This window comes from Odontesthes bonariensis, chromosome 7 (assembly GCF_027942865.1).
Source record: "Odontesthes bonariensis isolate fOdoBon6 chromosome 7, fOdoBon6.hap1, whole genome shotgun sequence".
Lineage (NCBI taxonomy): Eukaryota > Metazoa > Chordata > Actinopteri > Atheriniformes > Atherinopsidae > Odontesthes > Odontesthes bonariensis.
The window spans coordinates 9,296,761-9,354,772 of NC_134512.1; the positions used below are offsets into that span (position 1 = coordinate 9,296,761).

The 58,012-nt window shown below is 41.2% G+C and overlaps 2 protein-coding genes across 2 annotated transcripts in view; one reads left to right on the forward strand and one right to left on the reverse strand.

Annotated features, from left to right (window-relative positions):
• Positions 1 to 22,645: 22,645 nt before the first annotated feature.
• On the reverse strand, positions 22,646 to 39,602 carry mlycd (malonyl-CoA decarboxylase). Its single transcript, XM_075469364.1, has 5 exons — positions 38,991 to 39,602; positions 34,090 to 34,202; positions 31,438 to 31,594; positions 27,597 to 27,749; positions 22,646 to 24,094 (listed from the first exon to the last, which is right to left on the reverse strand). The coding sequence occupies exons 1-5, from the start codon at positions 39,534 to 39,536 to the stop codon at positions 23,549 to 23,551; spliced, it is 1,515 nt and encodes a 504-aa protein (XP_075325479.1). The 5' UTR covers positions 39,537 to 39,602; the 3' UTR covers positions 22,646 to 23,548.
• A 9,666-nt stretch (positions 39,603 to 49,268) lies between these two features.
• LOC142383707 (DNA topoisomerase I, mitochondrial) overlaps positions 49,269 to 58,012 on the forward strand; it is a 40,551-nt gene continuing 31,807 nt past the window's right edge. The window contains exons 1-7 of the mRNA XM_075469365.1: positions 49,269 to 49,381; positions 51,062 to 51,116; positions 53,234 to 53,280; positions 56,628 to 56,747; positions 56,846 to 56,933; positions 57,062 to 57,189; positions 57,286 to 57,401. Coding sequence (XP_075325480.1) covers positions 49,269 to 49,381; positions 51,062 to 51,116; positions 53,234 to 53,280; positions 56,628 to 56,747; positions 56,846 to 56,933; positions 57,062 to 57,189; positions 57,286 to 57,401 — 667 coding nt within the window. The remainder of the gene's footprint in view (positions 49,382 to 51,061; positions 51,117 to 53,233; positions 53,281 to 56,627; positions 56,748 to 56,845; positions 56,934 to 57,061; positions 57,190 to 57,285; positions 57,402 to 58,012) is intronic.

Sequence of the window (58,012 nt, forward strand, 5' to 3'; positions counted from 1 at the left end):
GAGAAAAAAAGTTCAGAACTTCACTACAGTACCATGACAAGACTACCACAAACAAGTATTTCAAATACGTTTGCACAATTACATTTATGAGATCGAGTTGATCGTAGTCTAACTCTGGCAACCTAAATGCTGGGGCTATCACTTGGTGGACGAATGATGGTGACAGGTCCGGTTTGAAATTCTCGCATTATAATCAGGCACGACATCACTTGAAATGTTTGTTGATAGGCGCCTTACATAAACCGGGAAATATGTGTAGGCTACTTATACCAGGCAGGTAGTTAGAGTACCAGTAGCAAACAAGGAGTTAGACTTTAAAAAAAAAATCTACAGTTTCGTTTGACATTTCCTCTCCGGAGTTCAGCGTTTCGAGTTGCTCTTGCTAGCACTGTCACTGGTTTACATCGCTACAATAAGGAAGGACTTGGATTTGGAAATTACTACTACTACTATTACTACTATTTTGGGATCTTCAATGGTAACCAACAGATAAGGTAATGATCATCATCATCTTTGCTTTATTATCTCTTAGTTTAGGTATAGTCTGGTGTAGGTGTAATCTGTAGTATGCTCTGTGGAAGGACACTGACCGGCAAGCTCGCAAATAACTAACGATAAATCAGCTGGAGTTAGCATGGCTAATCAAAACGGCTGTAGGTGACAAGGTTGGCCACTACGTCTCAAATTTAGGTTTTATATCTATCTAAATCACATTTACAACTTACGTTAGTGTCACTGAAATCCGAGTCGGACAATTGCGAACCGGTGCAAATTGCCAGGTAAACATCCGCGGTCTTTTCGGAGCTGTCATTTTCTTGATCTTGATTTTCTTGAATTGAGTGGCTGAGGTAATCGAGTGATAATGAACGAAGCTGGTAGCTACAAAGTAATACTTGGCACACTGCGAACCAATATCAAACATAACTACAGTAGATAGCACAATTAGCCGGCTAGTGAAGCTGCGCCCAAACGCAGAACCTCCGCTCTCATATCAGTCTCAACTGCGGCCAAGAGACATCCCTCAAAAACATGACAATATCTCGAAATAATTGAACACATACATATATATTTTAATACAACAATCTGTTCATTAAGCTGTTGTGAACTAGTGAAGTGTGTAGTTACAGTTCAGCAACATCATTTTCCCATAGTAAGACGTGTATTTTCATGCCGGCCGGCGGAAGCCGTTGTGGGGTAGAACAGCATCTTGCCTCTTGCTCATACACTTGATCTTTTTTTTTTTCATTGCTTCCTCCGATAGTGTTGTCTTTGGTCTCCTTACCCCATCTGTCATCCATCCATCCATCCATCCATCATCTTCTGCTTGTCCGGGGGTCGGGTCGCGGGGGCAGCAGCTTGAGCAGAGAAACCCAGACGTCCCTGTCCCCGGCCACTTCCTCCAGCTCTTCTGGGGGGACCCTGAGGCGTTCCCAGGCCAGCCGAGAAACATAGTCTCTCCAACGTGTCCTGGGTCTTCCCCGGGGCCTCCTCCCAGTGGGAAGGGGCCCGGAACACCTCACTAGGGAGGCGTCCAGGAGGCATCCTAACCAGATCCCCGAGCCACCTCATCGGACTCCTCTCGATGCGGAGGAGCAGCGGTTCTACTCCGAGCCCCTCCCGGATGAACGAGCTTCTCACCCTATCTCTAAGGGAGAGCCCAGACACCCTGCAGAGGAAACTCATTTCGGTCGCTTGTTTTCATGATCTCGTTCTTTCAGTCACTACCCACAACTCGTGACCATAGGTGAGGGTAGGAACATAGATTGACCGGTAAATCGAGAGCTTCGCCTTCTGGCTCAGCTCCTTCTTCACCACGACTGGCCGGTGCAGAGCCCGCATCACTGCAGACGCCGCATCACTGCAGACGCCGCACCGATCCGCCTGTCAATCTCCTGCTCCATTCGTCCCCCACTCGTGAACAAGATCCCGAGATACTTGAACTCCTCCACTTGGGGGAGGATCTCATTCCCGACCTGGAGAGAGCATTCCACCCTTTTCCGGCCGAGGACCATGGTCTCAGATTTGGAGGTGCTGATTATCATCCCAGCCGCTTCACACTCGGCTGCGAACCGCTCCAGTGAGAGCTGAAGGTCACGGCCCGACGACGCCAACAGAACCACATCGTCCGCAAAAAGCAGAGACCCGATTCTGAGGTCGCCAAACCGGACCCTCTCAATGCCCTGGCTGCGCCTAGAAATTCTGTCCATAAAAATTATGAACAGAATCGGTGACCAAGGGCAGCCCTGACGGAGTCCAACCCTCACAGGAAACATGTCCGACTTACTGCCGGCAATGCGGACCAAACTCTGACACTGGTCATACAGAGACAGAACAGCCCATATCAAGGAGTCCGGCAGTCCATACTCCCGGAGCACCCCCCACAAGAGTCCCAGAGGGACACGGTCGAACGCCTTCTCCAAGTCCACAAAACACATGTAGACCGGTTGGGCGAACTCCCATGCACCCTCCAGGATCCTGCCGAGGGTATAGAGCTGGTCCACTGTTCCACGGCCAAGACGAAAACCACACTGCACCCATCTGTCATGGTGTGTCCATTATGGAAAAAGTTTTTATTTTCCCACCAAAATCTGTATTTGAAGACAGAAATTTATAGAAAGAGTGTATTGTTATCACGAAGCAAAATGCAACTCTCTGCGGCCGACTAGATTATTCATCTGCTTTGTCTTACACCAGCTAAACTGTTTGCTTCACTCTGTGTGGTTGCAGAGGTTTAACTACATTAAAACTCTGATGCTATACCAGCCAAGATATCTTGAGAACATTTCTTATTTGGTTATTTCAAACCACCTGTTGAGGGGGTTACAGATGTTTTATGCCAGGTCAAAATAAAAACAAAACTAGACGTTATCCTTAATGAACCTCACCTATCAGCACATAGGATTTACATAGTAGCGTGTTCAGAACCTGAAGAAACAGAGCAAATCACTCAAACCCCCTTTTGTCTTCTTCCCCTCTTCCAAAACCAGACCAGCTAAAAATATTTACGATCTGAGAAAGTCTGTGGAGTAACACTGTATTCCCACCCTTTTCCTTTAACTTTGTATCTGTGCAAATACTAATCACTAATACAGGTGAGTAAAATAATTCATGTCTGCAAGTATCTGCCAAAGTAAGCAATCTGCTCTGGGGTCCGTTTCACAAAGCAGGTTCAACAAATTCTGAGTCTATTCCAGAACTCTGAGTTGATCAACTCTGAGATAGAAAACTCTGAGTTTTCGGTTCCAGAAACGCTGATTTGAGTGAGTTTAGACAACTCTGAGTAGTTTCAGCTTGAGTGTAGCGCGTGCACCACAACTTTAAAAAGTCACCATGGCAACAGGGAAGAGGAGGGGCTACGTTTTTCACCAACCTCGAATTGGAAATCTTAATGCGCTCATACGGCGAGTTTCAACACGTTTTTAGAAAGAAGTGGAACACCGCTGCAGCAGCAAAACGTAAGTTTAAATGTAGTCCTTTGCAATCACAATAATATTACAGGGGAAAACTGCTTTAATGGTTGCCCATTCATTTATTTCATTTAGGTGTAATCCCGCGGGGGAGAAGTGCACTTGGCATCAGTTTAAGATGAAATATAAAAACATAGTTCAAACAGGTGAGACCTCGGCATGGATGTACCTCATTTTGATCATGTTTTACACTGTAAAGTAAATATTAAGTGGATATTTCACTGTGCAGTCGTTTTATCCCCAATGCTGTTTTCACACACATAAATGTGTTCTCCTCTATATCATGTTCAGTTAAATAATTAAGCCTATTTACACTTACACAGACTTCTACTGAGCCAACAGAAAGAAGGCAGATGCCCGTAAAACGGGTGGTGCCCAGCACCGCCACCTCTAATGGAAGGGCAGTGGCTGAGGGAATCCCTGGAGGAAGTCTACCCCCAAGACAAGTGCCTTTATAGAATATAATAGGCCTATACTGTAAATATCTTTTTTAAGCCTATTCATACAAATATTTATTTGTCTTTTATGTCTTTTTTTCTTTTGTCCCAACTAAATTCTGATGGTGCCGCTCAAAACAATAATTGTCTGTAAATGCAAAACCATCTAAGCGCAGTCTGATAACCATCTCCCGACGAATATTTAATTCTCTGCGCAATAATGCTTCATCCATGGGATCGTTGTTAAAAGGACATGCCATGTTCGTGAAAAAAAGTCGTCTCCTGCTATGCCTAATGGACTTCTAGAAGTAGAAGAACTTCGCTCTACTCACTGAATGAATGAGGAAATCAAATGGGGTGTGTGGCTGAAAGATGGCGGAGACAGAGAGAAACTAGAGGTTTCTTGAATAAAACCTGGTCCCGACCAGGTTAGGATCATAGAGTCTGTTACTACGGTAACGGACCAAGAGCTTAAATTACCTCTCTTTGTGAAACAGGCTAGAGTTACCCCTCTTTCTCTGGTTTGAGTTACCTCCCTTTGTGAAACGGAAAAAAAATCAGAGTTTCCCTCATTTCAGGTTTAATAAATTCAGAGTTTTTTCACTAAACCTGCTTTGTGAAACGGACCTCTGCTCTGATCTTTAACAGTCACAAGCAACACCCATACTGCAGCTCTCACTGCACAGATCTACTCTATACTTCATCTCCTCATTTTATATTTTTGCCACGCAATGACTTCCTCAAGTCTCATTCACAAATTTACCATGTTCCTTAATCTTTCTTTTTCTTTCTTTTTCTCAAGTAGCCATCAACGGGCAGCTCCACCTGCTATGAATTGAGTCATGGCTCCTCACAGAGGGAGTCTGACACGGCCTCCTGTAGAGCTCGCTGTCAGGAACTGCTCCAGTGCTGGCTGTGCATAGAACAAGCAAAGACCATTTTAGTTTAACTACCTATGTAAACACCAGTAAAGGTATCTGATTAACATATTTTAGCTACAGGTGCAAGATGAAAACATTCTTGTTTACCAGTTTTCACTTCTGTGTAGCCAAAAAACATCAATTACTTACTTTTCACTGCTGCAGTGAAAATGCCTCGTAACTTAATTTGAGTTGGTCCAATTGGTGTACTTCATATTTCTTCTCTGCATAATTTAAAAACAACTTGTTCTAGTTTTTACTCTGCTACATTTATATTTACTGATTATTTCTCAAGTTGCATTGCAGCCTAGATGCTTTTTTTAAGTATCAAATTGTAAAATTTTGAAATATAATACCATGAATTAAAAAAAACACAGCTTATGTCAGGCAGCATCATAGGGACAAAACAAGCTTCTCTATAATCAAGTACTACTAACACTTTGATGTGTTGCTTTTAACATTCTAATATTTGGACGCTTTGCGGTAAGACGTGTTGCATCACTTCCTGTTACCTTGCTTGTGCACTGTGGAATTTCTTGCTCCGCTTGGAGTACTGTTAATCACTTTATGTCGATCTATAACTTACAAAATTTTGCATAGTTAAACTCTATAGCTTACCGTTCTGTTCTAACACACTCCTACAGATCTTTATTCTCACTTTTTAACGGTGTGTCTGGTTCTCTAGCGTAGCATGGCTACCGGTTCTCTTCCTCCTTCTCCTGCTTTCACCTGCTCCGTGTGTCAGATGTTTAGTTACTCCTCTGCCTCCTTTAGCGATAATGGTACATGTAACAAATGTAGTCTTTTTATAGTTTTGGAGGCAGAACCTGAGCAGCCAGGATTACAACGTGGCTGGGTGACTGTCAGGAAGAGGCATAGCTCTAAAGTCAAGCCCGTTGTTCACCATCGACCTGTCCACGCTTCAAACAGATTTTCCCCACTCAGCGACACACCCGCTGAGGAAAAAACCCTGGTAATTGGCAGCTCCATAGTCAGAAACGTGGCATTAGAGACACCAGCGGCCAGAGTCAAATGCATTCCAGGGGCCAGAGCGGGCGACATAGAATCCTATTTAAAACTGCTGGCTAAGGATAAACGTAAATATGGTAAAATAGTTATTCACGTCGGTATTAATGACACCCGGTTACGCCAATCGGAGGTCACTAAAATTAATGTTGCATCGGTGTGTAATTTTGCCAAAACAATGTCGGACTCCGTAGTTTTCTCTGGACCCCTGCCAAATCTGACCAGTGATGACATGTTTAGCCGCATGTCATCCTACAATCGCTGGTTGTCCAGATGGTGTCCAGCAAACAACGTGGGCTACATAGATAATTGGCAATCTTTCTGGAGAAAACCTGGTCTGATGAGGAGAGATGGCATCCATCCCACTTTGGAAGGAGCAGCTCTCATTTCTAGAAATATGGAGGAATTTATTTGCCACCCTAAAACATGACAACCCAGGGGTCAGACCAGGATGCAGAGTTGTAGTCTTACACACTTCTCTGCAGCTTCCCACCTGCTGCTACCCACCCAATCGATTAACACAAAAGGAGCAAATCCTCTTGTGCAAAAAGAAATTATTAAAACAAAAACTTTACCTGAACAAAAACATCAAACTATTAAATGTGGTTTGCTGAATATCAGATCTCTCCTTTCGAAGTCTCTGTTAGTGAATGAGTTGATTTGTGATCATCATATTGATATATTTTGTCTTACAGAAACCTGGCTGCAGCAGGAGGATCATGTTAGCATTAATGAAGCAACTCCCTCTGACTGTTTAAATGTTCACGTTCCTCGAACCACAGGCAGAGGAGGGGGAGTGGCAGCTATTTTCAGATCAGGGTTACTAATCAGTCCCAGACCCAAGATTAGTTTGCTCTTTTGAATCTCTGATTCTCAATTTTTCCCACGCAAAGTGGAAATCCCAGAAACCTCTTGTGTTTGTTGTTGTGTATCATCCACCTGGCCCTTATTCTGAGTTTCTGTCTGAATTCTCAGAGTTTTTATCCCAGTTAGTGCTGAGTACAGATAAAGTCATTGTAGTGGGTGACTTTAGTATTCATGTAGATGTTGAAAATGACAGCCTGAATATGAACTTTAATTCTATATTGGACTCTATTAGATTTTCTCAAAGTGTTCACAGACCGACTCGCTGCCTTAATCACACCCTTGATCTTGTGCTGACTTATGGCTTCGAGAGTGAACAGTTAACAGTGTTCCCTCATAACCCTGTCTTATCTGACCATTTTCTGATAACCTTTGAGTTTACATTACTTGACTATACAGTTTCTGAGAAGAAATTTACGTATAGAAGGTGTCTATCAGAGGATGCTGTAACCAGATTTAAAGAATTAATTCCATCATCCTTTTCTTCACTGCCATGTGCAGATATGACAGAGGACGACTACCTAAACTTTACTCCAGCAACACTTGACTCTCTTGTTGACAGCACTATAGTTTCAATGCGTACAGCACTGGACAATGTTCCCCCTCTGAAAAGGAAGGTAATCAGTCAGAAGAGGTTGGCTCCTTGGTATAATTCACAGCTGCGTGCTTTAAAGCAGACTGCAAGAAAGCTGGAGAGACAGTGGCGTTCCTCTAATTTAGAAGAGTCTCAGTTAGTCTGGAAAGATAGTTTAACAATGTATAAGAAAGCCCTTCGTAAAGCTAGAACTGCTTATTATTCATCATTGATAGAAGAGAATAAGAATAATCCCAGGTTTCTTTTCAGCACTGTAGCCAGTCTGACTAAGAGTCCGAGCTCTGCTGAGCCAGTTATTCCTTTAACTCTCAGCAGTGATGATTTCATGAGCTTCTTTATTAATAAAATTGTTTTTATCAGAGAGAAGATTGATGGAGTCCTTCCCACTATTATCAGTGATGTATCATCAAGTACAGCAGCTTTAGAAGTATCTTTAGAACCTGATTTATATTTAGACGGCTTCTGCCCAGTTGATCTCTCTGAACTAACAACAGCAATAATCTCTTCTAAACCATCAACTTGTGTTTTAGACCCAATCCCAACCAGACTGTTCAAGGAGGTTTTCCCCTTAATCGACACTTCCATATTGGATTTGATCAATCTGTCTTTGTTGACAGGATATGTACCTCAGACTTTTAAGGTTGCTGTAAGTAAACCTTTACTTGAAAAACCTACTCTTGATTCAGAAGTGTTGGCTCATTATAGACCTATATCCAATCTCCCTTTTATGTCAAAAGTTCTTGAAAAAATAGTTGCAGCTCAGCTTTGTGATCACTTACACAGAAATAATCTGTTTGAAGAGTTTCAGTCAGGATTCAAAGTGCATCATAGCACAGAAACTGCACTGCTGAAAGTTACCAATGATCTCCTCTTAGCCTCTGATAGCGGACTTGTGTCTGTGCTTGTCCTGTTGGATCTCAGTGCTGCATTTGATACGGTCGATCACAGTATCTTATTACAGAGACTTGAACATGTTATTGGGATTAAAGGAACTGCATTAGGCTGGTTTAAGTCATATTTATCTGATAGATTTCAGTTTGTTCTTGTAAATGAAGAATCTTCCTCACACACCAGAGTAAGTCATGGAGTTCCCCAGGGTTCTGTGCTTGGACCGATTCTTTTCACTTTATACATGCTTCCATTAGGTAACATTGTTAGACAGCATGGCATAAATTTCCATTGCTATGCTGATGATACTCAGCTGTACTTATCTATAAAACCAGATGAACCCAATAGGTTGGTCAGACTACAAGCATGTCTTAAAGACATAAAGACCTGGATGACTCAGAACTGTCTGCTTCTAAATTCAGACAAAACTGAAGTTGTTATCTTTGGACCTGAGCGTTTCAGTGAGAAATTGTCTAGCTATATAGTTACTCTACATGGTATTTCCTTGGCTTCTAGTTCTACAGTGAGGAACCTTGGAGTTATTTTTGACCAGAACTTATCATTTAAAACAGGTTTCTAGGACTGCCTTCTTTCATCTTCGTAATATTGTTAAAATCAGGAACATCTTGTCTCAGAGTGATGCAGAAAAACTAATTCATGCATTTGTTACTTCAAGATTGGACTACTGTAATTCTTTATTATTGGGCTGTCCCACATATTCTCTGAAAAGCCTTCAGTTGATCCAAAATGCTGCAGCCAGAGTTTTGATGAGAACTAACAGGAGAGATCATATTTCTCCAGTTTTAGCTTCTCTTCATTGGCTCCCTGTTAAATTCAGAATAGAATTTAAGATTCTTCTCCTTACATATAAAGCTCTTAATGACCGAGCTCCATCATATCTTACAGATCTCATTGTAAGATATTTTCCTAACAGAGCACTTCGTTCCCAAACTGCAGGTTTACTTGAGGTTCCCAGAGTTTCTAAAAGTAGAATGGGAGGCAGAGCCTTCAGTTATCAGGCCCCTCTATTGTGGAATAAGCTGCCAGTAAATGTCCGGGAAGCAGACACCCTTTCCACTTTTAAGACCAGGCTTAAAACTTTCCTTTTTTATAAAGCTTATAGTTAGGTCTGTTGAATCTGATAGTGTGTCTGCTAGTGTGTCTTGTCCTGCCTCCACCTCTGGCAACCTCTATACTTTCATTACCCCCTACCCGAACCAGGGTTTGAATCCCATTCCCGCTTATCTTACCTCTTTTATTTCTCCCCCTACCCGAACCAGGGTTTGCATCCCCACCCCGCTGTGACTGGTGTGCAGTTGGTGAGAGGCTGAGGTAGCTTGTGGCTGTAAAAAGATGGTTGTTGTGGTGTGAGGAGCAGATCTATATAGGGAGTAAAGGGAATTACTCACTGAGTCTGGTCCTTTATTTTATTATTTATTTTTTCGTTAGCACAAGTTTCTTGTGTTTACCTTGAATAGGGATGGCTCAGGTAATCCTGAAACATCCCATAGTTAAGCTGCTATAGGCCTAGACTGCTGGGGGGCCTCATCTGTCACACCTTTCCTCACTTTACTCTCTTTATGTATATGTGATATTATTGTGGTCATTAACTTGTGTTTCCCTGTTCCAACAGATATCCTTTGAATGGTGTTACAGTGCCGCCGCGGCCCCCTAACCCCCCCCCCCCCCCCCCCCCCCTTTCTGTCTTCTCAAACCCCAGCAGGTCGAGGCGTTTTCAGTGCAATCTGTTGGTTTTCTTAGCTAGGAAATTGTTTTTGAATTGGCTCTATATGAACGAATTTGATTATTTTATGAATTATGATTATTATTAATTAATTGAATTCCAATTGGCTTGAATTGGACTTACTATCTAAGTCCCTTGAGATGCAGAACATGTACAAGTTGCTGCTGATGCTTGCATGCTTTTGCTACTTTAAGCAGTATTTTTAACACATTGCTTGGTTCATTTTATATTCACAAACTGATACTTTTGGATTTAAAAGAGGATCTGAAAACTTACTGATGATGGCCCAAGTCATATAGTTTTATCAAGTATGGATCTTTAATTTCCCCTTTTGCAAAACAAGTCTGGATAAGTGCAAATGTGCTACAACTCTTCCCAGTCTGAATTGTATATTAGCTCTTAGCGAGGGTCAGCTGCTGCAAAGAAGTTAAAGCCTTCTGCAGTTGCCTTTAAAATCCTCCACCAGCATAAACTTCATGTCCACATAATTACTGCTAACATTTTCCTTCAATTTGAACTGGTTTTTATGCAGCCAGTTAATATACTTGTGTATATGGATTGCAGGTGTAAGGGAAGCAGTTTTGGAGGAAGATGAGCACAACAGGAGTCTCATAGAAGATTGCTTTAAGTTTTTCAAAATATAGTCAATTGTATTTAAGAATTTTCCCTTGCAAATGGCTACCTTCCATCAAACAAATTTGTTCACACAAAATACAGATAAACTATTTTTGTTTCTGCTGCAATACTGATGCAATCCACTCATTCTCACTTCCAACAAATGGGACAGTAAGGAGCTCCTGGTGTCACTTTTTTAAAACAGAGAGCAGCAGAAATAAGATGCATTTGGACCACACAAACTTCTTCAATGTTCTTGTAACTATTCTTTGTGACCCCGTGGCATGGATGATTTTAGCTTCCTAAAAAGGTACTCCAGCTTTAGCAGAACCGTCCGTGACGTTACTGTGTGGTGATTGGTTGAACACCTGAATACAGCAACAGAACCTCATCAAACCTCTCCAAAAAACCACATGACCAATGCCAAATGTTCTCCGCTAGTGAAATCTCCCCATTGTGCCAACCCAGAAAATGTTCTGTTTCTGTCCTCACCTGGCAACAAAGAGCTGTCAGTTGTTGGGGTAAATGGAAAAGTTTATTGTGTCCTTCCGACACACACCTCTATAGCTTATCAGTTCCAACGGGCTAAGTTGTCTTTCTCTAATACACTTTTGTATTTCTTAAAAGCCACCAAGGCCTTAAAGCTTTAGCTCTCGCGCCAAAGATTCGAAGTAAGCAACAGAATGCCTTGCAGGGCTACATTGATCCTTTCAGTTAAGAGGTTGTTTTTCTAGTGCATTATGCCTTTAACATCAGCATGGTGTTGTTATGATGTTATGAGGGTGAGTATCAATTAGGGCTGGGCGAGTTAACTCCTTATTATTTAATGTTGATAAACATTTTATTGCGCATTAACGCAGGTTTTATTTATTTATTTTTTACATAAAAAATTTAAAAACATGTTTGGGACTCGAACCGGGGCCAGCTGCAGCAAGGACTGTAGGCGCTTGTACATGGGGCGCCTGCTCAACCCACTACGCCACGGACCACCCATTTTATTATTTATTTTATTATTGTAAAAGTCTGTTGCTCACAGGCTTTTATTTGGTAAAAGTCTGTTGCTGTCTGCTGCGGAACCGGAAAAGAAAGTAATCGGCGGATCCACCAAACATGGAAAAGAGTACGGAGTTCTTCCATACGGCGGAGTCGACAGAACCAAAGTCATCTGTAAACACTGCCAAGTTTAATTGTCTTCTCACTGTAGTAGTTCCAGTCTAAAATATCACTTAAAGGCAAAACACACAACTGATAGCAGCAAGTCATTCAAGGAAACAGACAGTGGAGCGAACTTCTAAATAAAAACTACATAAAAACGCTGATGTTAAAAGTGTGTTTGCATGACAAATGTTATGGCACTTTCATTTATATGGCAGTACATTTAAAATAAAACTAAATGCTAAAAGCTATACACTACTTTTGAATTCATTTTTGGATTTTGCGTACAAATGCGATTAATCGTGATCAATCGGGGAAATCGTGATTAATTAGATTAAAATTTTTAATCGTTGCCCAGCCCTAGTATAAATAAATCTTGACACTGTGCCAATCATTTAGAATACACCTCAACATGGTAATAAGAATCAATAACCTTTTTAAATCATAAATAAACTTTCCATACAAAAATGTGTAGAAAGCCAGAGAGAAGTGGGGGCAAATATTCAAGAAGGAAAAGTAGCAGATGCTTGATGATGAAGTGTACAACACATGAACATGCTCGGCCGAATCCATCCATCTGTCTGCCTCTCATTCTCTCTACTTGCATTAATTCAGTAAACATCCAACACCAACACTTGATGTCCATAGGTGGTTGTGTGCATGTTGGTTGAGCTCCCTGGGACACTCGTGTGCATGTGTTGAGAGAATGAACAAGGATTTCATTAGGTATAAAAGCCTGGCTTTGTAAATGATCAATGGCTCTGCTCATCGGTCACCCAGAGTGGCCTAACTGACCGCAGCGATGAGAGGGATGAAGGGTATAGAATGGAGAAAAAAGGGAGAAGTAGTAGGGGGTTTGTGCTCATGAAAGTCAGAGTCAAAGTGGAGAAAATAAGACGGATGAGGAATAATGGATGACAGTGACCTTCCAATAGCACACAGAGTTATATATTCTGCTAGAGCATTTTCTGTTAATAGCATCAAGAAACGTTTAACTTTTTCAATTACAGAGTAAATACAGTCACTGTGTGAATGTGTTGTAAAAATTCATAGTGGGACCATTTTATGCATAAATACAGCCTGGGCTAACTTAGCTTTTTGCAATTGCTATTAAATGTAACAGAAGTATTCCATTGTCAATGTGTGAACAGGGAGTGTCACTGTATATTTAAAAAGAAAACTATAGGTAGCTCCCATCCATCCATTCATTGCTCTGTTTTCTCCTGTTTCAAGTTGTAGGAGGCCTATCCCAGTTGTTATATGGTGTAAGACAGAGTATGGACAGGTCACCAGTGAAACAAAATCTCCATTTAGTTATAGTAAACATATATGATAACACAATAAATTTCTCTCATTCTCTTGCATTGTCAAATTACTATATAACCACACATCTATACTTATTCATTAATAAATACAAGCATTCAGATCAGTCTGAAATTTCTTTTTATTTAATGCCTTCAATAATCAGACGAGTATTTTCAATAAACAAAACTGCATCTTTTTTATACCAGTGTCTGAGGGACACGTTTTTGTTTTTGTACTTAATGTTATGTATGAGTCAGGCACAACAGAAGTCAACAAGTCACATACCCTACAACAGAACAAGCCTGTACATTTTTATCTATGAAGGCTGCCACAGGTTGGGGGGTCAAATTTGAGCCAACAAGAGAGAGAGTAACAGAGGTGAAATAGTCCCGTCTCATGCATGCTTATACACATCAAGCCAGAATTGCAGAACTTGCCTCTCAAACCAGTGGTGCTATGATCACTCAGCTAATTCTGGGATGCTTGATGTGTGTAAGGACACAGTGAGTCCTAGCTGAGACTCTTATATTCGGCACGTTTGAATTATGAGGAAGAACAGCAGCAGTTTTCAAAGGCGTGTCTGATCTGATAGTTGCTCAGGATGTCTGGTCACACTTACCTATGGAGTGCAAAACCAAAACACAAGTGCCACAATTCTACTTCTGAGCCAACAGTTTTTGTTTTTCAGTCTTTGGTTTCTAGATTAAAACAGAAACATAGCCACTGATATCACCCATTGATTTGAAAGCATGAGTTTGTCATTCAGCTCTAGCTATCTGGAGCTCGTTCTTTCTTTTTTTCTGGAATACAGTACCTGGACTCAAAACAGAGACATCGGGCAACTCTCTGAGCTTCCCGTTGAAGGGCATCCAAAATCAATCCGTGCACCTTTTGAATAGTATATAGCATGTAAAACTGTTGACCACTTGATATGGCTTTCTAAAACATTCACTCACATTTCATGATGTGTATTTCAATGGATTCAGAAATTTTGAGTTTCTCTTTCCAGTTTTAATAAAATCCTACTGTATGCAGTAGCAAAGATTAATCGTATACTTGCACTAAAATACTCAGATAAATATCACTATGCATTGTACTGATTAAGACTCCTGCAGTTCTTTCATATAACCAATCAACTGCACACTGGAGATTTCTGTTTCAAGGCAGTGACTATTCCATGCAGTACGCTGGGGAGACCTGGAAGTCTATAGGATTACGTCCAGGAATCTTGCTGTCGATCCATGGGCTGAGAACAGTTTGAAAGAACATGAAATGCAGGACTATATCTGTGTGTGCAACTTGCAAACAACTAAATTAATATTCACCATTACATGCCTAAATGAACATGCTACTCTGGAACGTGTTTTGTTAATCATTGTCAATCAGTCCAATACTGCATGGTGAAAAATGTCAAGCTCTTTTAACAAACAGGTGGGATAGCTTTTGGCTGTGAAAATCTATAGACTTGGATGTAGCCGCAGTGACGGCAGTTTTTTAAAGGTTGGCATATGGCTTTTTTCCTTCATGCTTCTCACCTCATCTTTTTGGAGCCGGAGATGACCCCGTTTTCACAAGAAGGTGGAGCTGGAGACTGATACTTGAAACCAGATTGGAAAAACTCTATCTTTCTGATCAGTAATTAGGGAATTATTTTGCAACGCTACCATCATCACACTGATAAGTGTGTACCAAGCAAATTCCAGCTTTGGGGATTTCATGAGAGAAGTTTTTACTTTTTATAAGTCTATTGGAGCTGTAGTGACTCTGGCACCAGCACGAAACAGCAATCAAGTCCCCTAATCTTGTAAAATGAGGTTTGTATTGTCAAATTTTGTGACTCTTAGAGGTTACCTCAACACCAATACAATGAGGAAACAATATACTTTCTTAAAAATAGCATCTATATTTACTCGTTGATTTGAAAAAAAAAAGGATGCTTAATTTATCAAATACGGTGTATTGTCACAGATTTCATCAATTTATCAGAGTGTATCAGTTGAACAGTACAAAACCCCTGTAAGGATTAATATTTCTTGTATGCCTACATGTGAGTCTTTTTGTGCATGCACAAGACCTGTGAAACACACACACTCTTAAAACTGTTTTGTAGCAACAGTAGAGATTAAAAACTCTGCATGATACCTTTTAGTTAAAGCTGAGAGAGCTGAGAATAAGGTTGAATGCATTATTCAGTACGCCATATTATGCCCACTGTGCTATTATGCCAGGTGCTTCCGAAACGTCATTCTCATCTTCAACTGAACTATTATGCTAAAATAAAAGTAGCGATGTGAAGATGGTGATGAACTGGAGAGGCCAGATCAAGCAGAATAGGAAAAACCAGCATAGTCAAGGTGGAAGTCAGACTGGGATCACCTGCAGCTGCTGAAGTAACCCAGCAAGTGCAGAAATAGTACGGAGTGGAGAGGTCAGACAAAACTGCAGCAAAGAGAGATATGAAACATTTTAAAAAGAGAGAGTGCAAGAACAACCCAGCTTCATATGCTCCATATAGACATGTATGCATTGCAAACACACCAGAACTTAAAATACGCATGTGCATGGGGTTTCTGATTTTCCCACGTTTCACAGCTAACATCAACTTGCAAATATTTGAAAGTATTTCAGGACAATCACAGTGCCAATCACTTTTGTCCAACTTGTGTTATCATCACTTATGCAAATCAACTCAACCTTACTGATGACATGCATTATTAGAATATGACCTCTGTGTATCCCAAATGCATGGAAGGTATCAGTGAAATTAAATCTTTCATGTGGAAAGTCTCTTTTTTGTTATCTTTCTGCCGCCAAGATAAAGAGGACTCAATGTGGAGGATTCATACAACCTACTACCTACCCTACTCCATTCTTTCATTGCCGCCATCACTTTCCAGCCTCCTAAAGGCACAGCAAGGCCAATTAACCTCCCTCATTATCACTGATACAGGCTTTCCGCTCCAAAGCAAGGAGAGAGACGGGAAACTGGATCAGGGAGTGGCAGAGGTGTGGATGTGGGTGAGGAGAATTGCTGGATGGCAATGGACGGGTAAGGAATAAATCAGCTGAATAAAAAAAATAAGAAAATGCAATTTGTCACAACATTGTCAGCTTCCTCTCCCTTTAGTTCCATTGCAAGAGGAGCATGGATTCACAAGGCAAGGCTTGTGTGTCAGCCCAGCTGCTGCCTCTATTCAAATGAGACTCAGAGCTTCATGAAGTGAGACCAAGTATTCTTTCAATATGCAGCTCTGCAACTGCTGTGCATGTCTGGATGAAGGGTAGTACATGCGGAGTCAGGACAGAGGGAGAAGGACAGTGTCCACAGGGGAGCTGATGTGAGGGAGAAAAACAGAATAAACCAATTTTTGAAGATAACCGGCCAGATGCATGAGTGGACATGAAAGTGTGGAGGAGGTTCATGGGCTTAATATGTCACTGTGATGCATGGAGTGACTAAAACAGACAAACTGTATAAAAGCCACTGCCTCATTATTCAGTTTGTCTCGAAGAAAGTTTCTCAGTTACTGCATATGTTTTCTATTTCATCCGAAAAGGAAATCTTTTGATGATACAAGGAGCAGTATAAGAATGTTTTCTCTTGTGCTATTTCAGGATTTTTGCTTCAGATGTAGTGTGAATGATACACGTTTGAGCTTTTAATGAATTTCCATTCAGAAATGATCCCAACTCTTATGAGTATGGAAAAATTCACAATCTGGCTCATCCTTTTGTTGTTCCTGTGACATGCCTAAAAAGAAAGAGAAAAAAACAGCCAAAAACTAGAGGGTAGATAGATCATCAGCTTTATGAAGACATTAATTTCCTTATCAGGGTGAACTGTTATACCTTTGATGACATTATAATTTATATTTTAGTTAATCCTCAAGTCAAGATGTGTCTAAAAACCTTATATTAAAAAAACTTTTGTCGCTCCCTTTTGCTCACTGTTTAGTGTGAATTAGCTCATTTCAGCATATTAACCCTGAACTATATATACTATATAGAGTTGTTGGATGTAGTGAATACAACCTGCCCTCCTTCCTGGGGTGTTAAATAGCCTCCTGCCATTCTGTCTAAGTCAGTGGCAGTTTTGAGATACACAATGCCCTTTGCTTTTGGTGTTGTGCCAGTTGTTGCAACAGTTGATGCTGGTCACATACAATTCCTTCTTACTAACTGTCAAAATTCATGTTAAGAGTCAGAGTGATGATTGAGTAAGTCTTTGGATTTATATGCTGGAATTTCTTTTTTTCTCTCACTGCTTTTTCTTTTACGTCTAGACATCAAACCTTGTCTGCGAAAAAAAGATCAACTCTGAGCCTTCAATAAATCTTTTTGTGTTACCAAGGCATGAACCCCAGCCCATTTCCATTGGAATGGCACCAACAGCTGTTTTATCAATATCTCAGAGAGAGAGGCATTTAGTATCAATAAAATGTAGATTTTACTTCCACATTACATACACAGCATCAGATTTAGGTTGAGGAGAGGTGTATTGTAACTAAATTATGATCCTTTTCTAAACCCAACCAAGTAATTAAGGTTCCCTTTAGCTTGTCATTTTTTGTGTCCAACACCATCTAGAAAATTGTGTTGCTTAAACCTTGTCAAGTGGTTCGGATGCCTGAATACAAAGTAAAACTAAAAGTAAAAACTGTTTGAAAAGCAAAGCTTTTCCAGGCTTTTTGCTTGGGAAGGTTCCTCCTAACTGAATGAAATAACCAGATGCATCTGATTGGCCGATAAGAGCTCCTGAATTTTCAAAATTCTAAGGAAATGAGCTACAGTGCTTACTCTATCATCTATTTATCACCTGTTAAGATTAAGGTCCAATTTATTGGTCAGTTCCACCAACCTCAGTGAGTGGTGAGAGTGGGAAGCGAACCTGCCAACCTTCTGGTTATAGGACAACCAACTCTAACCACTGAGCCACAGCTGCTCCTTTAGGAAGGAAAGGAGATAATTCTGTTCAAGTGACAATCGTTTACTTTCATTCAGTCGTACCACTTCCTGTGGATGAATATGAGCACAGATGAATGTGAGCAGTCAATAGCAACATGTTGAACTTTTGTGTAATTTTAATTACAAACCTTGATAAAAGATTAAAGTCTTACTTTACATCATATCTTTATGATACTGATATGATATATGCATTGTAGCTATGTGATAAGAATGCATTATAATAAGTATCTAAAGCAGCTGCAGTTTCAGTAATGCAGACCCACATTACAGCTTAGTGAAAGCGTAGTTGGATTTTCATTGCAGCCTGATCATCTTTTCCTATGTTTGTACAAATTTCCTCATTTCCGCTATTTTTTACGACAAGGTCAAAGAAAACTGCTTTGAAAAATGTTATAGATGGCCATTTCTTTTACCATTCACAACCGTACCCTACTCTTACCTGTAGGGTACTACTTATTTAAAGGTCAGTTAGCATGATATTAAGCCAAAAACGTAGAAATCTATAAAAGTGTTAAATCCCTTGTGACACACTGCCAAATGGTCTTTGGTGCCTAAGGGGTGTCTGAAGAGTGGTAGATTATCCTACCTCCTCTAACCTGTGTGTAATTTTGTGAACCCACACTCACTGAGAAATGTTCTGCCGTACAGCAAGTCACCAGAATACACTTTGGTGCCTTGGCACAACAGGATTGTGGCACCTGCTTAGTGTCACTTTTTACAGAACGTCATCTCTTAGCATTATTGACGCTGACATTGTTTTTGTTATGGTTATTGTCCTTGACATGGAGGACCCCTTACCTCACATGTCACCATGCCTAGTCATCTGACATTATTCATTATTCAAATGGGAAAAGATGCCTCTTTTGGAGACTCCATATGGATTTTAACAAAATGATGGTAGGCTATGTGAAGTATAGGCAGTGAGGCTGGGATTGATGTTGATATCATACTAAATATCATACCTTTTAGTCTGCTAAACATGTCATTGTGAATATATTAGTATGCTGACATTAGTGTTCAGCTCAAAGTATCATTGTACCTAAGTGCAGCTTCACAGATCTACTAGCATGGCCATACAGTTTTAATCTCGTTTAATATGTCTCTTGTGAGTTTATCAGCTATATGGCAATGCAATGTAAAATCAGTATCAGGTAGTGTCTTGGAACTATTTCTGCATCATGCATGTGGACAGGGTAGAGTAATATGAGTGTCTCCCCAACAAGTTTTCCTACTCAGAAACGGAAAGACTCAGACAATGCTGAAATATTAAATTAACAGAACCAATACAACAGTCAGTGCTTTGATGAATTTCTTAACATCTGGCTCGCTGCCCATCTGTCAAAAGTTTGGCTGATTTGACTTGCCTGGTAGGAGATGATTTAAATTGGCTGCAGGAGAGACAGAAAGGTGTTTAAAATATCTCCAGATGGTCCAGATATTGAGGGCAGAAGATGAAGAGAGGAGAGCTGAGGAGCTGAAGGTGAAAAAAATCTTTGAGGAACTTCTGTGAGTTAGTGGTCATCTCCTTTGGGCCTCAAGCTGTTTACCTGATCAATGAATCAGTGACAGGCAGCTGTGTATGTGCTTGTTCTATGCATTTGTGCATACATTTCTACAAAGAACGTGATGTGATGCTTGGAGAACTGACGGACAGCTCTGTGTGTTTGTGCGTGTGTGGAGGGGGGTGCGGATGTGTGTTTCTGTGTGTGCATTAGACTCTTAACTGAATCAGGCTTTAAGTGGCTGTCACCCGAGGGTGATGCCATCATCTACCTCTGCCTATTTACCTCTTTTTCATTCAATAATCTAATCTGATACTAGACGTCAGGTCAACTAATACTGACTAATTGCAGTGAATGACGGAGGGGAGAAAATGCCATCAGCAAGCCAAATGAGTTTTAATTACAGCTTCTAACCTGATAGAGCGAATCTGTCAATCTCAGACTTACTCTGCAACTGGAACAGAGGGGACCCATCAGAGGGGAGCCACAGGGAGAGGAAAGAGCAAAAAAGGTGTTCAAAAAGAAGTTATGGAAGGAGAGAGAGGGTTCCTTAAACTTAAACTTTCTTAAACTAGAAAAGTGAGTGAAAGAAGGTGTTAGACCAGTCAACACCATAGAGAAGTTCAAGCTGTGAGCAGAATTTATGCTGAGTGAAACTCTGCTGCCCTCTAAAGGTTACATTGTACAAAATATGATTCAGAAAGGGGCTGGTATACATGGTAGTGTATGTGGCTATGCACATGTGGCCAGCATGTGTACGCTTGTGTCCTGATTGCTCATAAAACCGTGAAGCCTTTTGAAGACAGTCCAAAGGATTGGATGGGTTGTAGATGCAGAGTTGGGTTACCAGAGGGTGGAGAAGGAGGAGAATGGTGATGATGTGAGGTGAGAAGCATGAAGGAAGGCAAGGGACTGCAACCAGGAAGAATGGATTACCCCACCTGAGTGAACCTTACCCTCACACACACACAGTCAGTCAGTGGCCTGCAGGTAACGCCAGCTCAGTGTCAACCGAAAATCCCGCTTTCCTCACATCATGTGAATAAAGCACACAGTGACATTTAGAACGTGTGCGTAAAAGCCCTCATTGTAGAAAGCAGCTCGAGCCAAAAAAGCAGAAGGCATTGATTTCACTCAAATGTCATGAGTGTGTGCTGGCGTGAATATTGCACACCCAATCAAATTCCTGAACTTAAAACCTGAGCTGTTCTTCTACGAAGAGACAGACAAATTCACTATCTTTTTGAAGGCAAATAAATAACTTTCAGCAAGAGTAGGTCTCTGTGAGGTCATTGGTACAAAGTTGGGTGTTTGAACGTTACGGATGTTAGAGCAAATTGGGTAATATCCAAAGCAAGATTTTCTGTTTCTCTTGTCTGAGGTTTGTCAAAACTTGACTAAAGTCAGGGTCACAAAAAAAGAGTGGAATTTAAACAGTTCTCCTATGAAGTTTGTCTTGATAAAACTTTTTTTTGTTCCTTTATGGCTTTGCCGTAACTGCACACAAGAATGTTACTAGTGTAACATTTCGGCTCGTTTTCCAATGTGGCACAGTGATCACAGAAATACCTGGACAGGACTGAACTGGGATGTGTTCTCTGACCATGCTTATACTGCAAATCATTTTATATTATCAAACCATTTTGCTATATGATATGGAAGAATTATGTTTGAAAAGAATAAGCTACAGAATTTTTTGATGGTGTTTTTTAGATACAGATCAATAGCTAAACCGGACATTATTTGTTTAATGAAACCCTTTATTTTAAGTCTCTCAGTGATATGATTCTACACGTCTGCTTCGTTGCTCCTTTTCATGTTGGAGATGAAGACAAAGGTGTTTAAATCTCCTGTCTTATCAGAAACCATTTTAAAGTGAAAATGCCATAGCCACCACTCTGCTTTTCTGGTCACTTTGATCTGTAAAGAAAATCGATCAGTTTAGCAACCGTCACCACGCACACATGCACGTACCATCCTGAAAAATTGAAAAGATCAGGTGAATTAGTGGATTATTTCAGATGAGGGATGAATTTCTGCAGCAGACAGTTTGTAATCAATAGTAACAAGGTCTTTTGGGGGCAGCGCTGGCACTAAGACGTGTCAAACAACTGAGTAGCACAATATTGAACTGTGAATGCTTTATCTACATGTGCAGGGCTAGGAATATGTCTAAACTGCAATCTGATTAGATAAAAAATAAGACTAATCGTTGCACATTCTGACCCAAAGTGGAAATCATCATTGACTGAATACTGAATATTACATTTGTCTACAAACGACTTTTACATGGAAACCTAATTTTGCAATCATTTGATCAGCATCTTTAATGATACAAAACGCTGCCTCTGTTGCATTATATAGTCTGCGTTTGAACTCAAATGAACCTTATTCAAAGCTTGAAACGTAGATCAGATTGGAATTTTTTCATTTGCTTGCCATTAGAAAATGAAAGCCTTGCCCTCAGGTGTGTAGCACGGATCGACTCATCTTCGGACATTTCCTCTGGGGACATCTGTATCATTTTCTTTAGAGGGACCCACTGTGCCCCGTAATTTAATTTCAGTGCTATAACTGCTCACCGTATGAGCAATTTGTCTGCTTAGTTCAAGGGAAAACACCTGACTCCCTACTTTAAAACAAAGTTATTACCTTCCTAATAGAATATAATTCACAAAAGAACTTTGATCTTTTAACCCAAACTGATCTGTTGTCACTACTGTTGGTCATTCTCTGGCAAAGGTGACTCAAAACAAGCCCCAGGAGTAAGCAGCATGTGTGGATCATGTCAGTGTTGTTTCCATGGCAACCCATACCACATTGTCCACTCGCCTCTATTGAGAAACGGCGTAATAGTGCCAATCTTTTTTGTGTCCCCACACATATCGGTGCTCAGAGATGTATGAGTCTCTTATTGTCACCAACATCTCCAGAGACACTCACACTCGTCTGTCAAGGGCATTCTTTAAACAACTGTCCTTCTTATGCCTCTCTATACTCCTCCACCCCCTCCTTCACAACTGAACACCATCAATCTAGCCATTTACTTTAAATTTATTTCTCACTCCATTAGTTTCTAGGACAAAGAGCGGCACAATGAGCGGGGGGGAAAAAAAGGGGGGGAGAGAGATAGAGTATGAAAAAATGAAAAGAAAGTTTGGCTCCTTGGAGAGATACAATGTAATTTCACAGTCAACTTGCTGTGATATATTATTTCACAACAATGGCGTGTGGGCTCATATGAGCCCTGCTTGGCACCTGTACAGAGCAGTTAGGACATCAGCGACGGCTCTCTGGAGAGATTAGTAATGCGTGCCTGTGAGGGCAAAATCATCATCATCATCAAAAAAAAAAAAAAAATCAATGTACCAAAAAAGTCCAGTCAAGCACATTCAACTGTATGGTATGAGTGGTTATGATATACATACACACAAAATTGTGGTTAGGCATTTAATACCAAATAATATTTCCAGTCATTGATTTCATGGCTTTGTGTATCAAGCTTTACTGGGAATAAGCAGTGCAACAGCAGGTGTATATAAACCCAAACAAAGGAAAAAAAACAGAAAAACAACACTGAATCCAATTCTCACCCATTCTTCTACATGTTTGCAGTGCCACAGCTCGGCCAAATGAAAGAATCAAAACATCATTTATTCCAGTAGGTGCACACCCTAGTTGCTCCTGCTTTACTATTGCACACTATTATCCATGAACGCACTTTGGCATTGATAGATGCCTTGTGCTTCATTAGCTGCCGTCTGTCCTGCGAATCACTTACACAAAATGAAACAGCTTTGGCGAGAAATCTAATGAGGCAAATGGCAGATGGGGTAAGTTACGTTATCATATGAGAAATGCTCTAATTCACATTGGAAAAAAATATATATATTTCAGGAAATCCATTAAGTGATATATCTGTGGCTGCTGCTTTTAGGTATTTGGTAAAACACGACAAATACCAAAAACAGACATGGCAAAATATCCCTCAGTCAATGTTATTTACACAAAAGTGCAATCTAACCTGCAAAACCAAACGATAGCGAGTGTAACGTTATCTTTTTCTCACAGTTTACTGTTCTTTTGAAATTGGGACACAAGCCCCAGCACCTGCTCTGACGCGGTGATGACTTTATTTTGAAGGTACACAGCGCTGTTCGTAGGCGTCTCGTTCAGGAAGTAGCGATAGTTCACCATTATGCCGCAGGAGTTCGCCACACCCCGAGGGCTGGTGTCAGCGCGCCAGTTGAGCCGCCACATGGTGGCGCCATTTTGCAGGTGGAAGTTGGCCACTGGATTGAGAGCGTAGCCTCGCCGCTTTTCTCCATAGAGGTACCAGGCACAAACACGCATGAGGACTGGCTCCAGGACACTGGACAGCCTCTCTGAGCGCATCCACTCGCTGGTGCTGATAAGCTTGCGGAGAGAGTCGATGGCTGGGGTACCTGGAGTTGAGTCAGTGGCGCGTTCTACCTCCCTCCACTCCTGCTCAGACAGGAGGTCCAAGCCCCGGCCTTCCTTACGGTACTGGCTCAGAAGACCTTGAAGCCAGGAGGAGAAGCCTGGGATGGGTGACAGGCTGGAGAACTGGGCCATGTGAGGAAACTCACTCTGAGGAAAGAGGGAAAAGGGTAAAGTTAACCCAGAAAATTGTATGCATCAATTCATTTATCCATCTAATCCTTCCGATTATACTGTGAAAAATGAGTTTTTACAGTTAAAAAAAAAAAAAAAGATCATGAGCTTGAATGGAAAACTGCAGTACAGTGCAGTAACCAAGATTTGAGCTCACTACTTGTGCTTCTCAGGATTCACTGAGCAGTTAAAGTGCTCATGTTTTTCTTTTGAACAAATGATATAATTGTTTAAAGGCAACAGTGAAAAACAGTAAGAAGTATCAAAAATATATTCCTTGGACAGCTACAAATGGAAGTAATTTGAGAATCAATTAAACTGAGTCTCTGCTGCAATGTAACAGGTTCACATAATCCCAAGGTGCCGAGTATAAGAATGTTTGAAAAAAACAAAAACGTACTTTTAAAGACCCAAGATCTCCTTCATTTTCACGTCTGCTTTGAATAGAGAACACAGAATCATTTGTATTCATGAAGAGACAGTTGCAGAATTCCTTTGATTTGCCTTAACCAGCTGGAAGTGAAGAATCATGAAAGCGATGGAGAAGAGATGGGAGGATAAAGATATACAGTGAACACTTTTGATCTCTCCTTGAATGTAAAGGGCACCAGTTTTGCAACAGTGGAAATGAGCCAGATGAACGCTCAACCTTGCTGTCAAAACAGATACAACATTTTCTTGTATGTGCTCAGGCTGCAGCGATTTCATTACAAATCAACTCCACTGCTTCATGAGCCTGCTCTACTGATGGAGATGGATGACCCCCTTCCCTCTTTTCTCTTGTTTCCCCATCCCATGCACTCTCACCTGAGATTTCTGTCCTTTTTCTCTCAGCTGTCTACTCCTCTGTATCTCCGACTCATCTTGGCTGCCCACACACAAACCCTGTCACCCACCTGCCCTTGTCGTGAGCACTCTACCACCTCACTACCTCTCTCAGAAATATGCTCACTCTTCTCCCAGGCCCATCTCCGTGATTCTATGTCTACATTGATAAGTGAAAGAACTTTGTGGCGGACAGAGAAGTCAAAGGCTGCGAATGAAAGTGGAAGTGTCAGACAACCCCTGGTGGGAAACGCTGCTGTCTGTATCGCTTTTCCTCTGTGAATTCACCCTTCCTTCATTTCAAAATCAAACTGCCTCTTTTGCCACGTCTTGCTGGCTCCCCCTTATACGTTTATTCTCACTCGACTATGTCGTGATTATACCGTCCATGCCTCAAAGAGCTAGCTGCTCCCATCTGAGTGCAAAGGGTTAACAGAAAAAAGTGTAATGGAAATAAGGATGAAGGTGATGGGGAAGGTGAAAAAAGAAACAGGAAAGAAACGATCAAAGAAGAAACCAGAACTGTGCTTCAGGGACTAATCTCCAAAGACGAGCTAGACATCCTTTCTTCACCTTAAATTTCAACTGTGACCTTTTCTTTTTCACTTTAACATCTATCCACTATCACAGCGATTGCTCTGAGGCCCCTCTGTTCCTCTCCTCACCTTAACGTAAGATAAACACTAGTCAGAAACGCTGGGACTCCTGTAGCTTCTAAGATAGAGCGCTACACTTACAGTGTCAGGGTCAGCAGTTTGATTCCCAGCAGGTCCAGAAAAATACACGCTTTTATGCCTTAGATGAGAATAGTCCAGAAAAGTTTTGGTCCAAGCATCTATTGTCATTCTAATAACCTAAGTTAATAACTTTCTGTATGCAATCAGAGAAATGCACCATTTCATAAAAATCAGAAATGTATCATTGTTCATAATAGATTTTGGGCAAGTAAAAAGTGTTATGTTTTAATCTAGCAGGAGATAAATAGGGAAGTTATACTAGCTTTATTAATCCCTTCTGAACATGATGCTCACAGCAACATCGAGATGTGAAGGTGAGATTCACAAAGTAAAATAAATTTCTCATGGCTTTTCCCAAAGTTTCCCTTTGGAGCACCTGATAAGAGCAATGGGCAGACAGGAAACACTTTTTTTTAAAGACACTAACCTTTTTTAAATGGCAAAGAACTGCCGTGTTTTTAACATATAGTGTGAAAGAGTGTTAGATTTGAGCTTAATACAGTAGAACCTGGCTGAGGAAAGACAGAATCTGTCTGGCCAAACGCCTGTGGGGCATTTATACTTAAAAAGCAAACAAGAATACTCTGTGTGTGGTTCAAAATATATGATAAACATGCTCCATCTTCCGACAGATTAGTGTTTTTAAAGTCAAAATGATTAGACTGCCTGACAGCATCTGAGGAGGCCTCTTAAGTGTCTCTTCTGAATTGAACTTCTTTATGGCCTTCAATATGGCAATTTCTCCAAACAACTTATGACTGCGGTGTCTAAGAGTCAAATATCACTGGATAAAATAAAAGTAGTTTCATACATTTTACCGGAAACCCGGCTTTTTGTTTTTACCGACTGCACTCTACTATCAAAATAATTAATACATTTTTAACCTTGGATAACGCAGAGACCTCTTAATGAGGACGGCATCCCCAATACTGAGTTTTTTGCAGTGTGTTCCTTACTTGTAAGACTCTCTGGGTAAAAGCATCAACTAAATTAATGTAATTTAATAAAAGATGCCAGTAGGTAAACCACTTGCAGCAATCCAAACACTCCTTTTATACGAATAAATAAAGCTGAAGCAGCTTAAACCAGATTTTGATGAGGATATGCTGTAAAGTGCTTTTCCCCATCTGCTGGGTAGAGTGGCTTCTGATGTTCCATTCAGTGTTCCAATCATTTAACAAGTGCTCGCTGGAGTGGCCCAACATGAAGGGCCCTCCTGCTCTTATTGAGAGGGATGGATTAGATGTCATTATTGCCTGTCTGGCGGGAACTGCTCTGTCTATATGTATATGCAGTCATGTGTGAGAAAGTTGCATTGAAGTGCTGAAAGTACTTAAACAAGCGGGTGATTTATGACACAGCACTGAGACTTACATAACAATAAAATCTTTCACGCCTGCACCTATCCGCCGTTTTCTTTTGTGACCTGCTGGGAGACACTCAATGACGTGATGGACATTTTGATTCTTCATCACAGGGGAACAGCAGAGGAGCTCTTCAGGAGTGAACATTCATATCTGCACTCTGTTTTCTGGATGTAATAGGAAAGGAGGGCTTTTAAACCTCACCGAAGCGCTTTGCTCTGTTTTGACCATACCGACTCTTTACAGGACCTTTAATGGAATTGAAGTTGTATCTTCAAATGGTCTTGGTGTTTCGATAAGCAAAATTCAATCAATGCAAACTTATATGGCATATTCAGAGTTTTAAGCACAAAAACTGTAGTTTCAAGCTCCTACAATGTTGGTTAATTAAAATGAAGCTAAAATCAACTTCTGGATGCAACTTGCAGCAGTTACTAGTTTAGTTGTGATGAAGTAGTTTCTTAATGACCAAATACATTTTATTCTTCCAAATCTGTCAGCTTCTTTGTCAAAAAGTTTGCACACTACCACCTAAAGCTCCCCTTTACCCACCTGCAGTTCTCGTACCACCCTCTTGATGAGGTAGTTGCCCAGCTCCACTCCTTGCAGGCCACCCTGGGTTGAGGAGATGGAGTAGAAGATAGCCGAATTTATCTTATTCACGTCCTCTTCGGAGTCAAGGGTTGCAAACTCACGGACAATACTCTGAGGGAGGGAAAAAAACATGGAGATTTGAACTTGAATAAGAAATTTACATATAGAAGGTGTCTATCAGAGGATGCTGTAACCAGATTTAAAGAATTAATTCCATCATCCTTTTCTTCACTGCCATGTGCAGATATGACAGAGGACGACTACCTAAACTTTACTCCAGCAACACTTGACTCTCTTGTTGACAGCACTATAGTTTCAATGCGTACAGCACTGGACAATGTTGCCCCTCTGAAAAGGAAGGTAATCAGTCAGAAGAGGTTGGCTCCTTGGTATAATTCACAGCTGCGTGCTTTAAAGCAGACTGCAAGAAAGCTGGAGAGACAGTGGCGTTCCTCTAATTTAGAAGAGTCTCAGTTAGTCTGGAAAGATAGTTTAACAATGTATAAGAAAGCCCTTCGTAAAGCTAGAACTGCTTATTATTCATCATTGATAGAAGAGAATAAGAACAATCCCAGGTTTCTTTTCAGCACTGTAGCCAGTCTGACTAAGAGTCCGAGCTCTGTTGAGCCAGGTATTCCTTTAACTCTCAGCAGTGATGATTTCATGAGCTTCTTTATTAATAAAATTGTTTCTATCAGAGAGAAGATTGATGGAGTCCTTCCCACTATTATCAGTGATGTATCATCAAGTACAGCAGCTTTAGAAGTATCTTTAGAACCTGATTTGTATTTAGACGGCTTCTGCCCAGTTGATCTCTCTGAACTAACAACAGCAATAGTCTCTTCTAACCCATCAACTTGTGTTTTAGACCCAATCCCAACCAGACTGTTCAAGGAGGTTTTCCCATTAATTGACACTTCCATATTGGATTTGATCAATCTGTCTTTGTTGACAGGACATGTACCTCAGACTTTTAAGGTTGCTGTAATTAAACCTTTACTTAAAAAACCTACTCTTGATTCAGAAGTGTTGGCTCATTATAGACCTATATCCAATCTCCCTTTTATGTCTAAAGTTCTTGAAAAAAAAAAAAAAAAAAAATAGTTGCAGCTCAGCTTTGTGATCACTTACACAGAAATAATCTGTTTGAAGAGTTTCAGTCTGGATTCAGAGTGCATCATAGCACAGAAACTGCACTGCTGAAAGTTACCAATGATCTCCTCTTAGCCTCTGATAGCGGACTTGTGTCTGTGCTTGTCCTGTTGGATCTCAGTGCTGCATTTGATACGGTCGATCACAGTATCTTATTACACAGACTTGAACATGTTATTGGGATTAAAGGAACTGCATTAGGCTGGTTTAAGTCATATTTATCTGATAGATTTCAGTTTGTTCTTGTAAATGAAGAATCTTCCTCACACACCAGAGTAAGTCATGGAGTTCCCCAGGGTTCTGTGCTTGGACCGATTCTTTTCACTTTATACATGCTTCCATTAGGTAACATTATTAGACAGCATGGCATAAATTTCCATTGCTATGCTGATGATACTCAGCTGTACTTATCTATAAAACCAGATGAACCCAATAGGTTGGTCAGACTACAAGCATGTCTTAAAGACATAAAGACCTGGATGACTCAGAACTGTCTGCTGCTAAATTCAGACAAAACTGAAGTCGTTATCTTTGGACCTGAGCGTTTCAGGGAGAAATTGTCTAGCTATATAGTTACTCTAGATGGTATTTCCTTGGCTTCTAGTTCTACAGTGAGGAACCTTGGAGTTATTTTTGACCAGAACTTATCATTTGACTCGCATATAAAACAGGTTTCTAGGACTGCCTTCTTTCATCTTCGTAATATTGTTAAAATCAGGAACATCTTGTCTCAGAGTGATGCAGAAAAACTAATTCATGCATTTGTTACTTCAAGTTTGGACTACTGTAATTCTTTATTATTGGGCTGTCCCACATATTCTCTGAAAAGCCTTCAGTTGATCCAAAATGCTGCAGCCAGAGTTTTGATGAGAACTAACAGGAGAGATCATATTTCTCCAGTTTTAGCTTCTCTTCATTGGCTCCCTGTTAAATTCAGAATAGAATTTAAGATTCTTCTCCTTACATATAAAGCTCTTAATGACCGAGCTCCATCATATCTTAAAGATCTCATTGTAAGATATTTTCCTAACAGAGCACTTCGTTCCCAAACTGCAGGTTTACTTGAGGTTCCCAGAGTTTCTAAAAGTAGAATGGGAGGCAGAGCCTTCAGTTATCAGGCCCCTCTATTGTGGAATAAGCTGCCAGTAAATGTCCGGGAAGCGGACACCCTTTCCACTTTTAAGACCAGGCTTAAAACTTTCCTTTTTTATAAAGCTTATAGTTAGGTCTGTTGAATCTGATAGTGTGTCTGCTAGTGTGTCTTGTCCTGCCTCCACCTCTGGCACCCTCTATACTTTCATTACCCCCTACCCGAACCAGGGTTTGAATCCCATTCCCGCCTATCTTACCTCTTTTATTTCTCCCCCTACCCGAACCAGGGTTTGCATCCCCACCCCGCTGTGACTGGTGTGCAGTTGGTGAGAGTGAGTTGTATGGCTTTGTTTTTGCTGGTATTTTTAGTGATTATAGGACTGTTTAGGTGAATTTGTCTGCTGTATCTGCTAGTGTGTCTTGTCCTGCCTCCACCTCTGGCACCCTCTATACTTTCATTACCCCCTACCCGAACCAGGGTTTGAATCCCATTCCCGCTTATCTTACCTCTTTTATTTCTCCCCCTACCCGAACCAGGGTTTGCATCCCCACCCCGCTGTGACTGGTGTGCAGTTGGTGAGAGGCTGAGGTAGCTTGTGGCTGTAAAAAGATGGTTGTTGCGGTGTGAGGAGCAGATCTATATAGGGAGTATAGGGAATTACTCACAGAGTCTGGTCCTTTATTTATTTATTTATTTTTTTTTTTTTTCGTTAGCACAAGTTTCTTGTGTTTACCTTGAATAGGGATGGCTCAGGTAATCCTGACACATCCCATTGTTAAGCTGCTATAGGCCTAGACTGCTGGGGGGCCTCATCTCTCACACCTTTCCTCACTTTACTCTCTTTATGTATATGTGATATTATTGTGGTCATTAACTCGTGTTTTAACCCCTCCCCCCCTTTCTGTCTTCTCAAACCCCAGCTGGTCGAGGCGGATGGCCACCCTTCCTGAGTCTGGTTCTGCCAGAGGTTTCTTCCTGTTAAAAGGGAGTCGTTTCTCTCCGTCGTTTCTCAGGCACGCTCAGGCCGGGAGATTGGACCGAAAAACAAAAAGTTTTCAGTGTAATCTGTTGGTTTTCTTAGCTAGGAAATTGTTTTTGAATTGGCTCTATATGAACGAATTGGATTATTTTATGAATTATGATTATTATTAATTAATTGAATTCCAATTGGCTTGAATTGGACTTACTATCTAAGTGCCTTGAGATGACATTTGTTGTATTTGGCGCTATATAAATAAAAATGAATTGAATTGAACTTGCTGCAGAGCTGAGCCTGAGCAATAATTTTCGCATGGCGCTAACACTAACGTGTGGAAATCATTTCACACCTTGAAATATTCTCAAATATCAGCGTTGTCAAACACAACCTTTTCCTCACACGAAACGGCATGAAAAAGGAGTGAGTGCCATCGAGGCTGCTTCCAGGGGGATGTGCAGTGTAAAGGTCTCACTGTTGTTTTTCACACAGAAATAATCCATTTGCCAACTAACCTCTTAGGTGTGGGAAAGTGGGAAAAAAAAATAATACAGCAGCCTGCGGCTGTAACTTCTGACCTGTATGTTATCAGAGATGTCCTCAGTTAAGGCCACATGTAGCACAACCAAGGGCTCTCCTGGCATGGCAGCATGGGTGAAGGCATAACAACGTCGGTAAGGTCCCACCCTGCGCTTCAGGTCGGTCCAGTTCCTTATTGGGTGCACCGCCTCATACCTGGGAGAGGGCTCATGGTCAGTCTTTTAATTTTTTCTATATAATTTTGTTGTTTGCAGAGACCTTGTCTTCTGAATTTCTGATATCATTGGTCCAAACAAACAGTTACAGTGAATACGGTGGTAAAAATGTGCTTCACAACTCAATTAGCTTGGTCCTTGATTTCAGAAAGAGCCAAAGCAGCGTTTTCATTTGCAGCCGTTAAAATAGTCACTGTTATTTGCAGACTTAATTGACTACTTCTTGCAAATCCGAATGGTGCTAACCAAGAACGGTTTAGGCCCAAAATACATCTGTGATATGTTCAGAGAATATAAACCTAGCAGAGCTCTTAGATCCAAGGACTCAGGCCAGCTGGTCCAGTCCAGAGTCCAGACTAAACATGGAGAAGCAGCATTTAGCTGTTATGCTGCAAACAAGTGGAACAAACTGCCAGTGGAGCTTAAACTTTCACCAAATGTAGACATTTTTAAATCAAGGTTAAACACATTTCTTTTCTCGTGTGTCTATGCATGAAATCTGCACGGTATCTTTTAACTTATCAAGACTGTTGCTTGTTTAAAATCATTTTAATTTCATTTTAATTATTTTCTTTCTTTCTTTTTATATTCTTTTATGTATTTTTAATGCTTCTTCCACTCCCCGCTGCAATGCTTTTAGTTTATGTAAAGCACTTTGAATTGTTTTGTACATGAAATGTGCTATACAAATAAATTTGACTTTAGTTAGAGGGGATAAAATTAGACATTATCCCATGCTTTATTCCTATATAACCTGCTTGAATGCTTAGATGTCATTAGACTGATTCCAAATGGTATGCTTTTATTTCTAATCTTAAAGTCGAAGGAGACTCCAGAAAGCAGCAGCTAGTTTAGTAAATGGCAAATATTTTGGATCACATGCTTTACAAGGAGTTGCTCAAGTGTAAATCTCCCCAAATCCAATAGAGGACATCAACTGTGAAATTAGTGTACAATGGAAATGTGGTTAGGATAATCCCGGACAAGCTCCCAAGAAAAATACTATTCACTGGCCTAATCAAACTCTTTAAAGTAAAATGAGTTATTGCTTTTAATTATGATATAAGAGCAGACAGAGTAAAATTAATAAAATTGTTTTTTTTTTTACTATTTTTTGACTATCTTAGTTACTTAGTTGGTCAAATTTAAACAGCTGCTTAATATTCGAGTGTTCTAAAATGATTTGTCTAAATTATTGTTGTTACTCTAAATGCTTTGCTGTCAACATAAAATTAGAGGTACCAGCAGCATCAACTCACAACACTTACAAACTGAATCTTAGTAAGCAGTAAGCATATTCATTTCATTCTTAATATAATTATCAAAGTTTTGTTAACACACAAAATGTTTGACACTAAAACTGATATTCTAAACAACACAATGTCTACCACAGGAAGCTTTTCACAAGTCCAACTAAGAGAGCTGCTATTTACTTTGTATGGGTGATTTCCTCTCTCTAAATGTGCTCTTTTTCCCTTTAGAATAAGCCGGTTTACCGTGAATGCATCTGGAATGAAACTCTGTAATTATGATCAGAGTAGTAAACTCCAACATATGACCATCAACATATCCAGAATAGTGAATTTATTTTATTTTGGCAAGGTTCAAAAATGCTCATTGTGCTCATCGCAGAAGTGTCTCACCTGCATTTCTGAGGTTTTTTTAAATGCTTGTTTGACTCAAATCTCATGCTCATATTCAAACAGGGTTGCTGTGGCTCAGGTGGTCAAGTGGGTGGTCCAGTAAATACATGAAATTGGCTCACAGAGTGTAGGAAGAATTTCAGAATTACTGAATTACTAACTGAGCTTCATTTCTCTTGCTAAAGATAAAACTAAAATGTCAACAAAAGACAGCTTCAGTAAATGACTGATAAAGCTTAACAAAGCAGGAAACTCTGATTAAGAAATCATTTCATCATAGATATGTTTAAAGATACAATTACATTCGAACTCAAAAAAGCAGGTTCTAATAATTCAAGAGATGTAACATCTAAACCCTTCTTCCATTTTGTGTCTGCCCCATATTCTTGACATAACTATAATTTGAATATATTTTGGTGTAGGCTCAGTAAACTGAACAAATCTTTTGAGTCAGTGTTTATTAAGTAGCTGCGGTTTTAAGACCCTCTCACTCAGATTAGGAGAGAAGCAAACAGAGAAAGAAGCATTTACACACCATCTCGCATTAAACTGTGCTTGAAATGTAATCATTTCACTTGTTTCAAAGCTGAATTTTCAAAAGTGAAGAATTACCTTACTACAAGTAATGTGTTTTTTTTTATATATTTAGATAGCTACATATGTCTAAGTTAGGTTAATGTTGGAGATAACATGTGATACTTGGAGATACTTTTACACCTTAAGTTGAATCCGAGTTTTGCATGAAACTATTTAGAAGGCAGACATAGAAATGAATTGTATGGTATAGAAAGAGTGAGGAGAAACACCATGAAGGGTGCACAAATGCACTTACTGGCTGATCTTTTGCAGGATTTCGCAGGGGGACTGCCAGGTGATTCTTTCCAGTCGGAGAAGACCAACTGAGAACCACTCAGACAGCAAACTCTTCAGAGTACCGTTTAGGTCCTGTGAGAGAAAAAAAGCAGAGACTTTAGTATTACACGTCCACATTCAGTTGATAACCGAAGAGTGCCTTCATTCTTTCTCCTTTTTAACAGCCTGGCAGCTGCTCTTTTGGCTTGAGTAAACCTCAAATGCACATGATGAATAAGAAAAGGAAGGTCACCATATGTAAACGTTGTAAGGAATGTCATTTTACTGAAGCAAAGGAAAAGTTCATTTTATTTTGTTCAAAGAAATGGCAAAAATTTCAGCAGCTTTTGTGTTTCTATTAAGAACCAGATAAACGCAAACTTTTACAAATACCTTTTATTGAAACAGCTTGAGAGCGCCATTATTGAGTGACAGTGAGGTATTTTTTAAGATCGTCTCAAGGAAATGAACAATTCCATATCCTTATCTTGTACACTGTGCCAGCTGCACGGTCCCCTGGCTGTCTGTATGCTGTTTTCACATTATGAATAGTGATTTACAGGAGCTTGCAATGGGCGTAGAAGGGGCACTCCAATAAACACCTTGCCATTTGAAAGCAGGCCTGTCCTCCAGCAAAGGTCAGACTTCATTTAAAGCAAATCTCTTGCAAACACACAAACAAGCGCACGTGATGCAGACACTAAAGCACATAAATGCAGCTCATATTGGCTGGTCCATAGGATGACTTCACTTCAGGCTTACTTTAATACTGGCTTGTCAATCATAATAATAATAGCTAATACAAACAAGCACAACAACAATCGTGGTATAAAAGCCATTGGCAGAAATTCCCAGTGAGCCGCTATCAAATCCTAAAGTAACTAAATTTGAAATTCAACCCCACATATCTGCATAAGGCCCTGCTGCATTATTCAGTTCTATGGTGGACATGTTTTTCACTGGGAAATGCTGTGGAGCGAAGAGAAAATCAAAAGTAACCCTTCGAAAAAAAAAAAAAAAGAAGAAAAGTTCTGCAAAACTTTCTCAACCTCTTTTATGATGGACTGTGTGTGTATTTGTGTTCCTGAGGCTGCCTGAGGTGAAATAATGTGTCATGGCTGATAGTGCTAGCACGCCATTTCTGTAGGGAAAAGCTGCAGCACCATGAGTGCAGAGCAGCTGCTGCCTTGACTAACCAACTTTCCAACACACAAAAGGGAGGTCATACAGAGATATGCATTCCACTGACCTCGCAGAAGATGAAGTCTTTAGAAATGGAAGGGTCGAAGCCTTAGGTTATGGGGGAAACTGGGAAAGGAGGGAAGAGCTAAAGAAGAAAACCCTGCACTCCATTAAAAAGAAAATGAAGTACCACTTTTTGACACTGTAGTTGTATCAGTGCTGTGAGGCACTGATGCTGTGAGTCGATATAGCCTCAGCTACAAGGACCCTCTCTACCTTGAGCTGCAGTTATTGTGTTATTATATAGTAGTTGAAGACTGCAGTGCCTGGAAGGAAAAGTCTGTCTGCACAAGGCCAAATGACCACTGACTGCCAGTGCTCCCAGGAAAGGCTAAGCATCCCTACCTTTACCCCAGTAGGCAACATGCCACATGTCAGCCGGGCTGGCAGTCTGTGGGGAAAAATAGTCACATGGACAGTGAGTGCAACCCTGAGGAGCCAACTAAAATTACATCGCTGATGTTGTCTCAACATTTTTCATCCTCTCAACTTGTGGTGAAAAAAGAATAAAAGGCCTGAAGGTAGAAGGATGGAGAAAGAATATAAAAAAAAATCAATTATCTGACCAAGAGACACTAATCTACCATAGAATTAGAAATAACCTTTCTGTAAGAACCTCAACAATTGCATCCTTGTGAGCCTCAAACTTTGTATTGCACAAATCTCCCACTCTATTTTATGATATTTTAGTTCTACTCTGATAACTGTGATGCTTTGATTGCCAGGCGTTTCCTCCCCTCCGTGTGCACATAACATCAATTCTGGTACTAAAAGCTTAATATTTACCATGACCTTTTCTCATTTTCAGCTAAATCAATTCTGGCAGTAACAACAACAAGCAAAGATTGCAGGGCACCACCAAGACCAAGGTGGTCAGCACTGAGTAGGTAGCTTGGACCTTTTAAAGCAATACAAGCTCTCAGTGGGCCTTGGTTATTGAGATTAAATACATTTGAACCCCCTCGTAGTGGAGAAAAAATAGATACTTAGCAGGAATGGGGAAATGAAAAGTCCTGTAGCTATAACTCAGTCAGGGTCTTTGAAAAATTACATTAGACAGTAGCACTTAGCACTTGTTTACACATAAAAATGCAAGGTTAAAGGCACTCATGCATTTTGCTTTTTTTCCAAACTATTCATAAAGATGACAAAAATGTGTTTCACTCAATTATCAACCAGCTCAACCAGCTCCAAAAGCAGCCCATATTAGGTTTAAACAAGCTCATGTTAACAGTAATGGCCCCTAATGGTCACAAGCAGGGAAGTTTAGGTACAGTTATAAACTTTTAAAATATCCATTTGTAACTTTAGTTAATGCATCTCAAAATAAGAAGCTTTGAGATCACCAGAGAGCATTTTATCCAGTGTGTTTGAGAAAAGTGCACAAGACCACTTTCTCTCACGGATGCAGGCTGTGCTTTAGATCCGGCCACCATGTCAGTAAATGTTCCTTTTCCTATGAAAAACAAAAGCACCACTCCTAATGGGGAGTTTTTGTGAAGTATTCAATGGCTACTTTGTTACATCACTGGGTCTTTCAGCTTATAGTTACAATAATAGAGCTGTTGGAGGACTGCGTGTTACACAAACAGAAATTCCTCAGAACATGACCTTATATAGAGCCAATATTTGAATTACAAAACCAAATTTCCACCATCCAAACCATCTCAATGTGAGGGCAAACTTAATGGAATACAGCAGACTTGAAACCCAGAGAAAGTGACAGGGTAGCTGCCTCATATCATTATCACATTAAACTTTAAGCATGCTGGTGTTGTAAACACCACCCATACGGTGCTCAGTGCATGTTGAAGAAATACAAGGTAAACGCTTTGACTCTTGAAAGTAGACTAAACACACACAAGCAGTTCTGGAGTTCTAATTAAGCCAAATTATCTACTTGTAAAAAATACACTGATGACTAAGTATTGAAGTTTGAATTAAGCTTACCGTGTTTAGTACCTCCACAATGAGGTTGTTAGGTTAATATTGAATTAGTGTTCCACAAAAAGGGCAAAATCTGAGATGGAGTAATGTGATACCAGCCATTTGTCACCATACGGTAGACAGTTGAAGCATGAGGAATAAAGCATTATATTTCTATGCAGATTGGGATCTCTATGGTTGAAAAATGGAAAATACAGCATTGGCCTTGGTGGATGAAGTGCTCTGTGATTGCTCAACCTTCTCTATTGTTAGCAGGATTCCATGATAGATTTGAATGATTATGTTGCCAGAGTAAGGACAAGGTTGTACTTGGAAGTGATTGAGTCTGTTGATCCAGATCTAGATTGACATTACGAAGGATTTCTTTTTTTTTTTTGAACACATGAAAAAACAGCACTTTTACCTTCATCTGCCCCTTAACTGAGGTTTTGATTCCCAAAACACAGGATCATACAAACATATCCAGAGCTTTGGTAATCCGAATACATTACAATGTTGATTTTTCAATTAAAAAATAACGTTCCAACATTGGACTTCTAAAACTATGACGAAATATCTTCCTATATTCAAAGAAGTTATAATTTTCTATAAATATGTTAAAATGCCTTACTTACTTTCAGCAGTTGGCATCTTACTAAGAGTTCGCCAGTCAAACTATGCGTGACTAAATCAGTATGCATTACAGTCAAAAAACGTCTTCTAAAACGACTTTGTGCTTTGGGAGAAAGATAGAGAATTGAAAACTTAGAAAGAAGCAGCTGTGTTTATAATACATTTTGTATTCTCAAAACGCATTGAGTAAATGCTTGCGAGCCAGCTTCGCTGAAAAATATCCCTCCATCTCTATGGTGTGCATGAATGCTGCTACACATTTGGAAAGAATTGAAAACTGTAATTATATTTGACTGAAAATGAATGACTGAACAATGAGGTACACGAGACTGGCTTTTCTGAAAAATAAGTTGCCAGAAATGTGCCATTATGGGTGCAAAGAGCATGGGAACCCTGTCTGCAACTATGATAGAATTTTTTTTTTTTCTCTCTGCTCTTGTAATTTTATTTTCACTTTGTCTTCAAAAGATTTATTCAAAATACTCATTACATGCCTGATTTATATTCAGCTCTTTCACTCTGTAGCTGCAGCAGAGTAGCTCTTGCCTCCTTGTGTGTTGAATCAAAGATTGTTGAAGGGCCTTTTTTAAACACAAGAGCTTTCCAGCAACAGCTGAAGGCAGCGCTGATCAGCACTGCAAGTTGATTTGTTCAGTCAAAAATGGAAAAAGAATACAATAAAAAGATATATCTTTATCTATATTATAGATATATAGGTATATATACAGTACATATATATAGATCTTGTGCCAAAATTGGTTGATGTATGTCAATCGGGAGGAGATTTGTTGTAGGCCTACAGAGTTTTATAACCAAAATGTAAACTAGGCTAAAGGTCCCTCCCTGTCAGTCAAGCTGTGGTGAAATATGAGCCATATGACAGGGGCAGAGCAGAGGTGCAGTAATGTCACTGTGCAAAGGTTAACTATGCTGCCAGCTATACACAGGCAGTACTTACGGAAGGTCTTGAATTCCAGCTATCACATGCAATGCCTACTTCTCTGGTATCTTTGAATAGACGTAAGCGGCCCTACTTGAGCCATGCGAGCACCCGTAGACAAAAGTAAACAAACGTATTACCCTGATATGTGGGCTCTCGCTCGCTTTGGATGCGATTATTTCAAGCACGTCTGCTCGGAGATCCACCAAGAACTTCACGCCGCCTTCGATCCTGCTTATATGACTGAGCAACTGTTTATAACAGGGGGTCAAACTGTACCGGAGCCTGTCCTCCACTTGCAATATGGTCGCTAAGTCCCGTAGCTGAGTGTCCAACAGCTTCACAGCAAGCTCCGAAAGGTTTTTATGATCCACTCCGTAGTCTTGGGACAGTTTTGTAAGGAAATCGACTTTATCGTCCTTGTCGAGACTTTTGTAGAAGTTGATAAACTCCACGCTGTTTGATTCGGGAGGAGGGGGGGCTTTGTCTCGCGTTTCGTATGAAGGTAGAGGTACGACGACCCTCGCCAGTATCGCATCCATACCGGAGACACTGCTACGATCTGGGGCACAGTACCAGCGGCAGCCGCTGACGTATGAGGCCTCAACAGCCACTTTAAAGACAGCCCGGTGTCGCCAGCACCTTACACTGCTACGGACGGCCCAGATAACGGCATTGGATATCATTGCAGGGTAGCGTGCTCAGCTGTCGGTTCAGAACCCGCGACCAGTTAACACACAGAAGGGATTCATTTCCGGGTTTCTTAAAGAGACAGTGCAGTTGTCATGGCAGCAAGTGAAAAGAGCACTGGAGGTGTTTTAAAGCAAACTTTTCTAACATTTGAAAAGCAATGACGTGCACTTTGATAGATACTATGTTCACCTTAAGCAAAAATAGATTATTTATAATGTATTATTCATAACATGTTGGAATAGGCAAATATTAAACACACATAACATATGTATGTAATTATTTCCAAAATGTCATTTTGTGTACATTTTTAGAAATTTTAAATAAAATCAGCTTTTGTAAATTGAATTCAGTATTTTCATTCTAAACACCCAAGTCCTTGGAGAGGACTCGTACTTTATGTATATCTTCCATCCATCCATCATCTTCCGCTGGTCCGGGGATCGGGTCGCGGGGGCAGCAGCTTGAGCAGAGAAACCCAGACGTCCCTGTCCCCGGCCACTTCCTCCAGCTCTTCTGGGGGGACCCCGAGGCATTCCCAAGCCAGCCGAGAAACATAGTCTCTCCAACGTGTCCTGGTTCTTCCCCGGGGCCTCTTCCCAGTGGGACGGGCCCGGAACACCTCACCAGGGAGGCGTCCAGGAGGCATCCTAACCAGATCCCCGAGCCACCTCATCTGACTCCTCTCGATGCGGAGGAGCAGCGGTTCTACTCTGAGCCCCTCCCGGATGACCGAGCTTCTCACCCTATCTCTAAGGGAGAGCCCAGACACCCTGCGGAGGAAACTCATTTCGGCCGCTTGTATTCGCGATCTCGTTCTTTCGGTCACTAACCACAACTCGTGACCATAGGTGAGGGTAGGAACATAGATTGACCGGTAAATCGAGAGCTTCGCCTTCTGGCTCAGCTCCTTCTTCACCACGACGGGCCGGTGCAGAGCCCACATCACTCCAGACGCCGCACCAATCTGCCTGTCAATCTCCTGCTCCATTCGTCCCTCACTCGTGAACAAGACCCCGAGATACTTGAACTCCTCCACTTGGGGGAGGATCTCATTCCCGACCCAGAGAGGGCATTCCACCCTTTTCCGGCCGAGGACCATGGTCTCAGATTTGGAGGTGCTGATTCTCATCCCAGCCGCTTCACACTCGGCTGCGAACCGCTCCAGTGAGAGCTGAAGGTCACGGCCTGAGGACGCCAACAGAACCACATCGTCCGCAAAAAGCAGTGACCCGATTCTGAGGTCGCCAAACCGGACCCCCTCAACGCCCTGGCTGCGCCTAGAAATTCTGTCCATAAAAATGATGAACAGAATCGGTGACAAAGTCACCGTTTATGTATATCTTCTTTTAGTTTAATCTACTTGTGTTGTAAACAAACTTCTATTTGGAAAATATATTTAGAAATCATGAACACCACTTTTAATATGATTAAATCATATTTATTCTGTCCCTTGTTCCATTATGATGTCCCAATTGCATGAGTATTATATGCTGATGCTCTCAATATATAACAACATATCTTAACAAACCAAAACTTAATATGTGCCAAATAAGTAAAATAGGAGATTTTTAAATCTGATTTATTTTATCTTTGTGCTTGAGTTCTTTAAGCTCGAAGGAAACAACACATAACAACGTGGTCGCTATGATATGAACGTTTGTAGAAAGTCTGTGTTAAATTTGGCTTCCAAACCAAAGGCTTTTTAATGAGCTTAAATCAAGTTGATAATCTTTTCATTTAATAATCTATATTTCATTAAGTTATTCTCTGCCTTTGGGGCCTCACTCCCTCTTTGAACAGCTATCAAATTTGTTTGAGCAAATGGGGAATCATTTCGTATGTGCTCACTGACGTTATTCTTTTTATTGTCTAATAAATATGCAACGAGGAACCGGCTTTAGATGGTACTTATTAATATGCATATGTGGAATATTATATCACAGATAAATGAATAAAGGGAAAAAAATAGTAGTTTTACCTGTATCTGATTTAAAAGCTTCAGGTGGCAGATATGACACATACATCAGTGAGCATTGCTGTATTCATCATCTGCTGGCAGAGTAAAGAACAAAGTCTTATTAAACGAGTTTAACATTTCAAAGTTTTTGAACCAGCACAAGCCATTAAACGATTACATTGTTCACCTCTCTGCCACAAACTTGATATTACGTTAATGTCAAACTAAATGTTTTGTGTTTAGCAACAACCATGATCTTTGACAGCCATAATGTAGTCAGTAATAGTCCAAACATTTTTGGTGTGCTGACCATTAAGCAGCTCTGGATTTGCTCCTCATCACAGTAGGATTTGCTAATAAAAAGTAATGACAATCATAAGCTGTCCACTTGAACAGTCTTCTGAGGCTATGTAGCACATATCGTTACTTCTCTCTGCAAAGTCAAAGACTCCTCATCCACCTGTGAATTTTTTTAAATGTTTTTTTTTTTTTCTAATCATGAAATGCCATCATTTTCAATAAAAAAAGAAAACATTAAACAATCTATTTTCTTAATAGTCTCATGCTGTTTTATAAGAATTTCTAACTATAGTGACGCAACATTTTTTCATTAAAATTCAGCCAAGAAATGTGTGTTTTTTGTTATCAAAGACCAGTTATTTCTGACAGTGATAATAAACATGAATTATGAGCAACAACATTTACAACATCTACATTTGGGTGGGTGAATGAGATGTTGGTGATAATGAATTAAAGGATGGGCTGAAAGACAGAGAAGCCTACTTGAGGTGTGATAGATTCCCCTCTACAAATGATATAGAAAGTGAGAAGGGAGGCACATTGTGACTGAAGTAAAATAAGATGTTAAAAAAACAGCCAAATCTCTCTTCCATATAAAGTCGTGTGGTTATTCAAGCCTATTTACTCTCTCAGGGTACAGCCTCAACCCCATAAGTGACTTCTTCATCAATCATTCAGGTCTTGTCATACACAGGAGTACTGCTTCATACTCACATTTCTTTAGAACCAAACCTTCTGTTTTATCTTTTAAAGTTGTGCAGGTCAATTGTTCTCCATGCTTTCTGAAGGTTTGTAAAAGTTTTTCTTTGGACATTTGCTGCTTTTTCACTCATTTTTATTCAGTCCTTGTACGTGACCAGTGATTAAGAAGTATGCCTTTTTGTTTTTATAAGCCTTTTAACACCTTTTAGGCACCTAATTCAGGGGATGGACCAGTATTGTGTCCATATAACAAAGCAAAGAACATATTGTATCTCTTTAGATATAACTCAATAGCAGCTTGTCAAAAATGAACTTTTTTTCCCCATTCGATTAGTTGAATCTATGAAGAATACCAAAGATTACACATTTTGACGGAAATAGAATGGTTATTGAGTCAGGACTAAACAAGATGAGGCTGCGTTTCAGTTTTATGCTCCTAAAATCTGGAACAGCCTTCCACAAGATGTGAGACAGGCCTCAACTCTGACAATGTTTAAATCCAGGCTGAAAACAGTTCTATTTAGCTGTGCATATGACACCTGAAAGTATCTTATCTGCACTCTTCACTTTTAAATTAATTAATTAATGATTATTTTTCATGTTGTTTTTTTTTAATGATTTTATTGCCTTCTTGTGATTTTATGTAGCTGTAAAGCACTTTGAATTGCCTCGTGTACGAATTGTGCTCTATAAATAAAATAGCCTTGCCTTGCCTTGCCTTAAGTTATTTTGCACCAACAAGGTGATTCCCAAAGAACTGAAAACATATCTTGAGATGGTGTGCAATGTGTTCTTATATATTTGAGGAAACTGGACAAGTGGAGGGGCAGCATGGTAGTTAGCACTGTCACCTAACAGCAAAAGGTTTTAAATCTCACCTCCGGTCCTTCTGTGTGTAATTTTCATTTTCTCCTTGTGCATGCATTGGTTCTTCTTGGGTGTTTCGCCTAAAAAAAAACATACATGTTAACTGAGTTGCTGACTCTAAATTGACCCTCGAAGTAAGTGTGAGTGTACATGGCTGATTGTATTGTTTGTCTCTGTGTGGCCCTGTGATGTACTGGCAGGCTGTACCCTGCCTCTCACCCAAAGACAACTGGGATAGACTCCAGTCCCTGCAACTGAATTGGATTAAGTGGGTATAGAAAATGGATGGATGGATAAGTGGAAAATAAAATAAGAAACAGGTTGTAAACATGATCTACATCAGATAAACAATATCTGAAAGTACTGTCCTCAAGAAATAGGAAAAAATCCAAAAAATACCAGTCACAAGACCTGAGACATGTATCTGGTCCTTTTTTTGATCCATCTTCTGCCCCCGAAAGCCTCATCAGAGATCGTCTCCATGGAAGAGTGGCTGTCAAGAAGTGTACTGTTACCACTACGTGTTAGATATGTTTTTTTTTTTCTTTTTTAACGTGTCCTGTCCGGCTGTGGCACTCAGAATTATCATCTGATTGTCAAGGTAAGGCCCAACAGATTTGCTTTCACAAGCAGAGCATTTTGGCTTTCGCCATGATGTTCCCCTTGGTATATAAAACTTTATTAGAAATTGCTTTGGGTTTATTTCGAATGTAATTGACACAAAGAAGAAAAGAAAAAAAAAGAGAAAGGGGAAAAGAGAGATGGAGGAAAAAGTTTGAAGAGAAAAAAAAAGCAGATAAAAGTGGAGGAGAGAAAGAAAATAAAAAAAAGCATAGAGATAAAACAAGTCAACACCCTTAAAATCTGTCTTGGGACCTTCTCTTTTCTTCTCCTTAAGAATATTTGGTAGTGAGTGTGTGACCCAGATCCACCCCCCCAGGACATGAGGACGGCACGAGGAAGAGTGGAGGCACAGAAACCCAGCGGCCCCCCAAGCCCGGAGCCCCAGGGGCCCCCCCGCAGGGACAACCGGACCCCACCCAAGAGGGCAGCAAAGGCAAGTCCCAGGCGACCCCCGGGAGCCCTGTTGCAGAAGCACCAGGGGGCCGCAGCGACGAGCCCACAGGCCCCGCCGGCAACCCGCTACGCCAGAGCAGATCCGGCCATGGACAGAGAGACCCGAGCCCCGAGGCCGCACCACCCCCCAGCCGGGGCCCGACCGAGCCCAGGCACCCAGGCCCCAGCAAGCAGCCACCAAGGCGAGCCGGCACATACCCCGGCACCCAGCCCCAGACCAGAGCCACCCACGCACCTGCGGGCAGAGGCACCAACCACTGGTGGGGGGTGTGACGGGGGGAAACAGGCCCCACATTTTAATGAGGGGCCCAAGATGATCCAGGAGAGGTGGCAGCCCAGAACCCAACCTGACAGATAAACAGCCATACACAAACACAATTACACATTCCCACCCATAAACTCACATACAGAAACTCACATCCACTCGTCCAACATAAATACAGACAGAAAAAGGACATAACACACCTACTCACACCCCCATACACAGTCTATACTCCCAGGACCAGCCTATCCCTGGACCCAGGAGATGGTCCCCTTCTCTCTGGGGTGGAGAAGAGCAGACAGCCCAACCCTCCGTTGTAGGGGCATAATAGCCCATGAGCCAAGACGAGAGCCAGGTGCCACCCGGACAACCCCGGTCCAGCCGCCATCCCCCGACCCCATCCAGAGACAGGCCAGGAGGAGTCCACCCAGTCCCGACAAGCCAGCCAGCCAAAGCAGCCCCTGGGCGAAGAAGCCCAACCTCCCAGCGGGCCCCAATCCCACCCCGCAGACCCCCCCCCCCCCCCCCCCCCCAAGACCCGAGGTCCCACTAAGGGGCTACCCCGAACCAGCGCCAAATATCGAACACGCACCCCTGGACACAGACGCCACAGATCCCCCACCCGCAGGTGGCCGCCCCCGCAGGAGGGCTCCAGGTCCAAAGAGCCAGGCAGAACACACCCCATCAGTGCGAGCCCAGCGCAACGCACCCACCCCAGGCGCCCCGCCGCATCCCACCTCCCACTGCATCCCACCCCCCACCACACAACAAGCCGCAACAGCAAGGCAACAGCCCCGCACGATACCACCCCAGCCCCATATGGAACTGCAACCAACCAAGCCGGCACTACCGAGCCACGCAACCACGCCGAACCCCCCACCAAATACCAGGACAGGGTCAACTCCCCCGCCAAGCACCCCCGGCAGGAGGCCCACACCCGGGGTCAACAGCCCCCACCACGTCCCCTCAAACACATAAACAAACCCTTGTCACCATCCCTGCGACCTCAGCCCTGGGACAGCCACCACCAAGCCCAGCCCCACCGCCGCCACCAGACCAACCAAAACCCAAGTGGCCCCAGACCCGAAAAAGGATGCGACCCCTCCACAGCTACTTCTACAATTCTCTGTGGCACAACCAACCACCAAGGCCGACATCCCCCGATGGCGTGACCAGCAGAGCAGGAGAACAGGGAGTCTGCAAAGCCAGCCGGTCCACACCGGCAACCCCAGGTCGCCCATGAAACAACACATGAGCCAGCACCAGCCAGGGACCCACATCCGAGCCCACCCACCGGTCCACGCCAAGTACAACATGCCAGCCACCCCGCGCCACCACAAGGTGCACATCACCGTCCCACCTGCCCGACAATGACCACAGACCAGCCCCAGGCTAGGGGCCAGAGCAGCAGGAGGAAGCAGCAGAGGAAGGCCGGACATGCGCGCCAAAGACCGTGCGCCCCACCCATCCCACACCATAGACCCAGAGATGTCCAAGCATGTCGGCAGAACACCCCCACCCACACAGCACCCCCCCACGGCGAAAACCACCCCGGGCCGACCGGCCAGCCGCCCGCCAAAGCAGAGCCACACCCCCGATCACCGCCATACACCGCCAGAAAGCCAGGCACACACCCCCAGCCAACCCTCCGCCGGAGCCCGGCAGCCCCCCGGCCAAAGAGCCGGCCACCGTAACCAGGAGCCATGAACCAAAGTGAACGTGTTAGACATGTTAACGTAGATGAGGCAGAACAAGAAACTGTTTTTGACGAAAGGGAAAGGAATGCCAAAGGAATTAAATCAGATGTTGTCTGAAGTTAGTTGTAACAAATTATGAAGTAAATACTCCCCAGAACTTGGACCTCAACATTTTTAAAGCAGTTTAGAATCTTTTTGACAGAAAACAGAGCCAAAGTGTGTAGACCTTCCTCTGATGTAGGGCCTGTGAGACTAGCCTGGCGCGTCCACAATCTCGATGAGATGGTGGTCTGGGAACTAGGTGTGCATTTATTCGTATTTGAGGCGTGGTTTACGAATGCCTAGAGCCGTTTATTGGGCGCTACGAATGTCTATCAAATGGCGTCTGGTTCTTCCCATGCTGCTTTGCGCGTGATTCATAGCCAATTGTATCACTTATACCAGATGACGACAGAAATTCGACGAGGAAGAAGAAGAAAAAAAAGTCAAATAAAAGTAAACTTGCGCTCTAAGCTACTTAAAGTGATGGTTCGGAGTAGATTCACCCTAGGGTCATTTGAACCGTGACATCCAGCCAAGATTTTCCGATATTGGCTGAACATCAGCCGAGTTACTGAGTTATTCCGAATAGCTTAGTACAAGCGCTAATGGACCCTGGCAGTATCTCCAAAATTACCATACTAAAATCAAATGCCATGACACCAAACTTCTACAGTAGTACAAATATGGTCTGTACTCACAAAACGATGCATTTGGAAGTTTGTACATAGTCCAGGAGTTTATTATTATCAACACAAGCCTAATAGCTTCTCTGCTGCTAAAGCTGCGTCGACGTCACTTCCTTGATCTGGGAGCTTCAATGTAAGATGAGGGTTGATCTACTACTGTAGACAACAAAGTATATGCTATATTCTACATGAATTTTTTTGTTGTAGAGTTGTGAATTTATTTTATCAATGGAGAAATTGAGCAGCCTTGCTTTGTTGTCTACAGTAGTAGATCAACCCTCATCTTACATTGAAGCTCCCAGATCAAGGAAGTGACGTTGACGCAGCTTTAGCAGCAGAGAAGTTATTAGGCTTGTGTTGATAATAATAAACTCCTGGACTATGTAGAAACTTCAAAATGCATCGTTTGGTGAGTACAGACCATGTTTGTACTACTGTAGAAATTTGGTGTCATGGCATGTGATTTTAGTGTGGTAATTTTGGAGATACTGCCAGGGTCCATTAGCGCTTGTACTAAGCTATTCGGGATAACTCAGCCGATGTTCAGCCAATATCGGAAAAACTTCGGGTGGGCTACTTGGCTGGATGTCACGGTTCAAATGACCCTTTGGTGAATCTACTCCAAAACACTTTCTAAGGCTGCATCGAACGGTAACGTAGTAGCGCATAGACGTCGTCATCGTCTTGCCCCCCCCCGTTCTGTGATTGGTTCCCAAACTCAGGCAAAAATAAGGGCGGTGGTTTCCAGGCTGACTTTGCAGTGAGAATGAAATCGAGCGCAAAGCTGCATGGGAATTCCCAGGCTACTGTGAGACTGGAAGTAAAATGTTTTTCTGTCTGTCTTAGAGAGTAAGCGAGTGTGTATGTGAAAAACTTAGCCTTCCAGCCAGTAACTAAAGCTCTGAAGTTTGTGTTAGTCTCTATCTTTAGTGCTCTAGCAATAACCTCATGCTGATACTGCTATTGCAGCCCGCCGTGCATCTAGATGACTTTCATGATAGTTGTCGAGCAGCTCTAAATTATGTTTGCTGCCTCCGGAGAGAAATAAAAGAGTGTCACAACATCAGAGTTCCTCCCTTCACTCCTTGATTTCCTGCAAAGCTGAACCAAATGAGAGGAAGTTACCTGCTGTGAGCCAAGTTAGTGATAAAACAGCTTAACCAGAATTCTCCATACTACAGTTAGGGGACTTTGAAACTGAAAAGGTATCACTTCATAAGGAAATTGCGAAAAAAGCTTTGCTAAGAGGGTCTAGGTTATGTTGAAAAATAAAGGTGATCATAGTAAATATTAACTTTCAAATGCATTCACAGTTATACAGACACTTGTTTTCCTCATTACTATATTTCTATTTAAGTTTGCACCTATTTCCCACTTTCATTGGATTCTTTATACAGTATTGATTTAAACCTAAATTCAACCATCAGATTAAACTCTTGAGATTTAAACTATTGTTTATAGAGTTTCCTGGCCAAGACAGGCAGCAGCTGAGAACAGTAACAACAAAAATAAGAAGACAAATTAAATTTTTCGTCACTAGTTTAAAAATGAATCATATTATATTCCATATCATAAACCCTCAAATTCAGCCTTTTACAATTTGACAAAACGTCATTGCCTCTTCAACGTGTTACCAGCTAACGGATAGGTCACTCAATTAAACGGGTCACGTAATACACTGAAACACCACCGAATCTGGCAACCAGTAGAACTTCTTTAACCAATCAGAATTCAGTTTGCACTTACGCAAGCACAAGTCAACTGCAGCAAGAAATCGCGCGAGAAACGTCTCTCTCCTTCAAAGAAATTAGATGCTTTAAAAAGTTTTTTTTTTTTCACGAAAAGCAGCCCATTTTGCCGAAGTAACAAGCGGTGGGTAAATGTATTCTTTAGGTTCCCTCTGGTTAGCTATATAATTCTTATATGATATGTTTTTTTTTATGTGAAGCGTTAGCATGACACGTTTACGTTAAGCTAACTTAAGTTTGGTGCAAGGCTAACAAACGGCTTTTTTTTGGGGGGGGGGGCTCTTTGGACATTTGACTAACTAAACTCGATTTATTATAATTTTTTTGCAACGTTTTTGCAGCTGACCATTCAATCTTTACTGTGGTTTGTTCAGGAGCGTGTGAGAGATGGGAAGAGAGGATGCTAAGGGAGACTCAAAGGCCAAGCACAAAGCGACGAAACTGAAAAGGCTGAGTGATTGTGAACGCGCAGGTGCCGGAGGGGATCTTATCAAGAACAGGTGAATAGTGTGCATGTACAAAAGATGGTTTGCTGACGGTCACAATTTAGCATGCACCTTATCATAATTTCACCATAAGATATTGAGGCTACTTTATGGAATCAGTACCCTGAACCCCTGTGACATAATTGCAACGTTAGAGCAGCTTTCTTATAATCTATGCATATGATCTTCCTGCTGCACATCTTAACATCTGTGCAGTGTCGACGCAGGGCCCACATCAAAGCTAGTTTTGCAAGGAGCGTTGCCTTTCATGTTGGTGGAACGTGGAGACAAATTAACTTGTGAGGAAAAAAAATAATACTTCAAAGGTTGAAGTAATAAGATGAGTCGTATGGCAGGATGTATGGTATCACTAAATGAGAAGATACAAAAAGTGTATCTGAGAAAATGCCTCACTGGCTGAGCTGTCAAGCAAGCTGGTGGCTTTGATTGCATGCAGTCATTTCACAGAATACAGTGGGTACTCCATCTTCATATGAATAAATTAATTTCCTTTGATATCTGTTGCGTTTATTACCATGCATATGTGAGCAGACAAATGAATGCAGAGTGATCTGTCATTGGCTTGTGTAATTGATGAGAGAAGAGAGATGAATAGACACCTGTAAGCGCCAGTGGCAGCAGAACAGGCAGCTTTCTGTGACAGCCAGCCTCGTGTTATTTCATGGCACACTGACTGAATTAGTGATTAAGGATCAACTTATCCTCCTCAGCCTCAAGAGTTGTGGAACTAATTTTCCTGAGCAAGCACCTCCTGCTTTAATTGTGTTATCGCCTCAGTCAGATGTTCAAATTTGAGATTTCTGAATTGGGGGGGGGGGGGGGGGGGGGGATTGTATTTAGCTGGGAAGTAATTGCAGCTCATGCCACATATAGCCTTGAAGAATGGAAAGGTCAAACTGAAAAGAAACATGTTTGATGCTGTACGGGGATCTTCTGGGACACTGCTTGTCAGTTTGGTGACATTTTACGACATTACCTGAATAAAATTATCCTAACAAGGCCGAGTCGTCAGTCTAACAACCGCTAAAGATTCCTGTAAGCCTTCACTCGGATGAAAGTGTAGCTCAGACTATTTCACAGTGGGATTTACATTGTTCGTTGCTGGATTCAGATTTGTAAAAGTTGTAATGTTGCTTCGTTTTATACCACACTATGCCTATCTTCAGCAAGATCCCCGACTGTTAAAACAGCCATGACACGTTTTTTATTTAATTTTTTTTATTTTTATGGAAACCTGCTTTCAAGATGAGGCTTGCCCTCTGAGGTTTGATACAAACAGACGTCTTCCATTGAATTGATGGCATTCTAAGATGCAACAAAAACAGCTTTTCCGCCCTTTTGTCTGGCTATCAGGGACACTTTTCTTTGCCATACCACGCAGGTATTCTTCACAATGAGCACTTATCACATCTCAGCTGAGTTGAAATTTGCCTCTTACTCATGCTCAAACTTACCAGGGGGCATGCAGCTCTAGCAGGGGTGTGATTGTGTTTTGTGTGAAATGCTGCTTGTGGACCATTGAGTTATTTAAACAGAAAAAGGGAAAATTGAGATCTTTATATTTCTATTTTCCCCTTGCAGTTCTACAGTCCAACTTTTTGTGTTAAAATTATTGTGCCACTTAAACATCTTCTCTCTTTCTCTCATCTTCTATCTTGACGTAATGTTTAACAGCACAAAGACAACTAAATCAACAGAGAAGACGGACAATGGAAAGTCTCACAAAAAGGTAGAATGCACATTGAGTTGCCTGTGGTATGAAATGCGCTATATAAATAAAGATTGATTGATTGATTGATAGTAATGTTGCACCGATACCACTCTGTTTAAAAAAAAAAAAAAAAAAAAAAAGTGTGTGTGTGTATATATATATATATTCATTTTATTTTTTATGTTTTTCAAACAGAGTGGTATCGGTATGGTATCGGTGTGTGTGTGTGTATATATATATATATATATATATATATATGAAGAGCTGCATACTACTTGGATGTAAAATGTAAAATCTTTGTTAGTTTACAAGTTCATAAAACACATGGGGTGGGGGGCTCCGATCTAATGGAGAGAGAGAAGGATTGGGAACGCCGGCTTCCTTGGTCGCGACACACACGACAGGCTTACCCTTAACACAGCACACGGAATGAAAACCCACTACAAGTCAGGCTAGCTTCACTAGCTTTAAGGCACGCTTTAAACACAGCACACAGAGTCAACACACCACAAAACACGCGGCTAACCTGCAGCATATGGCGCCCGTTTAACCACAGACCCGTCACTCCTCCCCACGCAACCCCACCAATCAATACCACATAACAATAGGCCGACCTATACATAAACACTAAAACACCAAGTTAAAAGGAGAGGAATACTTAACTCGCCCACTTGGTGAGACCCTCCCCCGGGGTCTGAGCTTGTGCCGCCGTCCAACTCCCCGGGGTAAAGGCTTTGCTGGAAGGTGAAGATGGTAACTGGCTGTCGGCTGGTAGTGCGCTGTCACGACTGCTCCTCACACATAGAAAAAGCTGCCCCGGCATTGGTTAAGAACGGCTATTGGCCCGCTCTCATTGGTCTGGAGCAGGCCAATAACGATAGCTGCACAGTGATCACAACACAGTGTAGCGAGTGTCGGGAGATTTTCAAGTGTCATACAAGTATCGGAAATGGTATCGGTGCCCTATTTGTTGGTACTCACCGATACCGCCATTTTAGTGCCGATCAGGGCCCCGCCTGATACTGGTATCGGTATCGGTGCAACACTAATTTATAGAATACTCATTTACTTCTATTCTCTATGAGCTGTGTGGGGCTGTTGCTAAAATGTTGTGGCAGATGTGTTTGAACAGGATGTGCTGTGTTTACCTATCATATTGTTTCACTCAAATATAATGCCTCTTTAAAGTGTAATAGGGTTGTAACTGTGCCATGAAAATGATTTTGTTTCTCTTTTTAAATAACTCCAATATCTTATTGCATATTGACCCGGTCGGTCGTGCACATCATCTCCTTCAGGTTCCCCCAGTTGGGCAGCAACCTCTGGGGCTGATCAGAACAAAGTGCTAAAGATTGCAGTCACTCTAATGGTTTCTAAAGGATCCAGTCCTTGCTGACACTTATGCTAAAAATTGCTGTTTAAAAAAATGTTTTTGTCTCCATCTAATCTTATAGTTCATGACAGCTAAACATGTACATTTTGTAATAACACTTGACCATTTTACGTTATGGATAATTAAAGAGGCCGCCTTTTTGGGTGACATGCGAGTGCTGTGGTTACCAGCCAGCGGATGTGCATGATGTCTCCAGATTTCAGTCAGATCAGTCCTTTGGAGGGCACTTCTGGCTCTTAGTGCTAAATATGGTGCAAAAGCCAGTTTGAGATGTCAGGATTACATCAACCTTATTCAGCATGGGCTACCAGTCAGTAAGCTCCATTTTATTTGAATCCAGCAGCATTGGTCAAGTATATTTACCAACTCATAACACTTCAAATAAAAACTTATGGGCAGTGCTTTCATCACATTTGTTTTTGGGGGATTTAGGCTAAACCGATAGGTGTTTTGTTGTAAGAGAGGCACTGATCAATCAGCTGATCCACAGAAGTGGTGGAATTCTAGTGTGTGAGTGAATGTGTTGACTGTTTTAAGAAAATGAACAATTGTTTGCATAAAAAAAGGTGCTTTCAGGGCCTCAGGTAAGTGACTTCAAGATTCTAAATGTAACATCATTCAATATAAGATGTTACAGTTCTAGTTGTATACTGTTTCAGGGCCTCTTTTGGGTTACTACAGTTGGTGACTGTCCTTGCAAAGCTGGCATGCTGTACTGAGCTTGAATTTATTGCCCGCACAGGTCAAGACACCTAAGATTGAGACCCTGGATCCAGTCAGCAGTTCCAGGTAGGAATGAATTCCTAATACCAGGAAATGGTATACTATTAAAGGCTGAGACTGTAAGCTGACAAGGTATTATGGTGCTTTTGTGCAAAAACCATTATTCTCCTTTCTTGCTCCCTCCTGAGGTGATGGAAATTGATTCCTGTGTTTTGATGTTCGGGGGCCCCAGACAGAAAGCGTTCTCATTTTATACAGTGTGTTAAGTTGTCTCTGAAAATTAATTTTTACTTTATCCATAAGACAAATATGCGGCCTTGTCAGGAGAGTAATAAACGAGAAGGCATGGTTACAGTAATCTGATGCACAGCAGGAAGTTGCCTCGATGGCAGACTGTGGCCGAAGGCCTGCTGTGTCAAATCTGTCTCACAGCAGTATTTCTATATAGTTGTTAATGGATTATTTCCCAGATGCAGATTTCACCCAACCCAATGACATGAGTGACATTTCAAAGGATATGTTAGTTGGAAAAATTATTTTGCTATGTTTTGGCTTTTGATATTTCCCTTTGGGGATTTGTTTTTCTCAACCCCCAAAAGGTTTGGGGAGTAACTGCTGTTTGAGTGGGTGTCATGAAGGGAGGAGAGCTGAAGCCTTGCAGCAGAGTTGTTGAAGGAACATAAGGCTATTAGAACCACAGACCGTAAATGTCAATGGACGCAATGACCCACCTTTCTTTGTATAGCTTTTTATGGATTTTGGTCAGTGGTGCAGTATAGCAAAAAAAAAAGGGAATACTACCAACCCTTCGTCTCTTTCTCTCCACATTTTGCAGTTGAACTAAATTGCTTGGCTGCTACACCTGCTTGGATTTTCAAAGGTGACTTAAAAAGAGAACGGGTTGAAAGTTGGACAAAGGCTTCATGTACGTCTCAAACGTTTGGTGACGCTAAAAAGAACCTTGGTTCGCAAGTAGTCTGCCTCCTGCAAAGGTTAAGAATAAAAGTGTGTCAGTAATTTCCTCAGGAATGGTTGTGATTGTGACACCTGCTGGCAGACATCGGGGTCTCTGCATTTAATTGTCCCATTAAAATTCCCCATCTTTGAGAGCTGGTGAACAAAGACTTAAGTAGAGGGAGTCTGCTGTAATGGATTTAGTGAATGTGGCTTATTGTGGTCTGTCTTATTTCATACATAGTTTAAAAAAAGAAAATACAATTCATGAGTACCTATGCGAGAATATAAAAGCAGTATATTTACTTTGAACTTTCTGGATAAATGTAACTAACCTTTAGCATAAGTGAAAGTGTTCAAACCTTCACAGTAGGCCTCTTTTTATTTAATCTTTTGCAGCAGAGGTTCTACAGATCGTGATGGGAAAAGACTGTATATCAGTAGTAACATTAAGTATAGCTCTGCTGTTTAATGTGCCTATAAGGTTTGATAATGTAATGGCAAGCCAGCATGTACACTACCAGGAATATACTACACATGTGCTTCTGATGTGTGTTGAAGAAGCAAGACTGTACAGTGAAAACATATCAAATTAATCTTTTTTTTTAATTTTTTTTATTATTAATTGGATTATTTCAATGGGTCAGACTCTCTTTTATTTGAATGTGTCTGAAATGTATTTATTTATTTTTTTTTGTCATCAAATGTAGGTCTCAAATTATCATTGTTTTATGCCGAAGCACATTCTGCACGCACGAAAGATCAGACAGAGTAAGGGTGGACAAACAGAGGCTAGTATCATAACCTTCAGGGTCACACTGTTGAAGTGCACAGGGAGAGAGTGTTGCCTCATAAATGTGTACCGAGTGGCTTGCAATTAGAATTCAGTAAACCAATTTCACAATTATGTCTCTGTGCTTTACGTTCCCCATTTTCTTGCAACATATTATAACCTCGATGGCTAAACATGACCTTAAAAAGTCATATTTATATTATGTTTACTCTACATACATACTTGTCCTCGTGTTAGAAAGAGCCCCAGGTGTTAATGCATTAACTGAATCTTCTGACAGTGAAAGAAAAACACTTTTATTCGTAATGGTGGTGCTAATTTTTCCTCTTTTTGGCATTTTCCCTGCCCATCAATTGTTCAGTCTGCAGGGAAATGCAAGCTTACTTATGTGTATTATTATTATTATAATTTTTCTTTCATTTCTAATTGCTATAATTATGTCATTATCATTACTGTTTCGATAATGTTTCTTAATTATGACATTTATGTGTGATTACTTGTGGTCAGCGAGTCATCTTGTATGCATAAGTTTTGTATTCCTCATGTAAGGGTAATTTTTATAACCATCGATGTGGCAGGAAGCACTGAAGAAGCAGCCATTAAGCTTTCCTTCAGCCTGGTTATTAGCTTTTTACATAGGATCTCATTTCTAATAAAAATGAATATTTAGTCAGATAAAAATGAAGAAAACATGGAAACACAACACTTAAAGGGATAGTTCGCCTCTTTTGACATGAAGCTGTATGACATCCCATATTAGCAATATCATTTATGAACATTGACTTACCCCCTGCTGCGTCCTGTGATCCGAGTTCCAGCCTCGTTTTGGGGTCCACGAAACTAGTCCGGCTAGTTGGCTGGGGGCACAAAAATAAAGCGTTTTGCTTCTCAAAAAAATATCCGTTCAAAAGAGTAATCCAGGAAAAAGTCAGACCTCACTTCGCTTGGCGCTATTTTTGCCTCCCTTGATATCAATGCATCCAATGTAAAACTGTGCAGACCGAAGAGCAGACCGAGCACTCCCCTGCTTCCGAGCAGTAAACACCGTAACAGGTGCAGCTATCGCTAGGTGGCTAGGGAGTGCTCGGTCTGCTCTTCGGTCTGCACAGTTTTACATTGGACGCATTGATATCAAGGGAGGCAAAAATAGCGCCAAGCGAAGTGAGGTCTGACTTTTTCCTGGACAACGATTTTGTGATGCAAATGTATTACTCTTTTGAACGGATATTTTTTTGAGAAGCAAAACGCTTTATTTTTGTGCCCCCAGCCAACTAGCCGGACTAGCTTCGTGGACCCCAAAACTTGGCTGGAATTCGGCTCACAGGACGCAGCAGGGGGTAAGTCAATGTTCATAAATGATATTGCTAATATGGGATGTCATACAGCTTCATGTCAAAAGAGGCGAACTATCCCTTTAATAAAATTTTAGCCGTGTTTTTCCTTGTGGGATCAAATGAATTTAAAGTGATATTGAAACATTATTTGCATCCTTTTAAGAAGGATGGTTGTTACCTTACTAAAAGCTTAAGACTCGAGCTGAAGTTTGAAAAGAACTTTTAGATGAGAGAGCTGATACCTCAGTCAAAACGACTCACTCGGTGAGACTATGAAGGGCATGGAACTGTGATTAGGGGGATAAAACTGTCCTCTTCTTTTTGTGATTTAGTGATCTTGTGAAACAAGAGCCTACGGATGATGACTTTATTGCAAAGAAGACAGGGTTGAAAAGAAAAAGAATTAAAGATGATCCAAAGGAAGGAACATCTTACTCCGCTGCTTCACCCACGTGAGTCTAATCGGTCTGGGCTGTGGATTTGCATTTTGGCCTGTCAATCATGTTAATATCTGTATATAAATGTTGGGTTGTTGTCTTAATGTCTTTAGCACAAAGAGAAGAAATAATCAACATCGTGATGAAGAAGAGAGTGAAGGAGAAACTCAGAAAAATAAGTCAAAAAAGAGAGAAAAAAAGGTAAAGCTTTATCTTCCAGGTAATATTTTATCTACCTTTAACGTTGGTTAGATGTTTTTGGCTCCTGGAAATGTGGTTCCCGGTGGGACTGTTTGTCTGCACATTTTAAAGAGTTTTTCTCTGCGCAGACTGTAAAGAAAGAGGAAGGGGAGCATTCGGTCTCAAAAAAAGTAAAGAAGACCAAGGAGGAAATTGAGGAAGCACGACGGCTGAAGATAAAAAAGAAGGAGGAGGAGGAGCAGAATCGCTGGAGATGGTTGTGAAGTTTATTTTTTCTGTCTTTTTATTTTTATTTTTTAATATCTTGCGATGACTTACCTTTCCTATTTTTCATCACTCTGCTTTTTGTTAGGTGGGAGGAAAAGAAATATGAAGATGGGGTGAAATGGAGATTCTTGGAACACAATGGACCGTACTTCCCACCTGAGTACCAGCCTCTCCCTGACAATGTTCACTTTTACTATAATGGTCAGTGTTGTGAAATTCACCAGAAAGGCCGATTCCAACCGTGTTTGTCCCCTTCATGAATATAATTCACAATTATGTTGGTACCTAGATACTGTAGAGACCATTAAGTAAATATAGACATGTCAGAACTTTATTTCACTTGTGCTTTTACCTGGAATACATGATTTCGAGTACATTCCCGAGCCATCACAGCTTACTTATTGGGGGTCACATTTTTTTATTTTGTTAAGATTGCTACACCAAAATTCTTAATGGCAACCCCTCCACCGAAAAAACAGTTCTATATTTGAATAAAACGCTCGTTCAAAACTGAGTCTTGGAGGAGACAAGGATGAAGATGTGTGCAGCATTAGAAAGAGAAATGGGAAAACTGATGGCCTTCTCTTTTTGTATTACCAGCTGCTTTCTCTTTCAGTGTGCACAGCAGGTTGAATTCTTCCTTTTTATTCTATAAAGTAAAAACAAAGCTTTTCTAATCTTTCACATGGTCTGGACTTTAAATCCAGGGTTACACATTATTCACAAAATCACCATTAAACGGTACCAAAAAAAGCAAATGTGATACAGAACAAAGCACAAGGGAAGCTCTATGCATCTAAGCCATGCTGTGC

Coding starts and splice junctions, on each gene's coding strand:
- mlycd (XM_075469364.1), bottom strand. CDS start 39,536: ATGATATCCAATGCCGTTATCTGGGCCGTCCGTAGCAGTGTAAGGTGC. Junction 31,595..34,089: donor ATCCTGCAAAAGATCAGCCA/GTAAGTGCATTT, acceptor GCCCTCTCCCAG/GTATGAGGCGGTGCACCCAA. Junction 27,750..31,437: donor ACATCTCTGATAACATACAG/GTCAGAAGTTAC, acceptor TCCCTCCCTCAG/AGTATTGTCCGTGAGTTTGC.